This window comes from Dunckerocampus dactyliophorus, chromosome 7 (genome assembly GCF_027744805.1).
Source record: "Dunckerocampus dactyliophorus isolate RoL2022-P2 chromosome 7, RoL_Ddac_1.1, whole genome shotgun sequence".
NCBI lineage: Eukaryota > Metazoa > Chordata > Actinopteri > Syngnathiformes > Syngnathidae > Dunckerocampus > Dunckerocampus dactyliophorus.
The window spans coordinates 32725989-32798077 of NC_072825.1; the positions used below are offsets into that span (position 1 = coordinate 32725989).

The following is a 72089-nucleotide window of genomic DNA, read 5'->3' on the forward strand; positions in this document are numbered from 1 at the left end:
TTTTAACTCAATTCAAAACTAGTCCTCTAATTCCGTACCTTTCTAATTTTGAAATTAAGATATTGTGATTAATTGTATGGAAGGCTTTTATCAGATCCATGAATACAGCTGCTGCGCATCTTCTATTGTCCATAGCAGTAGTGATTTCCTCCGTGATTTCCATCAGTGCCATAGAAGTTGAGCATGACTAGAATATTCCCTCTTACACACGCTCAAGATAGTTGTCAACTTATTTTTGTAAGTCTTATACTTTAGTTGTGCTTCTTTAGTCTGTTGAATGATGAATGTCCTGGATGATGTCTTCTTCTTCTTACAGGCCTTTTTTAGTCTTTTTGTCATCCATGGCTGCTTGTTTTTCTTTTGCTTCTTGGACTTTTCTTGCCAGGGACAGTTCTTATCGAAGAGCTCCATATAAGTACCAAGGAAGCTGTCATATGCTTCATCCACATCTGTTGCACTGTAGACCCTCTCCCATCTTTGTTCTTCTAGGCCTTTCATGAAGGCACAGATGCTGTCCTCTGTACGCAGTCTTTGAAAAGTCCTTTTTGCCTCCACCTGTCTTTTCTTCTACTGTTCCTTGTAAATAGTGAAGACTGGAAGATGATCACTGATGCCACTGATGGTATTGTTATCAAAGTCATTGGTGAATATATTATGGATAAGGGGGGCACAGTGCTCTGGTATTCTACTTGGTCTAATGATTTTAGGATATAAACACAAGCTATACATTGTGTCTGTGAAGTCGTCTATTTCCTTGTACTTGTGTTGGTTGAAAAGGTCAATATTGAAGTCTCCACATATAAAAATAGTTTTTTGACATCCTGTATGTCTGTAAACGTTGTCTTAATCCAATCCTCAAACATTTCAATCTTTGACTTTGGAGTTCTATACACACAACTAATTAGCACATGTTTGCTTTTTTCTTTACAGATTTCAATTGTTATACATTCTAAAGTGTTATCAATGACATATTTTTTACCATTTTGTAGTTCAGATGTTTGTCCACGTATACAGCCACACCTCCTCCATTTGCATTGTTCCTGTTTGCACACGTCATTTCATATCCTTCCAGCTCGAAGACCATTCCTTTGTTAGCACTGATCTAAGTTTCTGAGATTGCTATTACTTTGAAAGGTTCTTTGAATTAATTCAAATATTGTTTAATATTAGTAAAGTTTGTGTACAAGCTTCTGCTGTTTATGTGGATGATGGATAACTTGTCGTCGTTGATGAAGATGTTGTTGTATTGCTGCTCCGCATAATAACAGCAGTCGCTTGTAATGTGAGAGAAAACATTTGAGTCTGGATCAATGTCTTTTTCATATCCAATTGTTTGTGATCTGTAAAGTAAAAATTGTCCAATTGTAGATCTTCTTGTAGCATATTGAAGTTGTTTTCTTCCATGTTGGGAGACCTCAGTATCTTTCTAGGTTCTTGATGTCTTTGACAACAACTCTGGCCTCTGGTCCTCCATAACTTTCCTGCAATTCTTTATTCTCCACTGTCAGACATTGCATTTCCTTCCTTAGTAACCCCATTTCATTTTGCAATGCTTTATTCTCTGCTCTCTGGCATTGAACTTCCTCTAGCAGACCTTGCATTTTTCTTTGCATGGCGGTGATAGTTTCTATCAGACCTTGAATTGCTTTTTGCGTGGAGTTGGAATTCTCCAAAAGTATTCTGTTTTTCAAAATCCATGGTTTTCGCCATGGTAGCCTCACTCTTTTCCATTAAGCTTCTTTCTTGCTTTTTTGCTTGGTGTTTAATCTTCTGTAAGGCTCAAGCTGTTGCTATATCTATATTTCCACTCAGTTGTGTCATCTGATCAAATTTGCCATCCTTGTCGGGTTTCGGCAGCGGTTGTAGTACTTGGTATGCACCTCCGGTAGTCTCAGGAATCTGTTCTAGCTCAACATCTTCCTTAAATATGACTGAATCGGGTTTCGGCGGCGGTTGTGGTACTCGGTGGGCACCTTCGGTTGTCTCAGGAATCTGTTGTATGTACTTTATTGATCCCACAGCGGGGAAATTTTCTTGTTACAGCAGCAAGCAAGCAAGACAAGTAAAGAGAACAGTAAAGTAAAGCACTACAACATGGTTCAGATGGTGCAGGTGTTGTAGAGCCTGATAGCGGTCGGTATGAAGGACCTGCGGAACCTCTCCTTCTTACACCGTGGGTGTAACAGTCGACTGCTGAAGGAGCTGCTAAGGGAACCCACAGTGTCATGTAGCGGGTGAGAGGTGTTGTCCATGATGGATGTCAGCTTAGCCAACATCCTTCTCTCCCCCACTTCCTCCACGGAGTCCAGAGGACCGTCCAGGACAGAGCTCGCTCTCCTGATCAGCCTATTGATCCTGCTCCTGTCCCTGTCCGTGCTGCCCCCTCTCCAGCAGCCCACAGCATAGAAGATGGCTGAGGCCACCACAGAGTCATAAAAGGTCCGTAAAAGAGTCCTGCACACACCAAAGGACCTCAGTCTCCTCAGCAGGTGGAGGCGACTCTGGCCCTTCTTGTAGAGGGCGTGGATGTTGACGGACCAGTCCAGCTTGTTGTTAAGGTGAACACCCAGGAATTTGTAGCTGTCTACCAACTCTATGTCCGCTCCCTGGATGTTCACCGGTGTGAAGTGAGATGTTTTCCTCTGGAAGTTAATGATCATCTCCTTTGTCTTGCTGGTGTTGAGCTGCAGCTGGTTAAGCTCACTCCAGCTGACAAAGTCCCTGATGACCGTCCTGTATTCCAGATCATTCCCCTCTGAAACACAACCAACAATGGCTGTGTCATCGGAGAACTTCTGGATGTGACACTGTGTGGAGTTGTGTGTGAAGTCCGAGGTGTAGAGGGTGAAGAGGAAAGGGGAGAGCACCGTACCCTGAGGGGCACCTGTGCTGCAGAGTACCATGTCAGACACACAGTGACGGAGCCTCACATACTGTGGTCTATTGGTGAGGAAGTCTATAACCCATGCAGTCAGGTGTTGGTCTACTCCCACACTCTCCATCTTCACTCTGAGCAGTGACGGCTGGATGGTGTTAAAGGCACTGGAGAAGTCAAAAAACATGACCCTCACAGCGCTCCCGCTGTCCTCCAGGTGTAGCAGTGATCTGTGCAGCAGGTAGATCACTGCGTCGTCCACTCTGATCCGAGGCCGGTAAGCAAACTGCAGGGGGTCCAGCTGAGTGCCCACCAGGGGTCGCAGGTGCTGCAGGATAATCCTCTCCATGGTCTTCATCAGGTGAGAAGTCAAGGCAACAGGCCTGAAGTGGTTAGGCTCCTTGGGGCGCGGTGTCTTTGGGATCGGGACCACACAGTTCTGGATCCACATCTTCCATATAAATGACTGAATCTGGAGTACTTCGACCAGAACTGCCAGAGCCACCGCTTGATGCACTTCTTCTCCCTCGAGCCTTTGACATTGTTACTGTTGCTTAGCAACGCCGTCAGTTAGCCGTTGGCTTGTGGTGTAATGCCTTCGGTGATTAATATTCGTTATAACTGCGAGTTTGTCTCACCGGTATCTCACCAGAGTCTCAGGAGTCCTCGTAAGCCAGAGAAAGCTGCGCAGGATAACTCCAGATGTTTTAAAGTCCGGCTTCGTGTTCAGCTGTCAAACCACGGCTAGCATGATAGCTTGCCTTTAACGGCTGTCGGCTGCAACTGGTTGCCTGTGTTGGTGAGTTTAGTCCACTCGCAGATCCGAATTGAGGCAGAAGTCTCAGCACTCACTTGCAAAAATGTAATCACGAGTTGTGATCACAAACTGTATTCACCAAAGTCGCAGAAAGTTTAAAACTCCGGTAATAGTGGACGGAGCTTTTCCGTGAGCGTCCTTTCCGTACAACAGGAAGTGACATTTTTCGGAATGAGACATGATTATCCCGTGTCCAAAGTCGACGCTCACCTGTCATTCCTCTGTAAAAGTGTTGTTACAGGACACAAAGAATGCAAGTGATGCATTCAAACGACAGCATTGTGGAGCTGCATTCCCCCACATCAAGTTGTGGACCATCGCACAATCCCGTTCACTTCCCCAACATCAGGGTCCTCCTTCAGTTGGCCTGTACCATCCCAGTAACATGGTGTGAATGTTAGACAAGTGCCAGTACCTTGAAGCGTCTGAACATCTACATGAGGGTCAGGATGACGCAACGCTGGCACTTCTCCACATTCATTACAAAAAGGTTATCAACCTGGAGGAAGTGGTGGACATATTTTCCAAGAAAGATGATGCTGAATTAGCGATAGGTAAGGCTGAAACACATTGTAGTGATTCATATAGTGTAGGCCTGTGGAAATAGCATCCACCACTGAAGCCATGGCATGCTCAGTTGCCCAGTAAACTGATGAACTTATCTAAATAGGGCAAGCTTGATGTTGGCATTTTGCCCTTAAGCTTGTCATTTGGAGGAAATAACATTGTTATGTCTGTCCAAAATATGCATCAGAAAACTGTTTTTTTGGGCTCCAAATGCAAAATTTTCCCTGTTCTGGGAGGGGAGACACCCTGTTTATTCGTCAATACACTTAATTTGTAAACAATACAGGTTTATTTTGCTCAATATTTTGTAGATAGGCTATTGTTCACGATAGGGGATGATGTCCCTTGCAGTCAAGGCCTCACGACGCAATGGAGAACGAAGCAGAAAACAGGAAGGAGAAGACAGCACACGATGTTGTTCATACTGTAACTCTGTGTGCATCACATGAACAAATAAGGAAGTTGGATGACTGTCATGTACATGAATACTGTTTCATCTTAAATATTGTATTTATTCTGGTGTTCCAATCCTCACACGGTGCAGCGGTGAAAACCTGTCGCTGAGGGGGGCTTAATTCGTATCTATTGTTGTACTTCAGATACTGCTTTATCGTGATTGATAAACATTATTCATTATTTTATTAAACCACAGCTGCCATCGGCGGTGCTCAAATTCAAACGGAAGAATGCCAACATCAGACTGGAATACAAAATATGTAGGATGATGACTCATCTATTTATCAGTGCTCCTGTCAAACTTTATCCAAATATGACCATGCAAAATACACTACACTAAGTCCCCAACTAACGAACACATTTGGTTCCAGACGACCGTTCTTAAGTCGAAACAAAATTAATATTACCAATAATATAGGTACTACATGTACGTGTATACATATACAGCATATGTGTATGTATGTAAATGTGACTTTGGATGCAGTAGTATTAAGAAACAAGGATAATTATTGAAAAAAACAATAATAAAAATGATACAATACATAATGATAAATGTTATTTACGTTTGAAGCGGAGTGGTCGAGCATACTTGTGTTGGAGGAGGAGATATTTAAAAAAAGGACAAATGGTCGTCGTGGTTAGACTCTTCTAAAAGAGGTAGTGTTCTGTGGGGATGTAGAATTAATCAGGCCTATTAACTCTTCATGATCTTTAATCACACGCTCTGTCCCGGTTGTATCATAAAGCTAAAACTTAGCTTTCTATTTACCGGAACCTCTCCAGCGTCTGTTGGTCCCATTAGCAGTGTCACAGTGCCTTCGACTGGTCAAGCATGTACAGTAGCAGCAGAAATTCTGTACAGATTGAGCAGCCTAAGCACTACAAGGCAAAATAAAATAAAATATAAACCCGTCGGCTTGTGTTCGTATCGGCGAGTGTTCGCTAGTCGGGTGTTCGTAAGTTGGGGACCTACTGTATTTTGACCCAAACTTACGATAAAATTCAAATCGATGGTCTATCAGATCAATTGGAAATGAATACTCTGACACTCAAAACCCGCCAGGTGTTGCATTCAATGTCCACAATAAAATACAGCATCAGACAATCGATCCGGTAACCAATCAGTAAAGAGCCAGCATCATTGATATTGACACCGATACTTTTTAATTGAATTTTTCCAAAAACTTGAGTACTTTTGTCATTTTGCCTTTTATTTATTGATCATGAGCATAATCAGAATAAAACACTTGATTTGCATCAACACACTCATTTGTCAACATTTCATCAATATGTGATACAACAATATCAACAAAATAACATAATGATTACCTTCGATTACATACAAAATCAAATCAACAGTGAAAAATAAGAACAAAAGCAAAAAATTCTATCTTGCTGTCACTCAAATCCTTCAAAGGCCTACTGACATTGCGCATGCGCTCTGTACTCCACACCCACTTCACTTCATTGAGTGAATGATGAATAGATCAAGTCACGAAAAGAAACCAATCACTACTTTCCAATCATGGAACAGGAAGTGTCTTCATCATTTTCAGCATTGAGTGATGACAGCATCCAGTCAAATAAAACACCTTTAACTACAAATGAAACCACTGCAGTTAACCGTGTCTTTCTTTTACACCTTCATAAAAACCACATGGAATTACTGAACAAAGAATATTACAACAGAGTGACTGCATGGAAGTCAGGCAAGTCAAACAGTAGACCGTCAGTGACTCTGCATGTGTCTTTTCAAATTGGACTTCAAAGAAAATGTGTCACCGCAATTTGCGCAACTGAAAGGTTTTTCTCCTGTGTGTCCTAACGTGTGATTTCACCTGTACCTTAAATGTGAAGTGTTTACCGCAGTCTGAACAACTAAAAGGTTTTTCTCCTGTGTGTCCTCACGTGTGATTGCACCTGTGCCTTAAATGTGAAGTGTTTACCACAGTCTGAGCAACTGAAAGGTTTTTCTCCTGTGTGCGTTCTCATGTGTCTTTGCATGTCACTCTTTCGTGCGAAGCCTTTACCGCAGTCTGAGCAACTGAAAGGTTTTTCTCCTGTGTGTGTTCTCATGTGTAATTGCACGCTTGTCTTTTGAGTGAAGAGTTTGCCACAGTCTGAGCAACTGAAAGGTTTTTCTCCTGTGTGTGTTCTCATGTGGACTTGCATGTCAATCTTTTGAGCGAAGCCTTTACCGCAGTGTGAGCAACTGAAAGGTTTTTCTACTTTGTGCGTTCTCATGTGTCTTTGCATGCTTGTCTTTTGAGTGAAGAGTTTACCACAGTCTGAGCAACTAAAAGGTTTTTCTCCTGTGTGTATTCGCATGTGTGATTGCATGCTCGTCTTTTGAGTGAAGCCTTTACCGCAGTCTGAGCAACTGTAAGGTTTTTCTCCTTTGTGCGTTCTCATGTGTCTTTGCATGCTTGTCTTAAATGTGAAGTATTTACCGCAGTCTGAGCAACTGAAAGGTTTTTCTCCTGTGTGTGTTCTCATGTGTTGAGCCAAATCACTCTTCCAAGAAAGTCTTTTATGACAAACTGAGCAGTTCAAACGTTTACCTGTTGTCTTTTTAGAGCTTTCAGAGTGTTTGTTGCCGGTGTCAGTCATCATATCAGCTTCACAGTCTGTATCGCTGCTCAGAGATTCTTGGTTGTAGTCGCTGTCTTCACCTTTAGGAGAGTGTGACGTTGTGTCGTCACTATCTGACAGTGGAGCTAAGAGGTTGTCTGCTTGTGATCCTCCACAGTGGTCTCCATCAGCTTCTGTTGTCATGTGTTGCAGTGAGCTGCTGCATGAAGGCTCCGCCTCGCTCATCTCCTCACTTGGACTATGATGAAGCTGTGAGAGCTCAGGTGGTTTGTCTTCATGGTCTTTAGTCACTGCAGGGACACCAGTCAGTGGCAACCTGGCGAGATCAGCCTCCTCTGGCCCTGGAAGATGCTCTCCCTCCTGAGTGATCCAGAATCCTTCCTCTTTAACATAGGAGGGCTGTGGCTCCTCCTCTTTCTCTTTCATGTGGGGGTGCTCCGGCTCAATTTCTTCCTCTTTAATAAGAGGGGGCTGTGGCTTCTCCTCCTCTTCCTCTTTAATGTGGGGGTGCTCCGGCTCCATTTCTTCCTCTTTAATAAGAGGGGGCTGTGGCTTCTCCTCTTCCTCTTTAATGTGGAGCTCCATTTCTTCCTCTTTAATAAGAGGGGGCTGTGGCTCCTCCTTCCCCCAAGTGGAGCTCCCACCCTGTGGCTGAGGGGGACGGTCTCCTTGATGACCAGTCAGCTGCTGGATGTCTGCAGGACACAAAGAGGAATTATTGTGGAAGCTGTTTGTGCACTGTAATAAAAAAGCTGCACGCACGTCGTGGGAGCGAGCACGCTCTGCTAAAATCTAAACTCTTAGACGCCCGTACTATTTTATAAGGCACTGTACTTCTTGATAATGAAGCAATACTTTTTGACGGCTTGATCACGTCTACTCTTCAGTGGTGTGGTTATGGTTCCCTAGTCTCATTTGTAAGGCGGTAATAGTGCGCCACCTGCTGACCGTAGGCTGAACAGGTGAACTGAACTTGCACATGCAGGATTATGAACCACAGTGGTAACAGTCATTTGTTATTGGTTAGAAAATACATACATACATAAATAGGGGGGCAACTATTTTACAGCGTGCCATAAATACATTGTGAATTTCTAACCTGCTCCTCTCCCTGGATTTCTGGATAAGTATGCCTGAATCAAATCCTTCAACAAAAAGTCCAAGCTTTCATATACTGTGCACTTTGGGTGTTCCACAGTTACTGATAAAGTGTCATTCCATGATCATCAAGTACTGTGCCTTTAAAAAAAGTTTAGCTTTTAGTGGAGCGTGCGCTCTCCCACGTTTCTCATGAGGCTATAACAGGGGTGCAATTCCCTTCCGAGTGGTGTCATTTTAATTTGGTTTGCTTTTTGTTCACGTGTTTTGCACTTCTCGGCCACCGTAGGTATTAGGTAAGCACCATTTCACTACACCCAACGACCAGCAGCTCAAGTGTGTGCCACAAAAGAGGCAAAACATGATGCCAACGTCCTCCAGACTGTTGTGCAGTGATGGCTGACACAATGAAATGATGCTTTGGAGAGAACAAGCGTTAGACCTGAGAATAGACCATCACTTCACAACAACATCATCTATTCCATTGGAATTTGGGCTAAATGTAGGCCAACCGACGGCCACCTGTAAGAGGGTGCAGCTTTTCTGTTCAAGCAACACCCAGTCAACCAATGAACATTGTAAGAATGTTCCTGGAACCTTCTGACCATATTCCCCAAATGTTAGTGTGGAATGTTTGCAGAACGTTCATGTGTGGACTTCTATTTATGTTATGGGAATGTTAGTTGCTCATCTTATACAAAAACATTGACAGAACCTTTCTAGAATGTTTCACCATTTTATGAGAACACTGAAAGTACATTCCCATGCTTATTTTGTTACTTCATTCAGGAAGTAATGCTAAAACTCAAGCAGATTTCAAATTGAAAGTAAACCAGCGTTTATGAAAGAGATAGTTGGGATGTTCTTGACATGAAGTTCTATGACATCCCCATCAGTGTAGTACGTAAACAATGCAGCCAATCCATTCTACAGTAAGCCACTTGTAAAGTTCAACTTTTCTCTCACCGGACCAGAGTATTTTCCCAAAGGTCTTGGGGTGAAAAATGCACGGCACGTGAGCTTACTTGAGGTTTTGCATCAGGCACCATTCTAAATTGATGATCAAGATTCCTCTGCCTTGTATTTAGTAAACATCAACTGCTTGTATTGTTTTTTGAATGTGTTCATCTCTGTACATTGTTTGTGTTCCTTACTCAATCCGTTCCATACATTAATTCCACATACAGAAATGCTGTGGGTTTTCAGCCTTGTTCTTGCGTATAAATGTTTTAATTTTCCCTCTAAGATCATATTTCTCCTCTCTGATTGAAAAATACTGTATGAGGTTTTTGGCTAACAACTTTATGCATTCTAGCGGTTTGAAAGAATACTATATCTGCTAATTTTATTATTTGCGATTTAAAAAAAAAAAGGTTTGTATGTTGTCTATACTTGGCATTATGAATGATCCTCACTAATATGTGATATTAAAAATAAAGGTATGTATGTTGTCTATTCTTGGTATCACGAATGATCCTCGCCCATCTTTTTTGCAGTACAGTGAGTGAGTGAATTGTATGTACTTTATTCATCCCACAGCGGGGAAATTTACTTGTTACAGCAGCAAGCAAGCAAGACAAGTAAAGAGAACAGTAAAGTAAAGTAAAGTAAAGCATCGTGACTACACATGGTTCAGGTGGTGCAGGTGTTGTAGAGCCTGACAGCGGTCGGTATGAAGGACCTGCGGAACCTCTCCTTCTTACACCGTGGGTGTAACAGTCTGCTGCTGAAGGAGCTGCTAAGGGAACCCACAGTGTCATGTAGCGGGTGAGTGGTGTTGTCCATGATGGATGTCAGCTTAGCCAACATCCTTCTCTCCCCCACTTCCTCCACGGAGTCCAGAGAGAAGATTGCTTTTGTAATTATTACCCCATATCTCCACACAATACATTAAATATGGTAACACTAAGGAACAGTACAGGGTGTGGAGAGATTTATGATCAAGAACGTGTATCATGACCTACGGACCGTGTTTAGCAAGGATTATGCCTTCAGTTTACCTCCGCATCGCCCGTACGACTGTGCTATCCAGCTACTTCCTGATTCACCATTGCCCAATGCTAAACTGTACAACATTTCAGGTCCTAAACAGCGGGCGTTAAAGGATTACATTTCTTCTTCCCTCGCATCAGGTCTTATTAGCCCCTCTTCCTCTCCCCTTGGGGCAGGTTTCTTTTTTGTAGGCAAGAAGGACGGCTCCCTTTGCCCTTGTATAGATTATCGTGGGCTTAACGATATAACCGTAAAGAATAGATACCCTTTGCCGCTTATGGACTCGGCCTTTTTGTCCTTACATGCTGCCACCATATTTACTAAGCTTGACCTCAGAAACGCTTACTACCTCGTACGCATTCGGGAGGGAGATGAGTGGAAGACGGCATTCAATACCCCGTTAGGTTATTACGAATACCTGGTTATGCCGTTTGGACTCACTAATGCTCCTGCCGTATTCCAGTGCCTCATCAATGATGTGCTTAGAGATATGCTTCGTCAGTTTTTTTTCGTCAACCTCGACGACACATTAATATTCTCTAATTCTGTCCAGGAACACATCAAACACGTCCGGCAAGTACTCCAAAGGCTGCTGGAGAACCGGTTATTCGTCAAATCTGAGAAGTGTGAATTCCACTCCGCCTCTGTGTCATTCCTGGGCTACATAGTGGAGAAGGACAAGCTGAGAGCCGATCCCACTAAGATTCAGGCGGTGTTCGATTGGCCTTCTCCCACATCAAGAAAAGCACTTGCAGAGGTTTCTGGGGTTTGCCAATTTCTATCGTAGATTCATCCGCGATTTCAGTACTAAGGCAGAACCTCTGACAAGGATAATATCCATAAAAGTACAATTTATTTGGTCCCCGGAGGCAGAGGGAGCGTTTGTTAAACTCAAAGAGCTATTCACTTCCTCTCCTATACTTACTCATCCTGATCCCTCTTTACAGTTTCTGGTCGAGGTGGACGCGTCGGATACAGGAGTGGGCGCCGTCCTATCCCAAAGATCCCCAGTCGACCAGAGGCTGCACCCGTGTGCGTTCTTCTCGCGTCGCCTCACACCAGCAGAGGGGAATTATGACGTGGGTAATCGTGAGCTGCTGGCCATCGTGCTCGCGTTGCGGCAGTGGAGACACTGGCTGGAGTGTGCTGCCCAGCCATTCATTGTCGTCACAGATCATAAGAACTCGTCATACATCCGTTCTGCACAACGTCTCAACTCCAGTCAAGCCCGATGGTCATTGTTTCTGACAATTTCTCCATAACCTACAGACCCGGATCCACGAGCATCAAACCCGACGCCCTGTCAAGAGTGTTCGGCCTGGCGGAGGTCAACAAGAGCACAGAGCCCATCGTACCTGGGGCCAGGGTGTTCGGGGCGCTCCAGTGGGAGGTGGAGAGAAAGGTCACGGAGGCCATTACTGCCGTGGATACACCGGAGGGGTGCCCAGAAGGTAAACTGTTTGTTCCTGATGAACTGAGACCCAAGGTTTTACAGTGGGCACACCCGGCCAAGATATCCTGCCATGCGGGAGTTCGACGCACTCAATTCCTGGTTTCTCAGAGATTTTGGTGGCCATCCATGCCAGCCAACGTTAAGGAGTCATGAAGGCCTGCTCTGTCTGCGCACGTAACAAGCCCTCTCATCGAGCACCAGCAGGACTACTTCAGCCACGACCCATACCTTCCCCACCATGGTCTCATATTGGACTGGACTTTATCACTGGATTACCCACTTCCCACGGTAATACCGTTATACTGAACTTTGTGGACAAATTCTCTAAGATGTCACATTTTGTTGCTCTGCCCAAGTTACCATCCTCCTTAGAGACAGCTCGCCTTCTGGTCAGGCACGTTTTCCGCCTGCACGGCATCCCCTCAGACGTGGTGTCTGACAGGGGTCCTCAGTTTGTGTCACATGTTTGGAGGAGTTTTTTTGCAAGGCTTTGGGGGCCAAGGTGAGCTTAACTTCCAGCTACCACCCCCAATCTAATGGCCAGACAGAGCGGGCCAACCAGGACCTTGAAGCGGCTCTACGTTGTGTGTCATCGGCACCCCTCCTCATGGTCGACGCACTTCCCCTGGATAGAATACGCCCATAACTCATGAATCTGTTCGGCCACAGGTATGTCCCCATTTAAAGTCGCCTTCGGGTATCAACCTCCGCTCTTTCCCTCCCAGGAGGCTGAAGTTGCTATCCCTGCAGTCCACCTACATCTCCGCCGGGCCCACCGCGTTTGGCGAGACACCAGGGCGGCCCTATCCCGAACTGCTGAACGCAATCAGAGGCTGTCTGATCGACACCGGAGGCCAGCACCTTCCTATCAGCCTGGACAAGAGGTGTGGCTTTCATCTCGAGACCTACCACTGGCTGGAACTTGTAGGAAGTTTGCTCCGAGGTACGTGGGTCCTTACAAAGTGGAGACAATCATTAACCCATCCTCTGTCAGACTCAAGCTGCCCTCATCACTCAAGGTCCATCCAGTTTTTCACGTGTCCCTTCTCAAGCCCGTTGACTCCAGTCCACTGTGCCCTCCAGCCGAGGCTCCTCCTCCGCCGTGCATCATTGATGGCCAGCCAGCATATACAGTGAGAGCCATTTTGGACTCGAGGAGAAGGGGTAGAGGCGTGCAGTACCTTGTTGACTGGGAGGGATATGGACCAGAGGAACGTTCTTGGGTAGCCCGCTCCTGTACCCTCGATCTGGCCCTCATCCGTGACTTCCACTCTCTCCATCCAGAAAAGCCGGGTAAGCCGTCAGGGGCCGTCTTATAAGGGGAGGGGAGGTAATGTCATGTTTTGTGGTCTGTGTTGCTGCCCTCTGCTGGTTATGTCTTGCAGCACACGCCGGAGGTCAGCAGGTGGGACTGATTGACACACCTGCAACTCATTACTGGCTGCACTCTTAAGCAGCAGCCTGGGACATTATCCTTTGCCAGATTGTTGCCAACTACTCGCCAACACCGGCCTCTCACAGCAGTTCTCTGTGCCGTAGTGTTACCTTGTTCCTAGTCTTTTTGCTAGTTCCCTGCTAGGCTTTCTCCTGCAGCGGTGAGTTTCTTTATTGTTGTGTATTTCCCCCTGCTTGGTTTTCAGCAGTGATTTTGTGTTGTACTTTGTTTTGCTAGTCTCAGCTCTCATTTTTTGCTGCTCTCTTAGTTCTCAGAACTTAGTTTTTCCCCGTGAGTGTTCTGGGAGGTAATTTTGTGTTTACTTTTTTCCTATCTTAGTTGTACTTTGTATTTTGTGTTTTGGACATTGTATTACATGGTGTGTAATAAATATTGTTTTGCTCAAAGAGAGCCATATACCTCACCATGATTGTCGAGGCTTCGGTAGCGGTCGCGGCGGGGGTCCCGGCAGGACCCAAAGATGCTAACAACCCCAAGTTTTCCGAGGGGCCGATTTTCACCCGTTTTTTCAGTGCCGGCTCTGTCAAATAAGATAATGTTGCACAGTTCGAACACACTTCAACAAAGTGCATTTTCCATCTACATTCTTACTGAAGTCTATCCTGTAGCAATGACAATACATTTTTAAGAGCGATGTGTTTTAACAATGGCGGCATGGGCTGAAAACATGACTTACTTTCAGCAGTGTACAAGATGGCTGGATGGATTAATGGTTCTCAGATCTAGATAGTTCAAAGATGAGTGCACGTTGCTTTTGTGGTTTTTTCATAATTTCTCACCAACAAATCAAAAAGCGATGCTGGGAATGTAGTGTAGCTGTTCATTGTGTAGGCATATATTAGTGCATAAGCATTTTTCAGTGTTTAAATTATTTCAATGTAAGCCTAAACATAAACACTCTGCACTCGAAAATTTAATGGAATAAATGAGATCCAGATGTAACAAAGTCTGTCTGCCACCTCCAGTTATCGCCGTGATAATAAGATGGCATGTGTGGTGCGCTGTGTGCTGCGATACTGCCCTCTCCTGTGCTCTTCGTTGCAGTACACCCTACACACCACCATGGAGAACAAATTGGCAACACCTGGAGACGATCAGCAGCAGATACTTAAGACGCAAGCGCTCCTTCACCTGCTGCCAGATCGTTGCTATTCGCTCCTCAACTCAGGCTCTCCTAGTCCAGTAGTTACCCACTGTCTGCTATCGTAGTGAACCTTTCTTGCTATTCATTGTTCCCTGCCTGGCTTACTCCAGCAGCGTAACAAACCTTTGCTATTGTTCCTGCTTGGTTTTCAGCAGTGTTTTGTGTTAGTCTTACTCTACTCTTTTGGTAGCTCTTTTTGTTCTTTGCTCCTTTTCCCGTGTATCATCCGGGTCACCTTTTGTTGTAATTATCCCTCAGTTGTACTTTTGCACCTGTGTTGTACTTTTCATCTTTTTGGTTTGGAATAAACATCTTTCCAACCACACGTCGACTACCGCATCTTGAGATCCAATTCAAGGCACTCGCCGTTCCTTAACAGTATGATATGCTGCAACTTCTGATCAATCCAGGTCAATTTCAGACTTAAAAGAATGTGCCGATTTAAGCCCCACCCATTTCGGGTTAAACCACACCCACTTCCAGTGAAAAAATGCAATTTCACGACAGGGCCGGGTGGATCGGCGTTGGTTCGTAAAGAGGAGTCCGGTAGGGTGAGATGGAACTTGTAAAATCTGTGAAAAAATTTGAGAGGATGGGTATGCGTGTGTTTGTGTATGTGTGTGTCTTCAATAAAAGCATAACACTGACCAATTTTTCAAGTATGAAAAGTCATAATATTATGGGAATAAAGTCATCATATGATGGGAATAAAGTCTTAATATGATGGGAATAAAGTCATAAGGAGGAAAATTGAGCACTGCGCAATGATACCAAGGCCGACTGGCATCACCTCCTAAATGTCCCACCTGTATTCCACCAGTGTCCAGACAGCCGTGTATTTTTTGAGAATTAAGTTGTAATTTTAAGAGAATCAAATTTTTTATCTTACACCTACAAAGTAGCTTGTGAGTTATTCATTTATTGGCTGACTTTTATTTTGAAATTGTTTGATGAACACGTGTGGCACAAAGACTGACCTTTATTTTGAAATGTCACTCCCAGGTGAAGCTATATGCGGTGCCCCAGTGAATGCGTTGCTCAAACGCGTATGTAAAAATCGCTGAGCCCGTGTGGTATGGCGAGGTGTCACTTCTTTATGAACATTGCCCACAACTGCCCAACGATGAACGACTCAGAGCATTTTGTCCTAGAGGGGACTAAGGACATTTTAGTTCCAGATGACACTGAGGACATTTTGTTCGAGAGGGGACTAAGGAAAACTAAGCATTATCATCTTTCTAATGTCAGGAACAAAAAACAAGTTGTTATGTCATTTGAACATAGATCCATCGGTAATTTAAGAGCTTCGCCAAAAGTAACTCATTTGGCCTGAGTAGTTGTTGAAAGCACTTTTTAGGTGGTTTGGTGCATATGTGGATTGACAGGCGGTCGAAGAAGGAGAGGAAGAAAGTGTGTCCGTAGGAAGCGAGAGAAGAGGAACACCAAGAGTATAGGACTGTGAGTAGGGATGTTGAATGTTGGAACTATGACAGGAAAAAGTAGAGAGTTGGTTGACATGATGGAGAGAAGGAACGTAGACATACTGTGTGTCCAGGAGACCAGGTAGAAAGGTAGCAAGGCTAGATGTTTAGGAGCAGGGTTCAAGTTGTTCTATCATGGTGTAGATAGGAAGAGAGATGGAGTATGAGTTATCTTGAAGGAGGAGTTTGTTAGAAATGTCCTGGAGGTAAAAAGAGTGTCAGATAGAGTGATGAGTCTGAAGCTAGAAATGGAAGGTGTAATGTTCAATGTTGTTAGTGGGTATGCTCCACAGGTAGGATGTGAGCTGGAGAAGAAGGAGAAATTCTGGTTGGACTTGGGTGAAGTGATGCAGAGCATAGTTGTCATTGGTGCAGACTTCAATGGATATGTTGGTGCAGGAAACAGAGGTGGTGAGGTGGCGATGGACAGGTTTGGTATCCAGGAGAGGAATGCAGAAGGACAGATGGACATTTTTCTTTCCTCTACCCACTTTGCACAATTTCTCGCGTTAGCAGGATGTGATTCACCGCAGTTTATGCATTTTGGTTGGCCTCGGCAGTCGGAAGCCACATGTCCTCCTTCACCACATTTCACACAGCACTCCGATCTCCGACAATATGTTTTGAAATGTCCAAACCTTTGACATTTGAAACACCGGATCGGATATGGAATGTATGGATCTACTTTCACTCTCAAATACCCAGCTTTGATAAATGTTGGAAGATCTGGTTTTCCAAATGTCAAGAACAGCGTGTTCGTTGGTTTCCTCACGTCGCTCTGATTAGTAGTTACGTCAGTAACATCTTCGTCAGAAAGCTCATCTAAAATTTCGTCGTTATCACAGTCCACGAGTTCAGGGCAACGGATAACTCCCTTGCAGGATTTCAGAGTTTTGTGTGCAGACACCTTTACCGGTATATTTACAATGACTTTACCCCTGATGCCGACCTGTCCACTTCCACCAGTATATCCCCAGATCTTAAGTGGGATATTGTCCTAACAGATCTGGCCAGCCCCTCAATGCCTTTGTTAATCGCGAAAGGCGACAATTTGAGTGGCTGGTTCAGATCGCTACCCTGGATGACCAGGAATCTTGGGAAAGATTTCTGGTCAATTTAGGAAAATTTCAGTGTACTTAGAATTACATCATGGTTAAGTACTGCAGAGATATAACAACTTGACATTATACAGAATTACGGGGACGAGGCGAGAGTAGGCGTTTTCAGGCACAATGGTGACTTATGAGGACACCACCTGTTTATGGGGATCTTACCCATACACCCACACACACACACACACACACACACACACGGCAAAACCCTTGGTTATGAGGACCGTGCTGGTTTAACTGGACATTACACATTAACTAGTGCTACATGGCAAACCATCACTGAGGAAGCACCACAGTGCAAGAGTTTTGAGTAGTTGGAATGTTTCGTTGTTTTTTAAGATTTTGTGTGGAAAAAGAAAAGGCTCCCACACTCACTCTTTGTAGATATTAATTTAAACATTTCAGTCAAACTGACTTTGCAAGCTTAGCTTTTGCTATAAAATGTGCAAACTTTTTAGCTACATATAAAACAAAGTGCATGATACCGAATGTCATCAAATAAAAATAAAACTATGCAACTTTTGTTGTCCAAAAAATAAAAATTCAAGTAACAGTACAACATACAGGTATGCATACAGCATCAAATGAGCAAAGACATAGTTGAGAATCTGTAAAATATTAACATTAATGTGACCAGTACAGTAACAAACAGTGTGTCTGTGGGCTATAAGACCCTCATTTCCTTTTGAACATTAGGCCCCTGTTCCTGACACAATCTCGTATATTTTCAACACTTCTGCCTCTCAAAGCAACATCCTCTGCACGTTTACACTGCTTGCACTGTCTTTGTTGCAAGGTGTCCCTTAAAAATTTACGAACTAACTTCAGTCTTGCTCCATGGTGTGAAATGCCGGTGTCATATGGATGATACACGTGTTTCATAAAAATATTTTTCAATTTGGCCAGAGTTTGTTTTCGTGTGGATGGGTCTTTCCTTCATCTGCTTAATCCACTATTTCCTATCTATCTGAGAGATCTGTATCAGGAGAAAATTCGAGCAAAACTACAACCTGTTAAATTTGTCTGGTCTCTAGGGAATCTTGTGATTTATACACATGACAACATTATGTACTAACTTACTGTATTCTGCAAATACCTGTTAATTTACCTAAGATTAAGCATCTCAGAATTAAAGAAATGAATGGATTGAGTCCTACCTTTGGAGCTGGTCACCTCACCTTGGATTGCCAACAGATTGTTTTGCCCTGGAGAACCAAGAAATTCTTTTGTGAGAACAGCTGATATAAACTCCAATTTGTGAATTATATTTTCAAACTAAGCCATACAACACAACAGGACATGGTATACGGTGCAATTTACCACTGCTATGGGGTGTTTTGCTTAGACAGCAGTGTTAAATTGGAGCGTATATCACGGTCTGGAGTGGTGTATTGCTTTTACAAAACGGTCACCAACGATGGTAATATGAACATGGAATACGCGATAATTTTCATGAAGTTTTTTAATCAAACGAAAAAACGTATTATCTAAAATAACTGTGAAAAATAGTTCGACCTCTCGTAAGTTAGCATTAGCTTGCACTGCACTTGAGTGCATTTGGTTGTTGTTATGGAAACGTAGCATCCCTGAGGTGGAGTGATATGCTTTAATAAGGCTTTCATAGTGGGTTATGGTCGATTCATTGCTGCTAACAGCCAATAAGATTGCAGGATTTCACTTTTCCGTTTTACAAAGAAAATTATACTTGTCATAGGATAAAGATATAACATCAGTTCCTGGAACCAGGTGGATGTGAAAAGCTGGTCTTTAGTTGTCGTTTGTGCCGTTTTTCAACATTGCTAGTTGACAAACTAATTAGTCTCCAGCAGTTAGGGTTAGGATTAGAGTTAAAATAACTGCCAATACCAGAAATGCACCTGTACAAAATGCTATGATAATTAATGAAGTGCTGCAAATTATAATCCGTTTTAAATAGCAAATCTATTTCCAACTAGTTCTGTCCATAAATCTGTCCATAACTTTTTGAGTTATGTTGCAAACTAACAGAAGGACAGACAAATAAACAAACAAACCCTGGCAAAAACATAACCTCCTGGTGGAGGTAATAACCCTCTGAACCTTTACTACAGCTTTTAAAAGAAAAAAAAGAAAAACCTTACCTTTGGAAGCCTTGGTCTTATCCTCGGTCGATTTCATCCTTTTTCCTATAACATAATAAAACATATTAATCAACACTAGTTATATTTGTACACCCCTAAAGTTTGATTCGCATAGTAACTAATGATTGTGTCGAGTGACCTAGGTACAACACCTCTTAAAAGGCCAACTTTTATACCAAAAGTACTTGTAATAATCAAGGAACAAAGCACAGTCTAGCATGCTCAAATACTCTGTTGCTTTTAGGAATGTAACCATATAATACACAAGTTAGAGGTACCTCATGTTAGTATACATGTGCATTTATAGGGACCAACACACACACCATTGCAATACACGTCAATAGGGATACTTGCATAACTATCGCAATGCCAAAAGCACTTATAATATAATAATGTTATAATCAGTATTATTCAGCAACATGATTTAAAAGAAGCATATAGTCCTATGGCCTTGAGAATGTTAAACAGAACAACAGGGTGATGTCTAAGGTTGTATGAAAATAAGTGTTAATGTCTTACAAGTTGAATGTCATGTTCCGATGATTGTGCAAACTGAAATGTTAAAATACCATGTTGTGATGTTAAAATAACATGTTTTGATGCTAAAATGGTAATCATTATAAGATGACTGTTGCCAATGTGAGCTCCTCCATAATCATTAAGCCACAAAGTGGAACATTAAGTCTCGATAGCCTGGTGAAAGGCCACTAGGGGTCATAGTCATTGCAGTACAATGGCAAAGCCAGGCAACCCATATAAGGACATCCTTGGGAGTTCAGTTGAGGACACCTAAGGAGTCATCTGTGGTCACCCACTGAGTTCATCTCAGGATAGGATGATGACCAATTATGGCAGTCCAGGACGGGTCAAACAAGTACACAAGTTCAAACAAGGGGATGAGTCCTGCTGAATCAGCGCGGTCGGTGAAAGTACAAACTATTCTGGGAAAGACACTCCTCTGGGAGGTCTTAAAATGAGGTAATAGACACTCCCACGAGCAGGCGGGGACTGAATACAGCATAAAAAGAGGACGAACTCAACAAGCGGGGCTGGTTCCAGGCGATCTACCAAGGGATAGCATCTTCGAAGCTCCAAGGCTCTCGACACAGCTCTGGGACTGCTGAAGGAAGATTTGACTCAACTCGTCTGCCCAGCAGAAGGAGAAGACTCCGTCTTTCCGATGAACCTGAGACACCAACTGAAGATTCTGTCTGCGGTGCTACCGAGGGAAGAGCTGAGCCTGAGTGAGCACGGAACCAGTCACAGCAGCGGTCCACAGCCTTGTCGCCCTGGGGAGCAACCTAGAGCCGTCAGGACAACCAGGGAAGGTCGAAGGCCTGATCACCCGACGCCCGACCCACATCAACTAGTCTTATCCCCAAGAAGCAAACTCATCCTCACTGGACTTTTCTAATAAAGCTTTTCACTCTTGCACTAAGAGTTGTCACCCAGTATCTTCTTTGAAGGTAAAAGAGTAAGCAGTGTGTTACAGACAGATTCCTTTGAGGATGTTCCGGTAACTTAGTAAACACAGGTCCCTCTGATCGCTGACAGATGAGTAAATAACCCCAGGTCCTTACCAAAAGCAACTATCCATTAAGAGAGGAAGCAGTCGTAAAAGCAGAGGGTCCGACGTCTCGTACGACCAACCTTAGGTTACTCTGGTCGTGTGCGACTCGGATGTAGCGGGGCCACCTCTGCACTACCGAGGCTGTTAATACCTGGGTGAGTTCCTCTCGCCCCTGACTTAGAGGTTTTTCTTCCCTCTACGGGAGAGACCATAACCCTTTGAACGGAGTAGTCAGGAAGGCAGGTGCGCCTGCTTCTTACATGAGGGAGCAAGGGTCTTGCTAGGTAACAAGGGATTAAACACGTGGCGCCCAACGTGGGGCTCAATTTGGCTGTTTAGTACAGGAGTCGAGCTTCAGAAGAACCTGAGTGGTAGACTTATAATTAGTTTTCTTCCCAAACGATTTTGAGCACCACTTACAGAAATTTCGTGTTTAGTAAGACCCTGAGAACGGTGTGAAACAGTTGATCTTTGAGGAGAAAAGTCTCCTGGAAAAGAACATTCTTACCGGTGTGGCCAAAGAGGCAACGGTAGGAGGACAAGGACTGTTTCTTGCTAAGGACTGTGATTGTCACGAAGAGGTCCAGCCACCCTTACCCGAGTATCCGTGAGGACACACAGTCAAGGGTGGAACAGAGACGGACTGAAGGAGAGAGAGAGTGCCCGAGGACCATTGCAGGAGCCGGACTGGGTGACCCATGATACTACTGGGGCCCATCCTGTTCGTGTACTGCTGGATTCGAGGACGCTTCCCTTGAGGAGGACCCTCTGGTGAAAAGGACACAGTCAAGAAGACGTTGTTGGAGAAAAGAGCAAGACAACGTAACCGAGTGAGCGCCCTAGCGGGGCTCACAAGGAGAAGGAACGGGGAGCCAAGGTGGCCGACCCCGAGTATCAAGCTGTCGCTGAACCCGGTGGCCCTCAGCTGACACGAGACCTCTGTCGACTCTGGTTGTGCACGAGCGATAGGTCCAGAAGAAAAGAGGCGCGGAGGAAAAACTCGGCGTCAAGTAACCAGTGAGCTGCAATCCCTCCTTGACTCAAACCGGAACGAGAGGCTTGGGAAAGCAGCAACTCAACCCTACAACTACAGGAGATCGCAGGCAGCGACTCCAGAAGAAGACATGGCAGAAGGGGGTGCGAAACCCAAACAAAGGGTGGAAGCACCTCTGAGGATGGATATTCCAACTCAGATCCTCCTATGGGGGAAAGGACTGGCAAACTGGGCTGAAAACGCGAGAGACGATTTCGAAGCGTTAAACCCTTCCATAGACCCTATCATGCTTCCATCTGTAATCGGAAGCCAGATCGTGGCGAATGGAAGAGCCTTTGCCCAGAGGATGAGACAGAGTCCGGAGGGAGACCAATGAGTCATGGTGGTCAGCCATCTGGACAGGATACCAAAAAACGACAAAGAAACTCAGGAATGGTTGGCCTGGTGGCAGGAGTTGGTGACGAATTGGGAAGGAGGACCCATAACCCATCTGGTAAGCACCTCTGAAGAGTATGACAGCAACGTGAAGATGGCTAAGGAAGTGAAGGTTCATCCGGACCTGATCAACCGTCAAGCCAAAGCTATCCCACAACGTAAAGAGCATCAAGAGATCCTACGGAAGCTGGGGGAGCTGATAGCCGAAAAGAGGAGAAGATGGGAGGAAACACAGACTGTTATAGAAGAGGCATTCTCCGGGCACTGGTCAGAAGACATGGACATGACAGACCCTCTCCATAACAAAATAGAGGTACAACCGACCGAAGAACCGGGCCCTTCTCTTGTACCACGACGTACACCAGCACCTGGACCAGAACCAGATGACCTCCCTATGATCATCTCGTCGAGCCCAGAAGGACCGGAAGAGGATGAGCCCTTCGACTGGCAATCCCACCCAAGGCCACGCACACCAGACATAAGGCCAGATAACCAACCACCTCAACAAGCCAGAGAAGCCAGATGAGAAGAACTTGCTAGGCCTACACCAGCAATAAGAGTGGTTGAAACATGTAGAACCCAAATGGCCGAACAAGCCAGAATATTAAAAACAGGCAGGGCTAGCACGACCACTTTCTACTGTAACAACACCTGTACAACAGGCTACAAGACCAAATCTGATAGGACCAGTGCGTGTGGATGTTCCCCAGTCAAGGAACCATGCTCCGAAAGCAAAGGACAAGACAAACAGGGACACACATGCCCGACTTAGATCCTCTACCATCAGGGGTATGGCCTCTGTTGAGATACAGGAGCAGTGCTCTGTACCAGTACGTAGGAGACCTAAGGGACCTAACAGAAGATGGCATGTTAATACTTACACATGACCGCTATAAACCCCGAAACAAGAGGTTCAAGTCTAACCTGAGAGACCTGATGGGAATCGAATACAGAGGAGAAGTAAAAGAACTACAGAAACACCTAATACAAAAGACAAGACTAAGCGTGATGGCCACCAGTGGAGGTGTAAGTCGATACTAATTCACGCGACACAACCCCATCAGAGCCTACGAAGGACGGCATGAGCGGGAAAAATATCAGAAAGAAATGGCGAAAAGGTTGGAAGAAGGGATAGGTGAAGCGGTAGACCAAGGAGCTCAAAGAGTGGTGATGTACATGGATGGACTAAGGTCACATACCCTGACATGGATGGAAGCTCGAAGAGCTGCCGAAGTGGCTGGACAAGTGTACCTTGAACGAAGCCACTTGGTGCCGGCTAAGACTGAGATCATAGTAGCATCCTCTCCCGAGCAAAATGAGGAGAAGTTCAATGTCGCTTTGGCCAGTACTACTCCCTCTAACACCCCTCAGAAGCAAGATATACAGCAATGGCAGTCAGAAACTGCTGCATCCACACCAAAGCCCCGACCAGGAAGGGCTCCAGAACGGACTCCAGTGAAGACGATGGGACGTCAGCCTGAGCCCATCACCTCCTCGTCGAAGCATACGAGAAGAAACACCGGGTTCGAGCAACGTAACCGCAGGGAGAGAACGTCAAACCCCACGAGAGGGGAGTGTGCCTGTACTGGATCAGGTTGAGATACCAGACCCTACTGAAGCAGAGCGGCCAGCAGGGCAGAACAACCTACTAGCACGGCACAACCCGGTGGGGAAAAAAGACAACCTCCCGCAGACCCAGAGGAAGGGGAGAACGATGACCAGGGTGACCACAGCCTGCGCTCTGCAGCCGAACCTCATGATACCCCGGAACAGGCACTGATGTCATGGGTCTACAAGGGACGGAAGAGCAATGTGCAGGTCATCGACATCTACAAAGCCTCGGAGAGGCTGGCCCGAGATGTTCAATGGGGCCATGTGGAGACCAGAGACGGGAGAAAAGCCTACATACCCGAGGCAGGACAAAGTCATTACGCTATACCTCCAACTTGGCAATATAAGCTGGAAGTAGAGGTGAAAAAAGAGGTCCGTATGACTTGGGATGAAATGGCCAACTTACTGATGACACCATCCTACCATACCTTGGTGGGCTACTGAGACCTGACCAAGAACTTCCGAGAGGGCTTCGTGGCTGTGATGTACGACATGATGCTAAGACGACTGAAGCAGACAGCCTATGACCAAGCCAGAAAGGATTTGGCAATCTGTGGTGAGGTTGTAGAAGACAAGCAGTGGACCAAGGCAGTCAAGCCATTGTGACCGTTCCGGTTCTACAACAACGGAGAGAAGGACCAGCCATGGGGGGTTATAAAGGTCTAAAGACCCTGAAGAATCTAATAAGATCCATGAAGCCTGGAGAAACAGTTGAAGCCTACCTCCGTGAGACCTGGAGGATAGAGATCCAGGAGAGTGATCTATCACCGGCCGGGAAAGACCGACTGGCTCGAATCCTGGAAGGGGTCATAGTGGCCCATTTCAAGAATGACTGCGGGGATTTGGGGCCCAAGTACGTGCACACCATCGAAGGGGGAGTGCATCCCCCAGTGAGGCAATACCCACTGAATCCAGGAGCAGTGGCTGAGATGGACGTGATCGTCAATGAGCTACTGAAAATGGGCATACTTCGTGAGGAACCGTACCCCCTCACCGCTTCTTCACCTTCAGAGCCCTGAACCAAAGAACAGTAGATAACCGAGCCAGCCTGATCAATCCCCAAGCATCATTGAAAACGTTACAAGTGAAGAAATACAAGTCATGTATAGACTTGCCTAATGGCTTCTTCTCACTGAGGTTAGCCAAGACTTCGCAAGGAAAGACTGCTTTCACCCATCGAGGAAAAGCATATGTGTGGCAAAGACTACCACAAGGGTACAAGAATTCACCCAACGTGTTCCAATCAGCGGTTATGCAAGTGTTGGAAGGACTACCTGTCGCAGTGTACATCGATGATGTGTTCATCGCAAGCGACACAGAAGAGGAACACCTGAACTTATTGCAAACTGTGCTTGAAAGGGTCTCGAAGGCAGGCCTCAAGCTCAACCTCAAGAAATGTCAGCTAGCCCGATTCCAAGTCGACTACCTGGGTTTCCAAGTAGCTACAGACTTGGGTCTCTCGGATGGATACAGGCAAAAGATAGAAACAGATCCTGCCTCCTACCACAGAGAACGAGCTACAAAGGATATTGGGACTTTGCAATTATGTCCGGGATCACGTCCCTCATTACCAGAAACACGCAAGACCTCTGTATGCCCGGTTTAGGAAGAACGACAACGGGCAGGAAAGCAACCGAGGATGGCCATGGTCAGCCAAAGTCCAGGAGCACCTGGAGAAGCTGAAGCAAGCCATCAAGGAAGCAGTAAGATTGGAACCAAGAAGTCTAACCACCCGCTTAGCTGCTGAAGTGTCCTGCGAAGGAGATAATGCAGTGACAATCGTCAAGAATTAAGGAGAAGGTCTAGTGACATTATGGAGCTACACCCTGTCTTCGGTGGAAAAGAAGTATCCACAAGAAGAGAAGGAGTTGGCCATACTCGCCAGATATTGGAGTGCCCTCAAAGACCTGGCCCAAGGACAAGGCATCACAGTTACAACACAGAGCAACGTGCACCAGTTCCTAAGAAAGGAGACCATTGAAAGCACTAAAGCTACCATCGTGAGATGGGGAAGGTGGGAAGACATCCTACTGGATCCGGACCTCGAGATTGGGCCAGCAACAGCCTCCAAGAAGCCTAAGGAGCCCCAGCAAGAGAAGGAACAACCGATCGAGTGGATCCTCTACACTGATGGGTCCAAGAAAGGCGATGACCGATTTGCATATTGGGGCTTCATCTTCCGACAAGATGGGGTAGAACGCGTGCGTCGACGAGGAAAGACGGTCGGCAATGCCCAAGTAGGAGAAGTCACAGCAGTTCTGGAAGGATAGCTGGAAGCCATGAACCGATATGTGACGAAAGTACAGCTGGTAAAAGACAGTTACTACTGTGCCCAAGCGCTCAAGGAAGATCTAGCCATTTGGGAAGAGAATGGCTATGAAAGACCAAAAGGAAAGCAAGTGGCTCACAGCGAGCTATGGAAGAAGATAGCCGAGCTACGTCTGAGTATGGAAATAGAAGTAGTCCATCAAAGGGCCCATACCAAGGAGGGGGCCCATTGGCAAGGGAACGTTCAGGTGGATCGTTTCGTGCAAGAAAGAAGAGTTGTAGTGGTAGGGTGTGAGAAGTGGGATGCGACGCCTAAGGGGAGTATAGTCCCACCTGAGTCCGTGGGGAGAGTGGTGCAGGCCGTACACGAAGCGCTTGGCCATGTTGGCCCACTACCTACACGGAAGGAGTTGGAGCAGCTGGAACTTTGGATCACGGATAGAGCCATACGTGCTGCCCTAAGGAACTGTGAGGCATGCGGAAGATACAATGCAGGCCGCAGAGGGCAACAAGCGGATGGCCTAACCATCAAGAGCACATTCCCATGGGGATCAGTCTGTATGGAGATTGCTGGGCCCATGGGGGTCAAGGGTATGAAAGGAGAAAAGTACCTGATTGTGCTTGTGGACACTATGTCGGGACAAGTAGGGCTAAAGGCAGTGAGATGTGCCAACGCCTACAATGTGCTACGCACCCTGGATGATGGGTGTATATGGCTCGGTATACCGAAAGAGCTGAGGACAGACAATGGGACACCGTTCAAGAATGCTTTGGTGGACAAATGGTGCCAAAAGTGGGGAGTAGAGCGAATCTACTCACCCCCTTACACTCCTCAAGCCAACGGGGTCGCCGAAAGAACTATCGGCCTGATCAAAAAACTGGTTAGGGAATAACGCCAACGGCAAAGAGTGGAGCGCCAAACCATTGGAGATTGCGGCTCAACTCAATGGGAGGTGGAGACAAGATAGACCCTCCCCCTCAGAGGAGTTGAACCAACGCCCCTTTGTGACGCCAGAAAGTGGGCGGAACCCAACAAAAAGGGAAGACCAGAAGCCCACGGGACCATTCATCGTTGGACAGCGAGTGTGGATCAAGGAAAGAGAAACACCCGGCAACACTGCAGTAAAGCAAAGTACGAGAAGACCGACATAGTGGAAGAAGTGTTAGACCGTAACACAGTACGGTTGAAGAAGAAAAGGATCCAAGGAGTGGAGCAGTTGAAGCCCATACCCAGGACTCCAGCTCATACCAAGGAATAACTAGAGGAAGAGATGGCCAGCCCACACACTGTAGAACCACCCTTTATTGAATTGGCCATCATCAGGGGACTGGTTATCACAAGGAGAACCATGAATGGCATTTGGGCCGGACGAGCGTTTACCCTGCTGGAAAACGCTAGAAGAGGATGCCTGACTGATCAGGTGGAGAAAGTGAGATGGTACAAAGCCGACTTCGACTGTGCCGTCTGCGGAACGGAGAAAGAGTTTCCAACCGTGTGGAGCGGACCAAGCTTCATGCGACCTCTCAGTCCTCCCGACCAGGACGTAGGGAGGATGAGAAACCTGGTGAGACATCACCCTGCCAAGGTGATGGACATCTATGTCTGTTCCAGCTTTAGAGGAACGCAACTCCTGAGACTGCAATTTCAGGAGCAATGGGATGTCGGGTTCCCCGGCACCGAGAAACTTGATCAATGTACGTGCACCTGGGACGGGAAGATCCTGTGGTACTGCCCGATGTGCCTCGGAGGCCTCGGGAACGGACAACTGATCGAAGCAGGGCGATCTGGAGGATGGAGAGTAACACGAGCCGTAAGCCCTTTGGCTCCAGTGATACCCTTCAGAGGCGGCTGGGAGCTTGAAACTAACATGACAGTAGAAGGCCAAGACAAAATGCGCCAGCACTGGAGAGGCTTCGGAGCCGCACTGCAAACTATGTGGCCGCTCCATGTATGGCCAGTCAGACAGCATCCAGTGGTCGAAGGATCGGAACGAGCTCCTCAAGTTATGAGAGTGTATCGACTACTCGACTGGCGCTGGGCAAATACAAGGCTCAATGGTCGGGAAGGACCTGGCCACTGGGAGCTGCCACATCTGCCGCTGAGAGAAGCAGCGCCAGTGCAGGCCAAGAGCCCGCAAGGCTGCAACCTGTTTGGATACATCACTGCTCTAGATGGATGGAAGAGACAGATGATATATCAGTAAAAGGAAACCAAATACATGATAACACCCGAGGATCCTGAAGTGGATGGGCAGTTACAGATACCAGGGTCCAGGGCTTCCTGGAGCCTGGCCCCAAGTCACAGGGAACAAATCACCGAAGTCATGGTGAGAGTGAACATGGCATTAGTGCCGTACCAAGAGCTCTACGGTGTGGGACTGGATGTGGAGGTACAACATACACCACGTCTACACCATAATGAGTCAGCGATGTACCATTCTGGCTCGGAGGAGGAGCTAGTGATAGATGAGTCAAAAGGGCTGGAAGAAGAAAACACACCTCCCGTGGAAAGCACAATCCCCAAGGAGGGGGCTGGCCCAATAGAGGAGGGGCCTTCTCAGGTTGAGGGAAAAGGCACTCAGACAGTGAGATTTGTCATCAAAAACGAAGAGATCGTTGAAGAGAAAGAAGCTGACGCTGCAGTAAAGCAGGAGTACCGCAGGGTCGCCAGAAAACAACAAAGGCCCAAGAAGCGGACAGCAGACGACGGCAGGGAGTGGTGGATGTGGTACAAACGCCCTCCCACTGGTGATCGACAATGATGCCCTTATTCATAAAAGAAGCATGGGAACGGACCAAAGGAAACCCAACCGAAAATGGACCGATAGACGTACTACCCAAGAAGGACTATGGCATTGTTGTTCAGAAGCCTCAGATTGGGCCCAACGAAGTGTTTGGCTGAGAAATGGTAACGTTAAAAAACCCAGCAAAAATAAAGAAAATCAGATCCTTCACTTTGGAAAGGAGTTTGGCCCACCAAGGAGGAAGAATGGAATGCAGGATTCATCCATGGCCTCCAGATTATGACCGCGAATATTATGACAAGGATCGTCCTGAATGGGGCCCATGGATCCTCAACACCTGCCAAATGATAATCCAAATCTTGATTTCATCTTCATGTAAATGAAGATGAAATCAAGAATTCAAAATACAAATAAATGGCTCATCGAAAATACCCAACTGAGCCTAAGAACCACCGGCAGGAAAGAAGAAATATTCTCCAAGTTACACGAAGTGGGTACTTGCCTGTACAGCCATCCGTTTGGCAGACAAGGATGGTGGAAGCAGACACTTTTCGGAGAAAATGAGGACCAACCCTTGTATGAGGAGGTTGTACAAGTCACGCCCAACAGAAGAGATCCCCAGTTAGATAAAATAACAGTAGGATACCCAAGACGATGGAAAAAGGAGGGGCCACCACTCCCTGTTAAAGAGCGGTATGTGATGTCATTGAAGTGGGTGTAGCAGGGGTTGGACTGGCTGCTAGAAGGAGAAAAAGCAGTATATTATCAGCCTCTGAAGGAGCAGAGAGTCATTGCTGCTCCAAGGCCCAAGCTGAAACGTTGCAGAAGAAGAAGGAAGAAAAGATGGGATCCGGCAGCGACCGGGACTACGTCCAACTAGCCCGATTCACCCGACATCTCCGAGCATTGCTAGACAAACCACCGCCTGAACCCGACCCTGGACATCACTCCGAATTGGGACCAATATATGAAGAACCATGCCCTGAACCCGTCTATGAGAACACCAGCAGTAACACTCCTGACCACACTTACGAGACACCTCGACCAAGACGAAGAAGACCCCCTCAATGGCTCATCATATCTGCAGCAATGTTAGTAGCCGCAGGAGTAGTGGGCATAGTGGCCGCTTTACTCTATGGAGTGAGTGGGGAGGCCACTGCCCTACAAACAGCAACGCCGCAGCCAAGAAAAGAGCAACCGGCGTTGGACCTGATCGAGGTCCGATACAGAACCACCAAAAGGTTTACCCAGAGATTCTGGGAAGTGGAAGAACACCGACTAAGCCTCACCTGGAGACCCAAGAATATGGCCTGGGATCCAGCCTCAGCGGAGGAAAGGTATGAGGCCGTCGGGAAAGTAAACAGCGAACACAATACCACAGCCCTTGTGGGAGAAACGCAAATAATAACGAACACTGACCTCACTAAACAAATCGAAGAGCTAGGGCTCAGTGGCACAGATTGGATTGTAAGTCAAGCCTGCTTGGAAAACTCAAGTGACCAAGTACAAGTAACAGTGCAACAAAGGATCCATGAGACAACCAGAAACATCTCCTGTAACTGGCTCTGGAAGGAAAGCGAAGCTCCGACCTGGCACTGCGATTACGTATGTGTACCAGTTCCGAGGAAAGCCAACCAAGGGATGTGGAAGAAGGACCTGGTGCTTGATGCTCCATACCATCCGGATGAAGAGACATGCGAGAGCCTGAGACCACAGTGGGAGCCCTGTTGGAGCTGTTTGAACTTGACGTGTGACCTGAGCACGGGGGACAACACAGCAACACCAACTCCGACAACGGAGGGGCCCAAGGTGAAGCCAAGGCCCATTGAAACCTGGTTCTGCATGGAATCCACCCCTTCTGAAGAAGCCCCAACGCCTGAGACAGCATGGATGCTTGTAAGAAACTGGGCAAGACCCAGGGCAACAACATCCCGCTTCAGGCTGAAAAAGCGTATGAGGTCCAGAAGGTACACATGGGCTCGACAAAAGCAGTAGACGTCACCAAAGTGGCTGACTGGATGCCTCAGGTGGATGGCATGCTGACTCTCCTGCAAAAGAATTTATCAAAGGACTCACAAGTGTACAAAGCACTACAGAAGATCCGACGCCAGAACCCACTGGAGATAGTCTGTATGAAAGCCAGAGCCAACCTGGATAGGTGCTGTTGGAGTTCTGGTAAGACTTGTGATATGAACTTTCTTGTGCTGACCCAAACTGCAATGAACGGTCAGACAGGAGGAGTACAGGTCGACACTTGGCTAAACAACTCACTGCCATGGGTCTGGAAGAAGAATCTACGGCATTACGTGGGTGCCTGGAGCAAACAGTTTTTCAACATGTCAGGAGTGTATGGCCCAGTGGACAGCGACTTTTTGATACAACTGTTGCCAACCCCCGATGACCTCCACGATGTGGGTAAAGATGAATTCAACCGGATTGACCAATGTGTGGTCAAGAAAGCATACCAGAGCCTGAATGGAACTGAGTGGTGGAACAACGGAGCATCACCTCGTTGCACCTTGAACGAAGTCCAAGATGGAATAATCCCCAAGTGGATCTATGATTGTGGAGACCTGTTGAAGAATGGAACTGTAAAAGGAGTTCTACAGGCATGGGAAGAAAGACACACCAGGGACGAGTCCTGAAGAAGTCAAGCTCTGGGTCTTACCCTGCCTCGCCGAGACTGACAGCTATTGGGTGAGATACCAATATGTGGCTACAGTCTACTCGAAAGAACAAACCCTCCACTGGGACCCGTGGAGACCACCGACAGGGATGCAACCAAAACCCTGGAGGATGAATTGCAACCACGACAAGACCGTCTGTAGAGTGCCATTGGCAAGAGGCAATTGTCAGACCGTGGACGCCTGGAAGAAGAGCTGTCAGGACTTCTACAATGGCTCATATGACACCTACGAGATGGGCGCTATGTGGGAGAAACACAATGGAAGGTGGAAACGTGCTATTGTACCAACTCAGTCACCATGCCTGGTCAGACTAACAGGACCAGGTATAGCACGAAGAAACGACAGATGGCTGGAAGTCCTGCCTGAAGTAGCACAAGCTATCTACTTCATGGCTAAAGGACATGTATTCCGACAGAACCTCTGTGAAGGGTAAGAGATCCAAGGCTTCGAGTGGATAGGACCCAATCGTCTGTACAACCCAGGAACCTGCTATGCACCTACAGAACACTGGCTACATTGCGGCAGTGGACCCCTGGAGCGTGAATGCAACTGGATCGAAGTCACTGGAAAAGTGTTCGCCAGGACAGCAGACACCATGGTCCAAGGAGTAATCAGACTAGCGGATGGAGTAGCCTCCACAGTGGGAGGATGGCTCGGCAGCCTAATGGCCAAACTGTGGCCATGGATGCTGATGGCAGCAGGAGTGATCTTCGCCTCCATCGCGCTACCACTTGTGATCAAGGGAGGAATCAAAGCCCTGAGGAAGAAGAGGAGCTCAGAATGGGCCACCCTTCACGCCTGCAGCCAAGACAAGACTGCGAGGCAGAAAGAAGATGTGACCTGGGACTCCGCCCTCAGCTGGAAGGCAGTGCTACCAGTAACCAATCAGCAGCTGGCAGACCAAAAGAGGAAGTTGACTCACCGGACGTCCGAGGGAGGAGCCGGGGGAGGAGTCAAGCTGCCTATAAAAGAAGGAGCTGGGAGCAGCTCCACACAGTCTGATCCTCGAGATCACTAGAGCACGTACCGGGCAAAAGAAGGTAAGCAAGCATAACCATGGACCCTGGCAACAGCAGCAGTTTAAGACACCAGAATGGGACATCGGGAACCCTGGGACGGCCTGGGGCGATTCAATATGTAAGTGAGACTGAATTTTGGATTCTTTTCTCTTGTTGGGCTTTCTACGGATGTATGGAGATTTGGGTTAGTTTCCAACCTTTAAGGGTGTTTGTAGCATTTCTACTGATAAGCAAAGTCATATTGCTTAGGCTGTTATATGGGGTGCGAAGCTTGGGACTGGGTCTCTTTGACGTGTATCTTATGAGCCGAATGCCTATTGACCCTACCACCTGGGTAGGGAAAGGGAAGATAGTGCTACTCTTGATTTGGGTTGGAATGGACATAGCATCAGCGTTCATAGTCCCATTCCTCTATGCCGCTGTAGTGTTAGAAGGCCTGTTACAGCTTCTCCTCCTAAGCCACATGATAAGCCTAGTAGCCAGCCTTAAGCTCAAAGGGAAACGGACATGGTGGATAAGGATAGGGGCACGAGTAGGGGGAGTAGTATGGGGAATAATAGCCACGCTAGTGTGGTTAGAGATAGTCAGCTGTGTTTGGTTGCCTGGTTCATGACTTATGCTGCCTCCTTCCCGGTTACGGCTCAAAGACGGGCAGGGAGCACGACCATGTCATCGCCAAGGTTGCCCACGGCGATATGGCATGTCACTTCCTCGCCTCAGCCGACACGTTAGAGGGCTCTCTAGCGTCTCTCTTTTCTTTCTTTCCTTTCCACGAGCATGCTAAGGAAGACTGTTGAAAGACTCTGTTCTACAACCTATAGAAAAATCCCTGAATGCCTGGCATGTGGAAACAAAGACATGGACTTCGCCTGGGTGAGAGATGACACCTTTTGGGGGTTCTGCTGTTTCCCATCCAAAGATGCTGCTACGAGTGGTCCATCGGCACTGACCAGACGCCATATGGGGTGTACATCAAAGATAGCTGCGAGCTACCCCTGACCGAGATGAGGTGTGTACCATTCAGCAGCATACAAGACAAGGCAGTAGAGGTCCGCCGAGTGTATGGTGGAAGATTCCAAACCATACACAATTGGAGGAACAAGAAACATCGCAGGGTTGGGCACTTCGAGGAAGTCATTCACTCCACGTGGAGATTCCCCAATGGTACCCATACCACATCAACTCACCTGAGCTGTGGGATGTGCATCGGCCTGGGGCCATGGGGCCACACCATGCCGACAAAACACTTCCTCTCCAGACCAGGCTTAAACCCACCGATCATTACGGTCATTGGAGAAGCAAGACCAGACCAGCAAGACGAGCGGTCATCCCCAGCAAAGATGCGACGCCAAACCAGAACCATCGTTTCCTCCCAAGATCTTGAGACCGGCGAGCATGAGGGCCGCAGAGGCCCTCACACTCCGGAACCAGTGGAGAAAGATGCAGCTGAGGAAGGACGGGTAGGCAACCGAGTCGCCGACCTTACAAGGAACCCGCCTTCTCCAGCCACGGAAGCGGCCGTGGATGACATCGTCCGTGCAGTCTCACCTGTCCAGACCCTGCTCAAGGCTCTTGAGAGACTGGCAGCTGACCAACAAGCAGGAGGACCGCTTCCAGTGGCAGAGGGGCACCCGGCTGAGATCATCGCTCCCAACTACCTGGCTGACCGAGCGAGCCCCGTGCATGGGCCTGCAGGGGATGAGGCCTAAACCGTCAAGCAAATGTTGGACTGTGTGTACTTGATGTTACAATACTCGGTCACAGTATAAAGTAAATCCGACATTGTTACGGGCAACGAACGGATTCACGAAGGGGGTGTCGAGTGACCTAGGTACAACACCTCTCTAAAGGCCAACTTTTATACCAAAAGTACTTGTAATAATCAAGGAACAAAGCACAGTCTAGCATGCTCAAACACTCTGTTGCTTTTAGGAATGTAACCATATAATACACGAGTTAGAGGTACCTCATGTTAGTGTACATGTGCATTTATAGGGATCAACACACACACCATTGCAATACACGGATATAGGGTTACTTGCATAACTATAGCAATGCCAAAAGCACTTATATTATAATGTTATAATCAGTATTATTCAGCAACATGATTTAAGAGAAGCATATAGTCCTATGGCCTTGAGAATGTCAAACAGAACAACAGGGTGATGTCTAAGGTTGTATGAAAACAAGTGTTAATGTCTTACAAGTTGAATGTCATGTTCCGATGATGGTGCAAACTGAAATGTTAAAATAACATGTTGTGATGTTAAAATAACATGTTTTGATGCTAAAATGGTAATCATTATAAGATGACTGTTGCCAATGTGAGCTCCTCCATAATCATTAAGCCACAAAGTGGAACATTAAGTCTCGGTAGCCTGGTGAAAGGCCACTAGGGGTCATAGTCATTGCAGTGCAATGGCAAAGCCAGGCAACCCATATAAGGACATCCTTGGGAGTTCAGTTGAGGACACCTGAGGAGTCATCTGTGGTCACCCACTGAGTTCATCTCAGGACAGGATGATGACCAAATATGGCAGTCCAGGACGGGTCAAACAAGGACACAAGTTCAACCAAGGGGATGAGTCATGCTGAATCAGCGCGGTCGGGGAAAGTACAAACTATTCTGGGAAAGACACTCCTCTGGGAGGTCTTAAAATGAGGTAATAGACACTCCCACAAGCAGGCGGGGACTGAATACAGCATAAAAAGAGGACGAACTCAACAAGCGGGGTTGGTTCCAGGCGATCTACCAAGGGATAGCATCTCCGAAGCTCCAAGGCTCTCGACACAGCTCTGGGACTGCTGAAGGAAGATTTGACTCAACTCGTCTGCCCAGCAGAAGGAGAAGACTCTGTCTTTCCGATGAACCTGAGACACCAACTGAAGATTCTGTCTGCGGCGCTACAGAGGGAAGAGCTGAGCCTGAGTGAGGACGGAACCAGTCACAGCAGTGGTCCCCAGCCTTGCCCCCTCGGGAGCAACCTGGAGCCGTCAGGACAACCAGGGAAGGTCGAAGGCCTGATCACCCGACGCCCGACCCGCATCAACTAGTCTTATCCCCAAGAAGCGAACTCATCCTCACTGGACTTTTTGTCTTCACGACTGGCTTCATTATCGGGGTAGGACTGAGGCACTGGCCTGCGGCTTGCGCTTCTTTCTATCTAGGTATATGTGAGTGGAGCTCATTGCGGCTAGTCTGACATTAAGTACAGTACATCCTTATAGTTAATCGAGTACCTGCTTCAATGACCTTGCTAACTTTCCGAATAAAGCTTTTCACTCTTGCACTAAGAGTTGTCACCCAGTATCTTCTTTGAAGGTAAAAGAGTAAGCAGTGTGTTACAGACAGATTCCTTTGAGGTTGTTCCGGTAACTTAGTAAATACAGGTCCCTCTGATTGCTGACAGATGAGTAAATAACCCCAGGTCCTTACCAAGAGCAACTATCCATTAAGAGAGGAAGCAGTCGTAAAAGCAGAGGGTCCGACGTCTTGTACGACCAACCTTAGGTTACTCTGGTCGTGCGCGACTCGGATGTAGCGGGGCCGCCTCTGCACTACCGAGGCTGTTAATACCTGGGTGAGTTCCTCTCGCCCCTGACTTAGAGGTTTTTCTTCCCTCTACAGGAGAGACCGTAACCCTTTGAACGGAGTAGTCAGGAAGGCAGGTGCACCTGCTTCTTACACGAGGGAGCAAGGGTCTTGCACCGCCTAGGTAACAAGGGATTAAACAATTGTCTTATTTTGATACAGTCTGGATCCCTATGAACAGTTACGGAAAATTTAATAAAACATTAACATATCCTGGGTACCGTAAATCACGGTGTATAAACCGCACCCGTGTATTAACCGCACCCCTATTTTCAGGCTCACGGCGGGGGAAAACATTTTTTTTACTTAATAAATGCTGGCCAACTCTTTTATGCAGTACTGTTTACAACAGGGTCAATTTTTTTTACAGTACCATCTTGCAATTTTATGTGAAATAAGTACTTCTTATATCTTTACACCTACATTTTATCTTACCCTATTCTGCAGTCTTTACTTGCGTACCTTGCTTGCTGCTGTAACAAGTGAATTTCCCCACTGTGGGATTAATAAAGTACAATTCTCTCCCATCTCAAATCAACATGCGTAAAAGGTACTAAGCAATTTCATATTTTGCAGTCTTTACTTGCGTACCTTGCTTGCTGCTGTAACAAGTGAATTTCCCCACTGTGGGATTAATAAAGTACAATCCTATCCCATCTCAAATCAACATGCGTAAAAGGTACTAAGCAATTTCAAAAAGAAGAAGAAATGAGAAATCTGCCATCCGTCAATTCATCTGCAGTGGAATTCATGTAAGAAAAAGTAAGAAATGTATGCCGTCAACTTGCCGATGATATCCGCTCTCCAAAGCCGGATGACTGACTCGTTCACACCGTGCTGCCGTCCTGCTGCCCGGTTCCCAAACTCTTCTCATACCGGCAGACGGAGAGTTTGGTCGCGTTAGCTCCGGTGCTAGCTCAGGGCCACCGATGGCAGGCTCCGGAGTCCACTCATGTGTTTGAGCGTCGGCGAGGAGCAGGCTGAGACCCGAGGTGAGCAGCAGCTGTAGTACAGCGTTAGCTCTCATTTTAGCTCCAAACGGTGGGAATGAAGCGGTCGTTTTTGGTGCAGCCGTCACAAAATAGGAAAAAAAAAAACAGACGGGCTTTGTCCTAGCAGTGCACCACTGAAGCCGGCGTTGCTTTAGCTTTAGCCTTGATTCAACTAGCTAATGTTGTTTGATTGGTGACGTGAACGATGACGCAAGCGGCGTTAGTATTGTACATAACACGGCACTGCTTCAGTGTGAATTTGAATAAACTCCAACGATGTATTGTATTTTAAACAATCTGCAATGTTTTAATGGAATCTTAGGTTAGCTTCAGTGTTCAGTGCTTCAGTTAGAGGTTCACTGTGTGAAAATACACAGCAGTCAGTAAGGAATTGCTCTTTCAGTAACTGTACAGCAGAGAGTGCGAAAGTCAAAGCAACTGTCTGACCCACAGACGGCGCTTCTAAAATCTGCTTCTGGTTCATTTCTGTCTGGTCGCAGGCATCGTTTATAAACCGCACCCCCATTTTTGGCGTCTTACCGGTGGAAAAAAAGCGCGGTTTATACACCGTGATTTACGGTATGTTAAAGTCCCTTCTTCATACAGGCCCCATGATACACTTAACCTGCAGTATCAGGGCTATTTCCAACCATTTCTACAAAATTCATGGAAATCTGTCCATAACTTTTTGAGTTATGTTGCTAACTAACAGAAGGACAGACAAATAAACAAAAAAAACCCTGGCAAAAACATAACCTCCTAGTGGAGGTAATAACCCTCTGAACCTTTACTACAGCTTTTAAAGGGGGAAAAAAAGACAAACCTGACCTTTGGAATCCTTGGTCTTATCCTCGGTCGATTTCATCCTTTTTCTTTTTCCTATAAAATAATAAAACATAATCCACACTAGTTACATGTGTATCCTTTTGAAGTCTGATTCACAAAGTAGTAACTAATGATTGTCTTATTTTGATACAGTCTGGATCCCTATGAAGAGTTACGGTAAATTTAAAAATGAACATATCCTGAGTATGTTAAAGTCCCTTCTTCATACAGGCCCCATGATACACTTAATCAAAGTAGTCGAAAAGCAAAACCCCTTTTGGCACATTGTTTGGTCTATTTACTTTTTTTTTTTTTTTTTCACCTGTCCTGTCCAGCCTTTAAAGCAGATAGAATTGTAGATCTGATTTACTGCAGATTTTACTGCAGATTTACTCTGCCAGGGAGAAGTGTGATATACACTTCCCCTGTCATACAAAATTTATTCGACCTTGATGCTTGTTATAAAGCACATTTGGAGCGACCGGACCGGAGCAGGAGGGGACAGAGAAGAAGAGGGGGGGGGGGACAAAAACAAAAAAAGAGAGACAAGAGACAAGGACAACAGCAGCAACAACAACAATAGTGACAGAACAACAGAAACATACAGAACGACATCAGCAAATAAATGTCTGTGACAACTATCAAGACGAACAGGGACATAAGGACAAAACAATATCAACAACCACAATGACGCAGCTGTCAATGACAATCACACATAATAGCAGTCATGAAATGATGAACTATGATAGTGATCACAATGACAACACTGAATTGAAACAGTCACACATAATAGCAGTCATGAAATGATGAACTATGATAATGATCACAATGACAATACCGCATTGAAACAGTCACACATATTTGTGGTAATGAAATGATTATCCATGATAGTGAACAGAATGAAAAGTACTGTATGCACATCATTGTAAAAAAAAAATAACCTATATATATATATATATGTATATGTATATATATATGTATATATATATATATATATATATATATACATATATATATATATGTATATATATATATATATATATATATATAGTCATACTGCTGATATCACCGTCGCTGTAATAAAACCAACAACATAACAACACCCTGGTTAACTCAGTGAGTAATGTGGGGAAGTACGTATATACTGTGAGTGTGCATATGTACAGGTATCTCTGTATGTGAGGAAGACTTCATATATATGTAAAGGTGCAGAAATGTGTGGGCGTGTAATTGTCACTGAGAAAGGAAAGGAAAGGAAAGGGGCCGCCTCCACCTCCCAGAGAGCCCCGCCCCAAATAGCTAGGCCGGGCCCCGGCCGCCAGAAGGTCACCAGGCCCATAGGGGCAGGCAGCACAAAGATCAGCGCCCCAAGAGCCAGCCCAGAGGGCCCCCCCCCCCCCGGAAGACCAGCAAGGGGCCGAAGAGAGGTAATCCCAGCCAAGGACAGGGCGCCAGCGGGCCGGCGGACTGCCAACCCCTGAGACCAGCGAGAGATCACACCCCACAAAGGCAGACGGGTACCGGGGGCCACAAACCGGCAGGCCCAGAGACGCCTCCACAACCGGAAAGAAGCCCGCCCGCGCCGGAAGCGCCAATTCCCGCCCACCGCCCCCCCACACCCCCAGGGAGCTGAGGCCCGGCCCGCCTCAGGCCAACCCCCGCCCGACCCCCGACACAGGGCCGCCCCCCCAAGGGATGCAGGAGGCACACCCTCCACCCACCCGGTGGAGGCACGGGCAGCAGAGATGTATCACCCAGCACCCGACCCCACGGAGCAAACCCCTGTATGCCCCCCCCCCCAAAATAAATAACTAAAATAAATAAATAAATAAATAAAAGTGCACACACGCACGCACATACATACAGTACACACTCCTACGCACATACACACCCCTACGCCCCTGCGCGCACGCTCATACACACACCTACTTACTCAAGCGCGCGCGCGCACACACACACACACACACTAAATTTACGGTAAATTTAAAAATGAACATATCCTGAGTATGTTAAAGTCCCTTCTTCATACAGGCCCCATGATACACTTAATCAAAGTAGTCAAAAAACAAAACCCCTTTTGGCACATTGTTTGGTCTATTTACAGTGGCATTTTTTTTTTTTTTTTTTTACTTTATCTCATCCCATACCTTTGTGGTACCATTAACGCAACAAGAGGAAACTACAGCATGTTGATTTTCATCATTTAGTATTTTTCTATATGGTCTTCCCAGCACAATTCATCATTAATGCATACTAGACTATATTTAGTACATACCCCTTGGTCCAAGGGCATGACCTGACCCATTGTCATCTCCACCACTGTCGTTGACTCCACCGTCATGATGGCAGTCTTCATCTCCACCACCCTTATGTCCACTGTCCTTGTCATGTCCACCGCCGCCATCATTTCCATCATCGTCTCCATCACTTTCATCATCCAGCTCACCCTCACCTACATGCTTGTGAAGATGTGTAGACCTGAGATATTCAGGATTCTTTGCACCACACATGCGTGCAAACGTCCTGATGCAGTCCTGTCCTCTAAAGTAACTAGTGGAGGGGCATCGTGGCCGTCCAAACAGGAAGGGATTGTCCTTGTGCACATTACATGTGTCTCTTTTGTCTGCAATAAGTTCTGCTGCTTTGAGGACCTCAGGACTCAATAAAACAGCAACCTTTCGCCCTCTTTTGCCTATAATTTCTACCCTGCTGTAGTGCTTGGCTAGCTTTTGCTCAACATGTGAGAGGAGAGCAGCTATGTCCTCATGGAGCTCCGTCTGATCTCTTCTTTCAAAAGACTCGAGTGTCATCTTTGAGACTTCTCCTGCGCGACGTCTGTTGAAGATAATTATTTGAGCAAGAGTCACTCTAGCAAGCTCTGCGTAAGTCTGTGGAGACTCCTGCTCTTTCAGGCTTTCAACAGCCTCAGCTGATTTCTTCTCCAGGTACTGGTGCAAAAGCTGAACATCTTCTGTGAATGGGAAGGTAGATGGTTTATGAAACTTTGATTTGGTCAAAGTAGCAAGCGCCGAGGGGGAAACAAGGCCTGTCCATTCTTTTGTGCAGAGATGTATGAATCGCTCTGCTGCTTTGATCATCTGTTCATCCTCTGCTGCAATGGCCCTACAGAGAATAATGTCACCGATCTTCTTGAGCGAGTGTCCCAATTTCAGTGCAAGACTTGGTGTGCGATAACAGGTCTTCTCTTCATCATAACCAGCAACTGTTCTTACAGCTTCAATGACTTTATAGAAGTTTTTTGGTTTTGTAGCATCTTCAAAGCTAAAAATAGAGTTTGTTTTTCTCAAGGTCAACAACAGTCTGCCCATTTCTCGAGCCTTTTGTCTCATATACTCAAATTTTGTTGGATCAGTTCCATGCTTGTTGTAGAGAAACTGACTCAGTTGTAGTATGAGGAAATCATTTCGAACGACAGATGCTACCTCATCTTGCCTCATATTTTTAAGAACCTTCCATACTCCAGGGGAAATTGCTTGGGCACATGTTGACTCTGCAATATCAGCTCGATCCAAGCATGTTGCTTTAGCAGTGGCTTCAGATTCTGAGACTGTTTTAAAAGGGCACCTCCGTGAATGGCGCCACAGCTCTTTACGGATAAACATGCCTCTACAATATGCACAGTGCACAAAAGTTTTGGTGTTTACAGAGTCTTTTGATTGTTTTGATCTTCTTTTTACTTTCAGGAAGCCCTCATTATTTGTGGGAACTTCTTGATTATGTTCATAATTGCCTTTGTTCCGCAGCTTTTCAAGTAACTTTTTTCTCTCTTTGGAGTTGTTTGGGTGCAAAAATGCTTCAGCAATATCGGGTTCGTCTTTTTCGTGCTGTTTAAGGTGACGAGCAATTTTTGATTGAGGTGTCTTACAAACGTAACAGTAATTTTTTTTTGTGCAAGAAGACCCTTTAGGAGCCTGTGAATCTGTTGAAGTTGTTGTAAGGCTCTGGGTATTGCTTGTGGTTGGATCATCATCAGAAGATTCACTATCAGGGACAATGTCTTCTTCAATGCCAAATTCAGTAGAGGTTGTGGCATCTCTGTCCTCCTCCCTCATGCGGTCTATGGGCTGTGGCACTCTCTTCCTAATTTGCTTAGAAGAAACCAAGTTAGCTGCTCGAGCCGTACGATGGAGTGGGCTTGGATGAGTTTTACAGACAGACAGATCATCACTATCTGTTGTTGATGCAGGTACACCAGTGCTGGTACATGAGAGATCTTTAGGATCGGATGCATCACTACTGACTGACGGGCTAGGCACATAGTCTTCATCTGATCTGCAGCCATCACTACTATTTATAGAGTCATGGTCATCAGGTTCAACATCCTGAACAGACAAAAACAAAACAAAACAAAACAAAACAAAACAAAAGAAGATGAGAAAAAAAAAATAAAAATATTGCTGTGTAAGTCACAATCCGACACTCAAATGTTCACTTCAAATGGAAGAGAAGGAAATGTACATACCAGTGATGAATTCCTCTTGAGAAAGCAGGATTTGTGCCATGATTTTGAGCACACTAAAAGCACATTGAAATGAAAAATGAACAAGTAATGGTGATACTGACGTGTTCAACATAATATAACTTTGCACTGAAGAGAACGATGTGACATAGATACTAACATTGACATGTCAAACCAATCCATTTTAGACTGGACAAGGGTCTTCCACTGCACTTGTCACAATTGTCCAAAGAGTTGACAACCGAGCAGGTAACTTTATGGAGACACTGAGGAGACAAAAAAATGTATGTAAAAAAAACAAATTATGAAAATTGAATTATTCATTATACAGACACTGCCAAATACTGCATTGGAAAGGGTACAAAAACACAACATAACCATCTAAAGGAGGAAAACAATAAAGTGGCCACTGTGGTAGTACAATCCCTGTGACTTTAAATTTGTACAATAGCCAAGGATTATAATTGTTAAAAAACATAAAATTAACAATAATAATATTAATAAAAAGGGGATACTGGTTGTAGGCCTGTCGTGATAAGCAACAAAACAATTAATTGCACGGCGAGGGAAAGGCTTCTTGAGACGTCATCTGTACTTCTGTGAAGAAGGTGTCGGACGTTTCGCTCCTCATCTGAAGAGCTTCGTCGGCGAACTAACAAGTGCTGCTGGCCAAAGAAAACAGATGGTTTGAAAGAGGAGTAAAGGAAGCTATTTTTGTCAAACAACAGAACCCATCATTAAATCGGAATGGTGTTTTGAGTTTTAATTTGGACCCTGTGTTCAGCAGGTTACTGAGACCAAAACCCACAGCTCTTAGTCATGCAAATGAGGTGTAGCCAGTGCCGAGCCAGAACAATAGATGCTAACGAGCCAGTGTCAGAGTCGTTCATACCCAACTACAGGGAGCTACACTTCCCTTTGTTCGAAGGTGCTAATGAAAGAAAAGGATTATACCACAACTCCTGTAAGGAACCAATAGGAGGAGGGCATTGGCACACCAATTCCGCCCACTCTTGCTGTATTTAAGGCCTAGGCTACCAGCACTTGTTAGTTCGCTGACGAAGCTTAGTAAGTTTGAGTAAGTAAGTTTGTCATGCACAATGAGTTTTCATTGACCAAAACACTGGATTAGCAATTAGCAAACAAAAGATATTCATTAACTAGTGGGGAGTAACATTAACGCTACATTTACCTATCATTTTTGACAGTGAAAGCTTTTGCTAATGTCTTTAAAAAGATCGACAAAAGCCGCTACGTCGTTGGATCATAGCTTTGGAACTCATCTGACTTTGGATACATCTCCCCCATAACCTTTGCTGCATCCGTCTCGACTGACTCCTCTCGGTTCCTTTGCGTATTGGGAGTGAACCCTCTAGTCCAGTGGTTCTTAACCTGGGTTGGCTCAAACCCTAGGGGTTCAGTGAGTCAGTCCCAGGGGTTCAGCGGAGCCTCCACCACAGAGGTTAAGACACACAGGACCCATCGTGTCAATTTGTGATGACACGCCGCCGCTTAGCCATCACAGGCTGCAGATAATCACGTAACATTACTTGCCTTGGCCAATCAGTGCTGCGAAAAATTGTGCACGCTCATGGTGCGTTCCATTTGTACTTGGAAGTCAGAATTTCCGAGTTCCTAGCGGAAACGCCCGACTGAAACGCCCCCCGAAGTCGGAATGTTCAATTTGGAAGTCAGAGCATCCACACCACCTCTGAGTTAACAATCAATGATGGCTGCCTTGTGTGTAAACGTTATATAATCAATAAATAATTTATAAAAAATATTGCTATAGTGTAACGTTTTTCTGACTTGGCAACTGGAACGCTTTTAACTCAGAGATCACGTCACTCTCACTCCGACTTTCCAGTTCCGAGTACAAATGAAAAGCACCATCAAGTAGTCAGCGTGTAACTGATGTGGTAGTACGTCGTGTGATTTCCTTCTTAATATTTTAATCCATACTAACTATGTGGAGCGAAAAAAATAAAGTGGTTGTACGAATATGTACAGCATGGATTCAAGATTCAAGAGTTTTATTGTCATATGCGTAGTCACACAGGCAGTTATACTATGCAATGAAATTTTTATTCTGTTCATTCTCCCAAGAAAAGAAAGAAAAGAAAAAGAACATAAGAAACATAAATACCAATAAATTAAGCAACAACAACAGAAGAGACATTAATACAAATAAATAATACAAATAAATAAATAAATAAAGGTGCTATGAGTGTGTGTGTTGCGTGCGGTGTGTGTGAGTGCTTCATTGAGAAGCCTGATGGCCTGTGGGTAAAAGCTGTTTGCCAGCCTTGTGGTCCTGGGCTTCAAACTCCTGTAGCGTCTGCCTGACGGTAGGAGTGTGAATAATGAGTGTTGTGGATGTGTGCTGTCCTTGATGAGGTTGTGTGTTCTTCGTAGGACTCTAGTTTTATAAATGTCTTGCAGTGAGGGGAGGGCTGCCCCAACAATGTTCTGTGAGGTCTTGATCACGCGCTGGAGTGCCTTCCTATCACGTGTTGTACAGTTACCGTACCAAACAGTGATGGAGGCGGTAAGGACACTTTCCATAGTGCATCTGTAGAAGCAACAAAGGATTTTGGTGGACATGCCAAATTTCCTCAGTCTTCTCAGGAAGTACAGTCTCCTTTGGGACTTCTTCAGAATTTGTTGGGTGTTGTGAGACCAGGTGAGGTCCTCGCTGATGTGTGTGCCAAGGAACTTGAAGGTTTTCACCCTCTCCATCTCAGTCTAATCAATAAACAGGGGTCTATGTGGCTCCTTTTCCCTTGTTCTTGGGTCAATGATCATCTCTTTAGTCTTATCTGTATTGAGAAGGAGATTGTTATCATGACACCAAGCTATGAGGTCCGCCACCTCTCTTCTGTATGATGTTTCAACACCACCAGTGATCAGGCCGATGACTGTAGTGTCATCCGCAAATGTAATGATGCTGGTATTGTTCTGGGAGGCCACGCAATCATAGGTGAAGAGCGTGTAGAGGAGCGGACTCAGCACACACCCCTGTGGGGTCCCAGTGCTCACAATTCTTGAGCTGGATGTGCGATTGTGGACTCTGACTGACTGGGGCCTGCCTGTTATAAAGTTAAACACCCAGTTACAGAGGGGGGGGTGACAGGCCAAGTGTGAGGAGCTTATTTGTGAGTTTGTGGGGGCTGACTGTATTAAAAGCAGAGCTACAGTCTATAAATAGCATTCTGACATATGTGTCCTGGCCTTGTAGGTGAGAGAGGGCTGTGTGGATGGCAGTGTTGACTGCATCATCCGTGGACCGGTTCTGGCGATATGCAAACTGTAGAGGGTCCACAGTGGCCGGGATGCTCTTTTTGATGTGGGTCATGACTATTCTTTCAAAGCACTTCATAACAATAGGAGTGAGTGCTATAGGGCGATAGTCATTTAAGCAGGTCACGTTGCTCTTCTTGGGTATGGGCACTAAGATGGTGGACTTAAAGCAGGTCGGTACAGATGCTTGTGCAAGCGACAGGTTAAATATGTCGGCAAGCACATCAGCTAGCTCTGATGAGCAAACCCGAAGTGCACGTCCTGAGATGTTGTCTGGCCCTGCTGCTTTTCATGGGTTTGTTTTGTTCAGAACCCTGCGCACATCAGCTGATGTCACCATGAGAGGTGAGTCCTGTGTGCTCCCCAAGTCCAGCCACCCTCTCTGCTCATCAGGAGTTTGGGTGTCAAAGCGGGCATAGAACTCGTTCAGCTCATCTAGAAGTGTGGTTTGGCTGGACGTGGCTACGCTACTCCGCTGTCGATAGTCTGTGATGTGCTGGAGCCCTGCCCACATGCGCCGAGGGTCTGAGGTGGAATAGTAGCCCTCCAGCTTCTGTCTGTACTGCCTTTTGGCCTCTCCGTATGTATCACGGACCGTGATGGGAGTCAGCGTCCTGTCTCTGTCATTTTGTGCACCAGTAAAACAAACACCTATGTCTTGGATTTGAAAAAAAAGTATATTTTATTTTTCACTAAAGAAGGGTTCGGTGAATGGGCATATGAAATTGGTGGGGTTCGGTACCTCCAACAAGGTTAAGAACACTGCTCTAGGCCACCTGGCGCTGTTACGCTATGGCACTAAGTAGAGGTCCGTACTACGTGAGGAGGAGAGGGAGAGCTGAAGGACATGTAGGAACGCTTTGGATTTGCAGCAATTGACCGCGGCGAGCCACAGAACATAAATTATGTAATAATGTAATGACAAAATGTGTTTAAAAGCAATTTAATGCTGTGCTAAACACAGCAACACAACAAACACGCTCCTTCACCTCCAACCCGTTGCTGCTTTCCCAGATGGGGAAAAAACATCTACCAAAAAGGCAGAGGGGCTGTCAACCTCTTCCCAACACTATAAACTACGCGTTTATGAAGCAAATGAAATATAAAAGAGACAATGACAAATGGTGCGCACTCACAGTGTAACTATTTCGCTACATCAGTGGTTCCCAACCTTTTGTGACCCACGGACCGGCTTATGTTCCCACAAATCTCCCGCAGACCGGGGGTTGAGGGGAGGGGCGGAATTCGTACATTAGACTAGGTCCCCAACTTATGAACACTCGCCGATACGAACACAAGCTGACTGGTTTATATTTTATTTTTCCTTGTAGTGCTTAGCAATCACTATATATACTGCTGCTGTACATGCTTGACCAGTAGAGCGCACTGTGACACTGCTAATGGGACCAAGAGGCAGCCTTAGAGCTAATGAGACTAACAGACGCTAGGCAGAGAAAGCTTCCGGTAAAGCTAGGAAAGCTAAGTTTCAGCTGGATGATACAACCCGGACAGAGCGTGTGATAAAAGTTTATGAAGATTTAATAGCCCTGCTTAATTATACACCACCCACAGAACGCTACCTCTTTTAGAAGAGTCTAACCACGACGACCATTTGTCCTTTTTTTCCCCCCCAATATCTCCTCCTCCTCCTCCTCCACCACCACCAAAGACGTGTCCTCGACCACACCTCTTTAAAGGTAAATAACATTTATCATTACGTATTATTATATCATTTTTATTGTTTTTTTCATTAATTATCCTCGTTTAATGTTACTACTACATCCAAACTCATATTTACATACATACAGTATGCATATACTGTATATGTATACACGTACATGTACTACCTATATTATTGGTAATATTAATTTTGATTCGACTTAACGATTCGACTTAAGAACGGTCGTCTGGAACCAATTGTGTTCATTAGTTGGGGACTTATTTTATATACTGTATATGTATACACGTACATGTACTACCTATATTATTGGTAATATTAATTTTGATTCGACTTAACGATTCAACTTAAGAACGGTCGTCTGGAACCAATTGTGTTCATTAGTTGGGGACTTAGTTTATAGCAATCTAATTGATCTTATTTATTATGTACAGTATTGTGTAAAACTAAGACATGAATAACATCAAATTAAGAGCACAACATGAATGGTGACCCACCATCCACCAGTTCAAGTTCCAGCCAAGTGTTTCCAGAGAGATGATTACATGGCTGTTTGACGTGGATGCTAACAGGCAGTGTGCTAGCATGAATTAACTTGAGACAAATGTGCACATTAGCACTCAATAAGTCATCAAACTTACCTTTATGCATTCCCACATAGTATCAGCATTTCAAACCAAATATGAGGTGAAAGAAAAATGGTACAAATACAGTAGTAGTCGTCGTCTATCTGTACGGCATGAGATAAAGTTAGCACACCCACAATGGACATGCGTCAAGTGAGACAGAACAGTAACAGAGAGAATCTGGCCACTTTTCAAAATAAAACATAAAAAAAAGAAATAATGGCGGCCCGGTTCCAAATGACCCACAGCCCGGGGATTGGGGACCACTGCGCTACATCACCAAAACGCAGCCCTTAAACATAGATGAAAAGCTGCATTTCGACAAATGTTACACACACTTGAGGGGAGGTACGAATTGACAGGGAAAACATGCATGTTTGCAGAGACTTTATACTTGATTTATTGTTTCAGATGTGTTCAGTTTTTATTAAAGTGCATTTTTTGTAAACAGAATATTTGTTTTTGGTTGTTTTGATTATATATTTTGGATAATTTTTGACAATGTATTTTTTCATGATACAATTCTTACTTAAATATCTTTATAACGAATTAAGGGGGCCGCACGGTGGTCTAGTGGTTAGCACGTTGTCCAACACAGTAACAGCCTGGAGATCGGGAAGACCTGGGTTCGATTCTCCCTTCTCCGGGTACTTCGGCTTCCTCCCACATTCCAAAAACATACAGGTGAGGTTAATTGGCGACTCTAAATTGCCCATAGGTATGAATGGTTGTTTGTCTATATGTGCCCTGCGATTGGCTGCCGACCAGTCCAGTGTGTACCCGCCTGTCGCCCGAAGTCAGCTGGGATAGGCTCCAGCATTCCCCCGCGACCCTAAATAGGAAGAAGCGGTATAGAAAATAGATACAAGGGTGCACTTCCATTATTACACCATTATTATTATTATATTAGTTGAAAAATGGTATCAAAGCTGCAATAATATTGCTTATCGCAATAAATTCCATCCATCTTCTACCGCTAATCCGAGATCGGGCCACGGGGGCAACAGCCTAAGCAGGGAGGCCCAGATTTTCCTCTCCCCGGCCACTTCATCCAGCTCCTCCCGGCGGATCCCGAGGCGTTCGAGGGCAGTTGACATTTGACAGTTGGCAAATATTGACATCACAAGAATACAGGCAACTTACATCATCATCCTCTAGTGTACCAGGAGTTGCTGTGACTTCAGTCGTGGGCCGACTTGTGCTACCAACGAGTTCCTGTAATAAGAGTTGAAAAAAAGGCACAAATCTCAGAAAATTCAAAACTGAAATGATTATGGCAGAAATGTCATTGAATAGTCAGCAAAGAAAGCAGAAAGCAGGAGTCATGATTCTGTAATATAACTCTGAAAACTTGCCTTTTGCTCCTGTGCTGAGGTGGACAACTTCTTCTCTGACTGTGTTGTATGTGGTTCTTTACAGTGTGCCTGCAAATGAAGAGAGGAAATGCAAGTCATTTTCAAATGTCTATGAATGTCCGTTCAACACGTATGAAGGTTTGTGAACGTGGCGCCTGTGGTTTGCTCATATATAGGAACTGTGTGGCAACAAAAGAGGAGCAACATTACAACTCGGTGTCTGCAGTTTCTTGTAAGGAAAGGAGCTAGGGTGTTAACTGTGACAAACTTGCCCACGCCTTTTCAAACACCAATAACATCTCCATGACCACTCAAAACGTGGAACGTTGACAGTATTACATGATGCAAACACTGATAAGAAAATATAAGAACCTGAACTCACCTTTGACCGCCATGGCCAAGGGGAATCACCATAGTTATAGCTTATTTCTTCACCTGGAAATATTTCTTTCAAAGCAAACAGGCACAAGTGTGGCCTTCCTTTTACCAATATTTTTTTCATTTTGCAGTTTGGATTGATGTGATCATCATTTACTAGTCGCCCAAGCGTTCCATCTTCTTTCAAAGCATCTATGCTGTGGGACAAATAGACGAGACAAAACTTTAAATTTTACATGAGGATTCAATTATTCAAAATGTCATAAGGGATAAAACCTCAGCGTACTCCAACCTTAGTTTCATGTAAAACATTAACAGCATTTTGTTTTGTTAGAAAGCTATGCTCTAGTCATTTAGCCTACCACACTATCGACAATTTTGAGAGCGATGGGAGATGACTGAATAAGTTGCACATCCATTCTGTTATGTCCAAGTACAGTTGTACTCATAAGTTCACATACCCTGGCAGAGTTTGACATTGGTCGTTTTTCAGAGCATATGAATGATAAGAGAAACTGCATGGAGACAAGCCTTCAAACATCTGGAACAAAGTAATTAGAAGGAGTGGTGGACTGTAACTAAGTCAAAAGTACAAGTACAAAGTACAAATTTTAGGTACTTTTACTTTTCATAAGTACATTTTAAGATGAGTACTTTTACTTCACTACTTTTCAAAGCAGGTATCAGTACATGCAGGTATTCTACTCTACTACATTTTAGGACTGCTGTAAAAGTAAACATATTTGTTAAACGTGTACTTTTGTAATGAGAGAGGATTCATGTTTAGATGTGATTTAGGTTTATGTATCTTGGTTTAGACCTCACTTTGTCCGGGTTTAAACATGGTTTTAGCCCTGAAGTGGCCCAGATTTAGTACAGTTGGACATGTAGTGGTCAACAAGCAGCAAACTTACCAATAGTGCTGCCCGTTCAACTTGAAATCAAACAAATAGTTGTTGTTTTTGTCATCGTGGCCTTTACTCAGAGACAAAACTCCACGGTACTCCACCACAAAACTTTTTGGTTCAATGTACTCCTGTGTAAACACACCTCTCCCTGAAGAGAAGAATGAAAACATGAACCTAAACTCAACTATTAAGAAGCAAACACTATTTATGTAACAATAAAAAGAACAAGAACAACATATAAACATATTTAAAATACGTAAGTGCTCAGGGTTGTGCTGCAGCTGTCTAGACAGCGCTGTCAGTAGAGCACGTCTCTACTGCAGGTAGTACACATAGATGAGCATAATTACTCATTTCAAATATATATGCAGTCATGCTCAAAATGATTCATACCCTTGCTAATTCTTGTGATTTTTATCATTTAATGATGAAATGAATGCATTATTTCAAGTTTGCGTGTCAGTGTATGTGAACAACAATTGAAAGAATGACAACAGTACAAAATTCAAGAAAATCTTTATTTCATGGGTATTTTATTGATGGATTGCCAAAAAATGCTATGTTCAAAATGATTCATGCCCCTGGCAATATTTCAAATGTGGTAATGTTTCTCCAGTAGGTGGTGTCACAATGGAACAAAAAACACCTTAATATTGTTGACCAAATGTTAAACACTGATCTAAAAACTAAATAAGACTTATTTCCAGAAGAGTATCAGTAGGGGAAAAGTGTTCAGGTTTGTGGTCATCATGGTCAAGAAGAAGGAGCTCAGCAAGGACCTCCATCAGGGTCTTGCATGTCCCCACAGTGAAGGAAAGGCTTACAAGGCCATTTCCAAGCAGTATGATGCCCCTGTGGCAAGCGGTCAGAGCATCATCAACAAGCACAAGAGGTTCAACACTGCTAATAACCTCAGTGGACGTGGCAGGAAGCGTAAAGTGTCACCAGAACAGTGTTGCCAGAACATCTGCTGAGAGGTCAACAAGAATCCACAGACTTCAACCAAGGCCCGAATTAAAACACTAGACCAGGGAGGGACAAGGTGTCACAGTCCACCATTAAGCAAGTTCTGCACCGAGGAGGTGCAGGGGAAGAAACATCTGGACGCTGGCCTGGCCTGTTCTAGACGTCATCTGAAGCAAGATCCCAGCTTTTGGTCAACTATTGTGTGGTCTGATGAGATAAAGTTGGAGTTATTTGGCCATTCCACCAAGTATTACAGCAAATACCCTAACCAAAAACAGTGGATGAACTGTGATGTAAGGGCTAAGCTACGTGCTTGTTCGACTGCATTTGTCATGGGCACCGCTGATGACTACAAAAAGGCCAGATATGACCTGAGGAGCGCCATACGAGAGGCCAAAAGACAGTACAGACAGAAGCTGGAGGGCTACTATTCCACCTCAGACCCTCGGCGCATGTGGGCGGGGCTCCAGCACATCACAGACTATCGACAGCGGAGTAGCGTAGCCACATCCAGCCAAACCACACTTCCAGATGAGCTGAATGAGTTCTATGCCCGCTTTGACACCCAAACTCCTGATGAGCAGAGAGGGTGGCTGGACTTGGGGAGCACACAGGACTCACCTCTCATGGTGACATCAGCTGATGTGCGCAGGGTTCTGAACAAAACAAACCCATGAAAAGCAGCAGGGCCAGACAACATCTCAGGACGTGCACTTCGGGTTTGCTCATCAGAGCTAGCTGATGTGCTTGCCGACATATTTAACCTGTCGCTTGCACAAGCATCTGTACCGACCTGCTTTAAGTCCACCACCATAGTGCCCGTACCCAAGAAGAGCAACGTGACCTGCTTGAATGACTATCGCCCTATAGCACTCACTCCTATTGTTATGAAGTGCTTTGAAAGAATAGTCATGACCCACATCAAAAAGAGCATCCCAGCGGCAACTGTGGACCCTCTACAGTTTGCATATCGCCAGATGTGGATGGCAGTGTTGACTGCATCATCCACGGATGATGCAGTCAACACTGCCATCCACACAGCCCTTTCTCACCTACTGGGCTCTAGACACATATGTCAGAATGCTATTTATAGACTATAGCTCTGCTTTTAATACAGTCAGCCCCCACAAACTCACAAATAAGCTCCTCACACTTGGCCTGTCTCCCTCCCTCTGTAACTGGGTGTTTAACTTTCTCACAGGCAGACCACAGTCAGTCAGAGTCCACAATCGCACATCCAGCTCAAGAATTGTGAGCACTGGGACCCCACAGGGGTGTGTGCTGAGTCCACTCCTCTACACGCTCTTCACCTACGATTGCGTGGCCTCCCAGAACAACACCAGCATCATTAAATTTGCGGATGACACTACAGTCATCGGAGTGATCACTGGTGGTGTTGAAACATCATACAGAAGAGAGGTGGCGGACCTCATAGCTTGGTGTCGTGCTAACAATCTCCTTCTCAATACAGATAAGACGAAAGAGATGATCATCGACCCAAGAACAAAGGAAAAGGAGCCGCATAGACCCCTGTTTATTGATGAGACTGAGGTGGAGAGGGTGAAAACCTTCAAGTTCCTTGGCACACACATCAGCGAGGACCTCACCTGGTCTCACAACACCCAACAAATTATGAAGAAGTTCCAAAGGAGACTGTACTTCCTGAGAAGACTGAGGAAATTTGGCATGTCCACCACAATCCTGAGTTGCTTCTACAGATGCACTATCGAAAGTGTCCTTACCGCCTCCATCACGGTTTGGTACGGTAACTGTACAACACGTGATAGGAAGGCACTCCAGCGGGTGATCAAGACCTCACAGAACATTGTTGGGGCAGCCCTCCCCTCACTGCAAGACATTTATAAAACTAGAGTCCTACGCAGAACACACAACCTCATCAAGGACAGCACACATCCACAACACTCATTATTCACACTCCTACCGTCAGGCAGACGCTACAGGAGTTTGAAGTCCAGGACCACAAGGTTGGCAAACAGCTTTTACCCACAGGCCATCAGGCTTCTCAACGAAGCACTCACACACGCCACACGCAACACAAGCACACACTCATAGCACTTTATTTATTTATTTATTTGTATTATTTATTTGTATTAATGTGTCTTCTGTTTTTGTTGCTTAATTTATTGGTATTTATGTTTCTTATGTTCTTATTTCTTGTGTTTTCTTTCTTTTCTTGGGAGAATGAACAGAATAAGATTTTCATTGCATAGTATAACTGCTGTTTTACCATGCACATGACAATAAAACGCTCTTGAATGTTGATATGGATGCTCAATATGCCTGGAGGAAGAAAGGAGAAGCCTACAGGCCAAAGAACACTGTGCCCACTGTCAAGTATGGAGGTGGAAACATAATGCTCTGGGGATGTTTTTCCTCCAGCATCACAGAGAATCTCGTCAAGGTCCAAGGAATCATGAAAAAAGGAGGAATACATCAGGATCTTTGACGACAATGTGAAGCAATGTGCTGAGAAACTCCAGCTTGGCCACAACTGGATGTACCAGCAAGACATTGACCCTAAACACACCGCCAAGGTAGTGAAGAAATGGTTCAAGGACAATGATGTCAACGTCCCAAGTCAAAGTCCTGACATAATCCCATCAAAAACTTGTGGCATCACTTGAAGACCAGAGTGATGGCTCGGAAACTGACCAACCTGACCCAGCTTGAGGCTTTTGCCAAGGAAGAATGGGCCAACATCCCACAGGAGACATGCAGGAAGCTTGTGGACACATACAAGAATCGTCTCGAAGCAGTAATAAAAAAACAAAGGCTATGCTATTGACTATTGAAGGAAGACAATGGACAAAGGTATGAATCATTTTGAACATGGCATTTTTTGGAAATCCATCAATAATATACCCCGAAAATGAAGATTTATTTGAATTTTGTATCATTTTCATTATTTAAATTGTTATTCACCTATAACTGATTCACAAACTTGAAACATTGCATAAATTTCATCACTAAATGAAATAATCACAAAAATTAGCAAGGGTATGGATCATTTTGATTAATTAGTTTAACTAGAGGTACTGTAATGAGACTATGATGAACACCTACCTTTAAATGTGTTGATAAATGTTCCCTCTAGGAAGGGTTTGTCTCTTCCTTGTAGGACATGATCCACAGCATCCTGCTCAGGACTCTTTCTCCTCCTCCTCGTCCTTCTTTCTGTCATTTTTGCTTTAATAATGTTAAAACAACAACACACATTTCAGTCAGGGTGTTTAAAATGTCACATGTCTGTCCTCTGGACAACTATTACCAAACCTACAGTATATATCAAGGCAAATCATGTTACTCTGCCTTTACACTTCAATACATTCATTACACATCAAGTCATTTCCCCCAGGGGATTATTAAAGTATTTCTGATTCTGGTTTAACATGTTCATAAGAATGAAATGATAATTGATGTTAGAAACTAATAACCTGTAAAAACCTTGAAAATATCCACAATCAGTAAAAAGTTTGAACACACTTTCCCATTCAATGAATAGGGTATCTATGTCCAAACATTATCTGGTCGTGTCCATATGACTAAAACTCTGAGTGTTACGACAGTTAAGATTAGAGACTCACAGTATGGGAAAACATTACTTTACATTGTCATACAGTTCTAAAACAATTTAGCAGAAATGTTAACAGCATGTCTCTTAACTCTCCTGATGACACCGTCAGTAACAAACAGACTATTTTAGTTTAAAAATAGATCGTTTTAGGTAGCGTGGGCACGTTCTGGGCATCGGTGCTAGTTGGAGGAGCACGCACGGTACCTCGCGTTGGTGTCGGACCTTGCTTAGTTTTACAGACCAACAACATTAAAATCCCCCAAATACATTTCGCTGTACCTAAATATTGTGCATTATCACTTACCTGCACATGAACTTAGGTGCCTCTGTGCTATTTCCTCACAATGGCTTCCACACTGTTAGAGGGACTTCCAGCTCAGCCAATCACCGGTCAGAACCCGACGCTGACTGACGTCCAGCTCAGCCAATCGCCGATCAGAACCCGAAGCTGACGCTGACTGACGTCCAGCTCAGCCCATCAGTGACCGTGGGTGGTTAGCCAATGAGTGGAGCTCATTTGGTATGTGAACGGCGGGAAAACCACTGATCAGTATAATATATCTGGATAGCTCATTGGCTATGACTTGTGAAGCCACACGGCCGCCATATTGCTACTCCCCAGAAACACTTCTCGGACAATGACTTATGTGAGAACTTGTGAGTTGTTAAGTGTGTTGTTAGTTTGTTAGCCACTCACACTAAATGCAAGGTTAGTCTTCAGACTAACCTTGCACAACATGTGTGCTTGAGCTTAGTCATAAGGACTGGGTATGCAAATTTTTTAAATTCCCCTTTTTTTCTCTATCCCACTGTATGTATGCACAGCCTTTCTTTCCTTTTTTTTCTTCTTTCTTTTTTCCTCTCCCCTTCCTCCCGCTGCCTCACGCTTTCCCCCTTTCTCCCCTTATTCCCTTCTCATAATCTCACATATCCTCTTGTCTGCGAGCTGTCTTCCCCATCAGCATCTCCTCACAGTGACATCATACACCCTCAAAGTCCAAACCCAACCAAATTCAAACAATTCACACAAATACACACACATGCACGCACTTTCTTACACATGCACATCATATTCTACTACGGATATGGATATCACAACCACTCACAAGCAAGCTCATCTCACATCTGCATGAAGCCACATCACATCCTCACTTTGGTTAGTTTAGTTCATTCAGGATTACTATGTTACACTTTGCCGATGTCCAAATTAAGCATACATTTAAATGTACTGTATATATTCCCATGATTTTTACTTCCAGGTACACATACTTCACATTTGATCTTGTTCACACACACATCACCCAAAGCTAGTCTAGGATGAACTCACTACAGTTTGTCACTTGGAATGTCAGGGGAGTTGGGTCGATAGAAAAAAGACAAACATTTTTTAATCATTTGAAGAACACCCAAGCAGACATTGTCTTATTACAAGGTGTGCAGTGATGTCATCACTGCACACCAAGACGTCACCAAGCCCAAGAGCAAGTTGCTGTGTAACTCTAGAAGACCCTATTGTACTCCTCTCTCTAATATCATGAATCATCTGAAGGTGTTTAAATATGATGCCGTTCTCAATGAATGTGCTATTGTTAGCCGCTAACGTTAGCCCGCTAGCAGGTCTATGTAGTACAGGGGTGTCCAAACTTGTTCCAGCGAGGGCCACATAGTGAAAGTGAAAGGATGTTTAGTAAACAACAGGTGTAGACATGCGAGGAAGCTACAGTACAGTAGCTCAACAAACACCTGCATTTCACCTTTGGAACATACCTGGAATGGAGGAGACATGCTACTAAAATCACCTTTTTTACACAATAACACCACTTTATTCTTGGAACATGAACACTTTTGTTCTTCACTCCATTATGACTTTATTTCTTCATATGTTGACTTTATTCCTGTAGGATTACAGCACTTTTTACATTTCTAGCGTTTTTTACATTTTCCAACTATTTCATTTAGGCTTTCCTCTTGTAAATGTTTTTCTTGTAATTATTACTTTATTCACTCACATAATATTTATCTTTTAAACAATGGATTTTTTCTTTATTTCAATGTTGTTACTAAATTTCCTCATTTTACAAGTTTATTCTTATAAAATTGCAACTTTTTTCTCATTTTTTCTCTTAACATTTTGACTTTACTTAATTTACTTTAATTTAACTTAAATTTCTGCTGTTGATTTTTAAATAGATTTTCCAAACAGTTCAACTTTCTTCTTGTATATTTCTTCTCTTAACATTTGGACTTTATTCCCATGTTGTACATACACAAAAACGACAACTTTCATTGTTCATTGTTTTTGACAATACAACTTTTTTCTTGAATATTTCAACTTCCTGCTACTAAAATGACATTTTTCCTCCTACTATGACTTTATTCTTGTGAAATGATGGCTTTTTTTTCCTTGCTGGATTACAACTCTTCTCTTCATATTTGGACTTTTGATTGATCCCATTTTTGCTGCTGTTGTTTTTTATGAAGTTTCCTTGTTAAATGACATTTTTAGACTGTGGTGCGGGCTGATAAAATCACAGCCGCGGGCCGCACTTTGGACACCCCCGGTCTACATCACAACTGCAGTTCAGAATACATTATCAGGCACCAAAAAGAGAGAAAATGAGTGGATCTTTCAGGAAGTAGAAGTATTGTTAAGGGTGGGAAAGATGCTCGTGGTCATTGATAACAACTGCTTTCTTCATATAACGTGTAGGACTTTTCCAACAGAAATCAAAAAGTATACGCTGAATATTTTCAGTGGTTTTACAGTCAAGATGCAAGGAGAGAGCTGCATCAGTGAGCCGTGATATTCCTTCAGCTTTGGTAACAAGAACGCTACCTTTTAGGGACGGGGCCCTCCGGAAGCACTGATTTCATTTGCTATTGTTTTTTCAATCATTGGGTCAAAATTCAAAGTGCATGTCAAGTTTGGATTTTCAGAGATGAAGAGACTAAGTAGACCTAGACTTCTTCCTTGACAGGAATGTTGCTTATGGAATTTACAGGACTGGTTTGAACAGCTGCTAGCTCACATCACAGACCCGAGGCCTAGGAGAAGTCATTGATTACGTGGAGAGCAACAGGAAGAGGGGCAGCATTTTTTAGAAAAAGAGCCAGTCGGCTAATACTGACCTCTACCGGCTATGGAAATCCCCTGCGCAGCACTGTTAGTCACATAGTTTGTTTGGAGTAGAGATCAGAAAAAGATGGGGCACCCCTGACGGATGCCTCGTTTCAAGTTCAATCTGGGAGTGGTGCCGTTTTTCATTTTGATGGAGCTATCAGCGTTGGCATATAGAGTCTGAAGAGATGCACGGAAAAGCCCCCAAAGCCTCGTTTCTCTCTCGTTTATGTTGTTATATACTTAATAATAATAATAATATAACATGTTTATGTTGTTATATAGTTAATAATAATAATAACATGTTTATGTTGTTATATAGTTAATAATAATAATAATAATATAACATGTTTATGTTGTTATTTTGTGAATAATAATAATATAGCATGTTGATGTTGTTATATAGTTAATAATAATAATAATAATAATAATAATAATAATAATAATAATAATAATAATAATAATAATAACATGTTTATGTTGTTATATAGTTAATAATAATAATAATAATAATAACATGTTTATGTTGTTATATAGTGAATAATAATAATATAGCATGTTTATGTTGTTATATAGTTAATAATAATAATAATAACATGTTTATGTTGTTATATAGTTAAAAATAACAATAATATAACATGTTTATGTTGTTATATAGTTAATAATAATAATATAGCATGTTTATGTTGTTATATAGTTAATAATAATAATAATAATAATATAACATGTTTATGTTGTTATATAGTTAATAATAATAATAATATAACATGTTTATGTTGTTATATAGTTAATAATAATAATATAGCATGTTTATGTTGTTATATAGTTAATAATAATAATATAACATGTTTATGTTGTTATATAGTTAAGAATAATAATATAGCATGTTTATGTTGTTATATAGTTCATAATAATAATATAACATGTTTATGTTGTTATATAGTTCATAATAATAATAATATAACATGTTTATGTTGTTATATAGTTAATAATAATAATAATAATATAGCATGTTTATGTTGTTATATAGTTAATAATAATAATAATAATATAGCATGTTTATGTTGTTATATAGTTCATAATAATAATATAACATGTTTATGTTGTTATATCGTTAATAATAATAATATAGCATGTTTATGTTGTTATATAGTTAATAACAATAATATAACATGTTTATGTTGTTATATAGTTAATAATAATAATAATATAGCATGTTTATGTTGTTATATAGTTAATAATAATATAACATGTTTATGTTGTTATATAGTTCATAATAATAATAATAATAATAATAACATGTTTATGTTGTTATATAGTTAATATTAATAATAATATAACATGTTTATGTTGTTATATAGTTCATAATAATAATAATATAACATGTTTATGTTGTTATATAGTTAGTAATAATAATAATAATAAAAATAACATGTTTATGTTGTTATATAGTTAATAATAATAATATAGCATGTTTATGTTGTTATATAGTTAATAATAATAATAATAATATAGCATGTTTATGTTGTTATATAGTTAATAATAATAATATAACATGTTTATGTTGTTATATAGTTAATAATAATAATAATAATATAACATGTTTATGTTGTTATATAGTTGATAATAATAATAATAATATAGCATGTTTATGTTGTTATATAGTTAATAATAATAATATAACATGTTTATGTTTTTATATAGTTAATAATAACAATAATATAACATGTTTATGTTGTTATATAGTTAATAATAATAATAATATAACATGTTTATGTTGTTATATAGTTAATAATAATAATATAACATGTTTATGTTGTTATATAGTTAATAATAATAATCATAATATAACATGTTTATGGTGTTATATAGTTAATAATAATAATAATATAACATGTTTATGTTGTTATATAGTTAATAATAATAATAATATAGCATGTTTATGTTGTTATATAGTTAATAATAATAATAATAATACAACATGTTTATGTTGTTATATAGTTAATAATAATAATAATAATAATAATAATAATAACATGTTTATGTTGTTATATACTTAATAATAAAAATAATATAACATGTTTATGTTGTTATATAGTTAATAATATAGCATGTTTATGTTGTTATATAGTTAATAATAATAATAATATAACATGTTTATGTTGTGATATAGTGTTTAATCCCTAGTTACCTAGGCGGTGCAAGACCCTTGCTCCCTCCTGTAAGAAGCAGACGCACCTGCCTACCTGACTACTCCGTTCAAAGGGTTACGGTTTCTCCCGTAGAGGGAAAAGAAACCTCTAAGTCAGGGGCGAGAGGAACTCACCCAGGTATTAACAGCCTCGGTAGTGCAGAGGCGGCCCCGCTGCATCCGAGCCGCGCAAATCCAGAGTAACTCTAGGTTGGTCGTACAAGACGTCGGACCCTCTGCTTTTACGACTGCTTCCTCTCTTAATGGATAGTTGCTTTTGGTAAGGACCTGGGGTTATTTACTCATCTATCAGCAATCAGAGGGACCTGTCTTTACTGAGTTTACCGGAACAACCTCAAAGGAATCTGTCTGTAACACACTGCTTACTCTTTTACCTTCAAAGACGATACTGGGTGACAACTCTTAGTGAAAGAGTGAAAAGCTTTATTAGGAACGTTAGCAAGGACATTGAAGCAGGTACTCTATTAACTATAAGGATATACTGTACACAATGTCAGACTAGCCGCAATGAGCTCCACTCACATGTACCTAGATAGAAAGAAGCGCAAGGCCGCAGGCCAGTGCCTCAGTCCTACCCCAATGATGAAGCCAGTAGTGAAGACAAAAAGTCCAGTGAGGATGAGTTCGCTTCTTGGGGATAAGTCAAGTTGATGCAGGTCGGGCGTCGGGTGATCAGGCCTTCGACCTTCCCTTGTTGTCCTGACGGCTCTAGGTTGCTCCCGAGAGCGGCAAGGCTGGGGACCGCTGCGGTGACTGGCTCCGTGCTCACTCAGGCTCAGCTCTTCTCTCGGTAGCGCCGCAGACAGAATCTTCAGTTGGTGTCTCAGGTTCATCTGAAAGACGGAGTCTTCTCCTTCTGCTGGGCAGATGAGTTGAGTCCAATCTTCCTTCAGCAGTCCCAGAGCTGTGTTGCGAGCCTTGGAGCTTCGGAGATGCGATCCATGAGAAGATCGCCTGGAGCCAGCCTCGATTGTAGAGCGCGTCCTCTTTTTATGCTGTCTTCAGTCAGCCTGCTCATGGGAGTGTCCATTACCTCATTCTGAGACCTCCCAGAGGAGTGTCTTTCCCAGAATAGCTTGTACTTTCCCCGACCGCACTGATTCAGCATGACTCATCTCCTTGGTTGAACTTGTGTCCTCGTTTGACCCGTCCTGGACTGCCATATTTGGTCATCATCCTGTCCTGAGATGAACTTAGTGGGTGACCGCAGATGACTCCTTAGGTGTCCTCAGCTGAACTCCTAAGGATGTCCTTATATGGGTTGCCTGGCTTCGCCATTGTACTGCAATGACTATGACCCCTAGTGGCCTTTCACCAGACTACCGAAACTTAATGTTCTACTTTGTGGTTTAATGATTATGGAGGAGCTCACATTGGCGTCAGTTATCTTATAATCATTAACATTTTAGTATCAAAACATGTTATTTTAACATCACAACATGTTATTTTAACATTCAGTTTAGCACCAACATCAGAACATGGCATTCAACTTGTAAAACATTAACACTTGTTTTCATACAACCTCAGACATCAACCTGTTGTTTCTGTTTGACATTCTCAAGGCCATAGGACTATATGCTTCTATTAAATCATGTTACTGAATAATACTGATTATAACATTATAATATAAATGCTTTAAGCATTGCGATAGTTATGCAAGTATCCCTATTGACGTGTATTGCAATGGTGTGTGTGTTTGTCCCTATAAATGCACATGTATTCTAACATGAGGTACCAACTAACTTGTGTATTATATGGTTACATTCCTAAAAGCGACAGAGTGTTTGAGCATGCTAGACTGTGCTTTGTTCCTTGATTATTACAAGTACTTTTGGTATAAAAGTTGGCCTTTTAGGAGGTGTTGTACCTAGGTCACTCGACACCCCCTTCGTGAATCCGTTCGTTGCCCGTAACAATGTCGGATTTACTCTATACTGTGACCGAGTATTGTAACATCAAGTCCACACAGACCAGTCCAACATTTGTTTGACAGTTTAGGCCTTGTCCCCTGCAGGCCCATCAGGCCTCACGGGGCTTGCAAGGTCACCCATGTAGTTGGGAGCGACGATCTCAGCCGGGTGCCCCTCTGCCACTGGAAGCGGTCCTCCTGCCTGTTGGTCAGCAGCCAGTCTCTCCAGAGCCTCGAGCAGGGTCTGGACAGTCGAGACTGCACGGACGATGTCTTCCACGGCAGCTTCCGTGGCTGGAGAAGGCGGGTTCCATGTAAGGTCAGCGACTCGGTTGCCCACCCGTCCTTCCTCAGCTGCATCTTCCTCCACTGGTTCCGGAGTGTGAGGGCCTCTGCGGCCCTCTTGCTCGCCGGTCTCAAGCTCTTGGGAGGAGACGATGGCTCCGGTTTGGCGTTGCATCTTTGCTGGGGATGACCGCTCGTCTTGCTGGTCTGGTCTTGCTTCTACAATGACAGTAACGATTGGAGGGTATAAGCCTGGTCGGGAGAGGAGGTGCTTTGTTGGCATGGTGTGGCCCCATGGCCCCAGGCCGATGCACATCCCACAACTCAGGTGAGTTGATGTGGTATGGGTGCCATTTGGGAATCTCCACGTGGAGTGGATGACCTCCTCGAAGTGGCCAACCCTGCGATGTTTCTTGTTCCTCCAACTGTGTATGGTTTGGAGTCTTCCCCCATACACTCGGCGGACCTCTACTGCCTTGGCTTGTACGATGCTGAATGGCACACACCTCATCTCGGTCTAGGGTAGCTCGCAGCGATCCTTGATGTACACCCCATACGGTGTCTGGTCAGTGGCGATGGACCACTCGTAGCAGCATCTTTGGTATGGGAAACAGCAGAACCCCCAGAAGGTGTCATCTCTCACCCAGGCGAAGTCCATGTCTTTGTTTCCACATGCCAGGCATTCAGGGATTGTCTATAGGTTGTAGAACAGAGTCTTTCAACAGTCTTTCTTAGCATGCTCGTGGAAAGGAAAGAAAGAAAAGAGAGACGCTAGAGAGCCCTCTAACGTGTCGGCTGAGGCGAGGAAGTGACATGCCATATCGCCGCGGGCAACCTTGGCGATGACATGGTCGTGCTCCCTGCCCGTCTTTGAGCCGTAACCGGGAAGGAGGCAGCATAAGTCATGAACCAGGCAACTAAACACAGCTGACTATATCTAGCCACACTAGTGTGGCTATTATTCCCCATACTATTCCCCATCCTACTAGAGCCCCTATCTTTATCCACCATGCCCGTTTCCCTCCGAGCTTAAGGCTGGCAACTAGGCTCACCATGTGGCTTAGGAGGAGAAGCAGTAACAGGCCTTCTAATACTACAGTGGCATAGAGAAATGGGATTACGAACGCTGATGCGATGTCCATCCCAACCCAAATCAAGAGTAGCTATCTTCCCTTTCCCTACCCAGGTGGTAGGGTCAATAGGCATTCGGCTCATAAGGTACACTACAAAGAGACCCAGTCCCAAGCTTCGCACCCCATATAACAGCCTAAGCTTATCAGTAGAAATGCTACAACCACCCGTAAAGGTTGGAAACTAACCCATATCCCCGTATCTCCGTAGAAAGCCCAACAAGAGAGAAGAACCCAAAATTCAGTCTCACTTACATATTGAATCGCCCCAGGCCGTCCCAAGGTTCCCGATGTCCCATTCTGGGGTTTTAAGCTGCTGCTGTTGCCAGGGTCCATGGTTATGCTTGCTTACCTTCTCTTGCCCGGTACGTGCTCTAGTGATCTCGAGGATCAGACTGTGTGGAGCTGCTCTCAGCTCCTTCTTTTATAGCCAGCTTGGCTCCTCCCCCGGCTCCTCCCTCGGACGTCCGGTGAGTCAACTTCCTCTTTTGGTCTGCCAGCTGCTGATTGGTCACTGGTAGCGCCTGATTGGTTACTGGTAGCACCGCCTTCCAGCTGAGGGCGGAGTCCCAGGTCACATCTTCTTTCTGCCTCGCAGTCTTGTCTTGGCTGCAGGCGTGAAGGGTGGCCCATTCCGAGCTCCTCTTCTTCCTCAGGGCTTTGATTCCTCCCTTGATTACAAGTGGTAGTGCGATGGAGGCGAAGATCACTCCTGCTGCCATCAGCATCCATGGCCACAGTTTGGACATCAGGCTGCCAAGCCATCCTCCCACTGTGGAGGCTACTCCATCCGCTAGTCCAATCACTCCTTGGACCACAGTGTCTGCTGTCCTGGCGAACACTTTTCCAGTGACTTCAATCCAGTTGCACTCATGCTTCAGGGGTCCACTCCCACAGTGTAGCCAGTGTTCTGTAGGTGCATAGCAGGTTCCTGGGTTATACAGACGATTGGGTCCTATCCATTCGAAGCCTTGGATCTCTTGCCCTTTACAGAGGTTCTGTCGGAATGCATGTCCTTCAGCCATGAAATAGGTAGCTTGTGCCACTTCAGGCAGGACCTCCAGCCATCTGTTCTGTCTTCGTGCTATACCTGGTCCTGTTAGTCTGACCATGCATGGTGACTGAGCTGGTACGATAGCACGTTTCCATCTTCCATTGTGTTTCTCCCACGTAGCTCCAAGCTCGTAGGTGTTATATGAGCCATTGTAGAAGTCCTGACAGCGCTTCTTCCAGGCGTCGACTGTCTGACAATTTCCTCTTGCCAGTGTCACTCTACAGATGGTCTTGTCGTGGCTGCAATTCATCCTCCAGGGCCTTGGTTGCATCCCTGTCGGTGGTCTCCACGGGTCCCAATAGAGGGTTCGTTCTTTCGAGTAGACTGTAGCCATATATTGGTATCTCACCCAATAGCTGTCAGTCTCGGCGAGGCAGGGTAAGACCCAGAGCTTGACCTCTTCAGGACTCAGACCCCACCAAGTGTGGGTTTCGTCCCTGGTGTGTCTTTCTTCCCATGCCTGTAGAACTCCTTTCATAGTTCCATTCTTCAACAGTTCTCCACAATCATAGATCCACTTTGGGATTATTGCCTCTTGGACTTCGTTCAAGGTGCAACGAGGTGATGCTCCGTTGTTCCACCACTCGGTTCCATTCAGACTCTGGTATGCTTTCTTGACCACACATTGATCGATCCGGTGGAAGTCGTCTTTCCCCACACCGTGTAGGTCATCGGGGGTTGGCAACAGTTGCACCAGAAAGTCGCTGTCGACTGGGCCATATACTCCTGACATGTTGAAAAACTGCTTGCTCCAGGCACCCACATAATGCCGTAGATTCTTCTTCCAGACCCATGGCAGGGAGTTGTTTAGCCAAATGTCGACCTGTACTCCTCCTGTCTGACCTATCATTGCAGTTCGGGTCAGCACAAGAAAGTTCTTAGCACAAGTCTTACCGAAACTCCAATAGCACCTATCCAGGTTGGCTATGGCTTTCATACAGGCTATCTCCAGTGGATTCTGGCGTCGTATATCTTCTGTAGTGCTTTGTACACTTGTGAATCCTTTGACAAGTTCTTTTGCAGGAGAGTCAGCATGCCATCCACCTGGGGCATCCAGTCAGCCACTTTGGTGACATCGACTGCTTTTGTCGAGCCCATGGTGGTTCCGATAGGTGAGTTCACTTCTGTTGGGTACTGGCGCCTGGGGATGTTGAAGCGTATAGGGAATGGCTTGATGTACCTTCTTGCCCTCATACGCTTTTTCAGCCTGAAACGAGACGTTGTAGCCCTGGGTCTTGTCCAGTTCTTTACAAGCATCCATGCTGATTCCGGCGTTGGGGCTTCTTCAGAAGGGGTCGGTTCAATGCAGTACCCGGATTCAGTGGGCCTTGGCCTCACATTGGGCCCCTCTGTTGTTGGAATTGGTGTTGCTGTGTTTTCCCCCATGCTCAGGTCACACGTCAGGTTCAAACAGCTCCAGCAGGGCTCCCACTGCGGTCTCAGGCTCTCGCATGTTTCTTCATCAGGATGGTATGGAGCATCAAGCACCATGTCCTTCTTCCACATCCCTTGGTTGGCTTGCCTCGGAACTGGTACACATACGTAGTTGCAGTGCCAGGTCGGAGCTTCACTTTCCTTCCAGAGCCAGTTACAGGAGATGTTCCTGGTTGTCTCTTGGAGCCATTGTTGCACTGTTACTTGTACTTGGTCATTTGTTTCCAAGCAAGCTTGACTTACAGTCCAATCTGTGCCACTGAGCCGTAGCTCTTCGAGTTGTTCAGTGAGGTCAGTGTTCGTTATTATTTGAGTCTCTCCCACCAGGGCTGTGGTATTGTGGTTGCTGTTGACTTTCCCGACAGCCTCGTACCTTTCTTCCGCTGTGCCCCAATCCCAGGCCCTGTTCTTGGGTCTCCAGGTGAGGCGGAGTTGGTGCTCTTCTACATCCCAGCATCTTTGGGCGAACCTTTTGGTGGTTCTGAATCGGACCTTGATCAGGTCCAACGCCGGCTGCTCTTTTCCTGGCTGCGGCGTTACTGTTTGTAAGGCAGTGGCCTCCCCACTCACTCCGTAGAGTAAAGCGGCCACTATGCCCAATATCCCTGCAGCTACTATCATTGCTGCAGATAAGATGAGCCATTGAGGGGGTCTTCTTCTTCTTCTTGGTCGAGGCGTCTCATAAGTGTGGTCAGGAGTGCTGCTGCGGGTGTTCTCATAGACGGGTTCAGGGCCTGGTTCTTCATATAGTGGTCCCAATTCGTAGTGATGCCCAGGGTCGGGTTCAGGTGGTGGGTTGTCTAGCAGCGCTCGGAGATGTCGGCTAGTTGGACGTAGTCCCGGTCACTGCCGGATCCCATCTTTTCTTCCTTCTTCTCTTCCGACGTTTCAGCTTGGGCCTTGGAACAGCAATGACTCTCTGCTCCTTCAGGGGCTGATAATAAACTGCTTTCTCTCCTTCTAGGAGCCAGTCCAACCCCCGCCACACCCACTTCCATGACGTCACATACCACTCTTTAACGGGGAGTGGTGGCCCCTCCTTCTTCCATCGTCCTCTGTTACTTTATCTAGTTGATGATTTCTTCTGTTTGGCGTGACTTGTACAACCTCCTCATACAAGGGTTGGTCTTCATTTTCTCCGAAAAGGGTCTGCCTCCACCATCCTTGTCTGCCGAATGGATGGCTGTAAAGACAAGAGCCAACCTTGTGTAGCTTGGAGATTATTTCTACTTTTCTGCTGGTGGTTCTTAGGCTCAGCTGAGTGTTTTCAATGAGCCATTTATTGGTATTTCGAATTCTTGCTTTCAACTTCAGGTACATGACCTTGCTAGTCGTCCAGAGTAGCATTCCGGCCAACTGAAGGTCTATGTATTCCTCCTGAAGCGGGTCTGCGTAGTTGGGTCCCCATCTTATTTTGAGTGGCTTCCCGCTGATTGTCATCTGGCAGGTGTTGAGGATCCATGGGGCCCACTCAGGACGATTCTCATCATAATCTTTGCGGTCATAATCCGGAGGCCATGGATGAAGTCTATACTCCATCCTTCCTCCTCGGTATGCCAAACTTTTTCCCAAAGTGAAGGATCTGATTTTCTTTATTTTCGCTGGATCTTCTAAGTTACCATTTCTCAGCCAAACACTACGTTGGGCCCAATAATTATCTGAGGCTCTTGAACAACAATTAAGGCCATAGTCCTTCTTAGGTAGTACGTCTATCGGTCCGCTTTCGGTTGGGTTTCCTTTGGTCCGTTCCCATGCTTCTTTTATGAATATGGGCATCATTGTCGATCACCAGTGGGAGACCGTTTGTACCACATCCACCATTTCCTGTCGTCTTCTGATGTCCGCTTTTTGGGCTTTTGTTGTTTCCTGGCAACTCTGCGGTACTCTTGCTTTACTGCAGCGTCAGCTTCTTCCTCTTCAACGATCTCTTCTTCTTTGACGACAAATCTCACTGTCTGAGTGCCTTTTCCCTCAACCTGAGAAGGTCCCTCCTCTTTTGGGCCGGCCCCCTCCAGGGGGATTGTGCTTTCCACAGGAGGTGTGTTTTCTTCTTCCAGCCCTCTTGACTCATCTATTACTAGCTCCTCCTCCGAGCCAGAATGGTTCATCGCTGACTCGGCACGGGTTAGACTTGGTTTGGGTTGTACCGCCACGTCCAGTCCCACACCGTAGAGCCCTTGGTATGGCACTAATGCCATGTTCACTCTCACCGTGACTTCAGTGATTTGTTCCCTGTGACTTGGAGCTGTTGTGGAATAATAAGAGGCACAACACAACTTGTATGCAGTTGAGGGAAAAGGGACACCCCGTTTATTCCGTTCACCCTTAAATAGACCCAGTGAACAATAACAATGACGTGGATTACCAAACCTCATCCTTCCTTGGCCCTGTTGGCAGGACATTTTGAAATCACATAACATCTGGAACATATCTTGTATAACTTCGGTCACGATGACCTCCCCCTCAGTCACGTAGGCCTGAGTTCAACTGTCTTTCACAGAACAAAAGGTACTCTGGAGTTCACAGGACAAGAATCATTTTACAATATATTCCCCCCTTTTGGGGGTCCCAAACCCCCAAAACAAATAATAATGTCTCTTAGACCCGTCATTTCACCGTCTTCATTTTCCGAAAGAAGTTCAAAGATTAAGTTCGTGGGGATTTTGATACATGCTTGTCCTGAAGAATGGGCACGGGGAAGTGGGGAACGTGTTATGGGCAGTGATTCGATGTGTGGCAAGGTCGGGAGAAATGTTTCTGCTCATATCATCACCGCCCAGAGGATTATTGTGCCTCTGTAAGAATGGTGTAGGCCATCTTCAGTCCCTTCTTCGATCATCCGCCGATGATCAGCACGATGTCATCTGGAGGGACCCTTTGTGATGAGGGGCTTCTTTCGCCGAAACGAGGTGGTGACTTGGCACGTCACATGTTGGAGGAGGGCGCTCATCTCACCCCTTCCTCATAGCCTGCCTCCTGGATGGATGTCCTCCCGCACGATCTGGCTCCCTCGATTACAGCCCTCAGGAATGACTCGTCTCGGCTGGCCAAATAAGCTCCTCACACTTGGCCTGTCTCCCTCCCTCTGTAACTGGGTGTTTAACTTTCTCACAGGCAGGCCCCAGTCAGTCAGAGTCCACAATCACACATCCAGCTCAAGAATTGTGAGCACTGGGACCCCACAGGGGTGTGTGCTGAGTCCACTCCTCTACACACTCTTCACCTACGATTGCGTGGCCTCCCAGAACAACACCAGCATCATTAAATTTGCGGATGACACTACAGTCATCGGACTGATCACTGGTGGTGTTGAAACATCATACAGAAGAGAGGTGGCGGACCTCATAGCTTGGTGTCGTGATAATAATCTCCTTCTCAATACAGATAAGACTAAAGAGATGATCATCGACCCAAGAACAAGGGAAAAGGAGCCGCATAGACCCCTGTTTATTGATGAGACTGAGGTGGAGAGGGTGAAAACCTTCAAGTTCCTTGGCACACACATCAGCGAGGACCTCACCTGGTCTCACAACACCCAACAAATTATGAAGAAGTCCCAAAGGAGACTGTACTTCCTGAGAAGACTGAGGAAATTTGGCATGTCCACCACAATCCTGAGTTGCTTCTACAGATGCACTATGGAAAGTGTCCTTACCGCCTCCATCACTGTTTGGTACGGTAACTGTACAACATGTGATAGGAAGGCACTCCAGCGGGTGATCAAGACCTCACAGAACATTGTTGGGGCAGCCCTCCCCTCACTGCAAGACATTTATAAAACTAGAGTCCTACGCAGAACACACAACCTCATCAAGGACAGCACACATCCAGAACACTCATTATTCACACTCCTACCGTCAGGCAGACGCTACAGGAGTTTGAAGTCCAGGACCACAAGGCTGGCAAACAGCTTTTACCCACAGGCCATCGGGCTCCTCAACGAAGCACTCGCACACGCCGCACGCAGCACACGCACACACTCATAGCACTTTATTTATTCATTTATTTGTATTATTTATTTGTATTAATGTCTCTTCTGTTGTTGTTGCTTAATTTATTGGTATTTATGTTGATGTGTTTATGTTTCTTATGTTCTTATTCATTTTCTTGTGTTTTCTTTCTTGGGAGAATGAACAGAATAAGAATTTCATTGCATAGTAGAACTGCTGTTTTACTGTGCACATGACAATAAAACTCTCTTGAATCTCTTGAATTCCTCCCCCTAAAGTGGATGCAAATACTGTACTTACTGTATGTTGGCTAACAGAAAGACACACATATACTGTTTACATATGACCAATATTATATTTATTATCATTATGTATATATTGGCACTTAATACACCCGGAGAGATTGGTTAGAGGTTGTTATTATTGTTATTCATTGTCTAGTTGTCCAGATATGATGTTTTGTATGAGTTCTATTTATTATTTTCATTGTGTCCTTTTTAATCACAGTTAATTAGTACATACAGTATGTGTACTATTCATTTTGACCTCTCTTTTACTTCTTTCTTCATTTTTTCTTTTTATTCCAGTTAGAACATGGCGGTCAAGGGTTGGTAATGACAAAATATGCAAGCTACCCGTGCATTCTGGATGAAATCCTACAGAAGTACTGATATGATGCTACTTCAGTTACACATTTGTCGAATACATCACTAGCAGCAATTTTAAAGGTTCTTTCAGTTAAATATGCGTATGTGCCTGATAGGACAGGACGCTCCATTTGTTGTATAATGTATAATCATGCCATTTTCTCAGCAGGGGTCGTAAACACAATACGCTTTTTTAAAATGTATTTAATTTCCAAACACATCGCCGGTATACTGTAAGCATTCAAATACGAAAGCAGAGACATTATTTGATTTTAAAAAACCAAACCAACAAACATGCCCTGACTTGTCTCCAAGACATGGGGGGGCCTCAGGAGGCAGGCTATGCTTCCTCAATCTCCACCCCCTTTCCACAGATACCCGAAAAACCATCCGCTGTACCCACTACATTCTACTGTCATCTGGAACTTGATTGAGAGAAGGAGACTCTTTTTCCCCCAAGCCCTATTTAATTCAACATGGCACAGCAGAGGTCTTCAGGTAATATTCACCCTTTACTGATTACCACAAATCCATCATCGATCATTGGAGAACATTCCTATCATAAGAAAGTCCGATGTAAAACACTAATATTTGTTTTTAAAGAGTGATCATTAGATATAGAATATCATGTGTAGATATATATGTACTGTATGATATAGATTTCCTTTTCATCTCTGACATTATCTTAAAATATGCTTGATACTACTGTGTTGCCGGGCAAATTCGTAAGACTACTGGTAAACAACAGATGCATTACCCATAGCAAAACATACTTTCTCCTCAATACAGTTCATCTTGTTGTTTTTTATTTCTAATCTCATTATTTTCTTTTTTATCATACAGGAATCATCAAGGATCCACACAATAAGACGGCTGAATGCACCAACCTCGACAATGTCCCTACAACTTGGGGTTATGCCCACAATGAATCGACCTATGTGCCCGTTTATCGGCACGACGACGTAACCCCGTCTGAAGACGTTGGAAGGGCGACAAGATTCACTGCAAACATCATCACCCTCTTCCAAACCTTGCTGAACAAATGTTTGAATCAGGTGGAATGAGAAATAGCACGATCTGAATGCAACGGCTGCATCATAGAACATCCAAGCCAGTTGCAGCATTCATGTCTAAATGAACGAGGAAGAGTCATTTACATCAACC

The 72089-nt window shown here is 44.7% G+C and overlaps 1 protein-coding gene across 4 annotated transcripts; it reads right to left on the reverse strand.

The window, feature by feature from the left end:
• Positions 1-5857: 5857 nt before the first annotated feature.
• Positions 5858-55556, reverse strand: LOC129185220 (uncharacterized). 4 transcript variants are annotated; one of them, XM_054782011.1, is made up of 13 exons: positions 55491-55556; positions 54676-54798; positions 50632-50773; positions 49722-49914; positions 49340-49408; positions 49128-49199; positions 42541-42646; positions 42384-42436; positions 40176-42243; positions 37904-37954; positions 19164-19208; positions 18222-18248; positions 5858-8002 (listed from the first exon to the last, which is right to left on the reverse strand). In XM_054782011.1, the coding sequence occupies exons 2-13, from the start codon at positions 54791-54793 to the stop codon at positions 6594-6596; spliced, it is 4353 nt and encodes a 1450-aa protein (XP_054637986.1). In that variant the 5' UTR covers positions 54794-54798; positions 55491-55556; the 3' UTR covers positions 5858-6593. The 4 variants fall into 4 exon arrangements, with proteins under 4 accessions (XP_054637986.1, XP_054637985.1, XP_054637987.1 ...); XM_054782010.1 differs by having other exon boundaries at positions 18201-18248; XM_054782012.1 differs by lacking the exon at positions 37904-37954 and having other exon boundaries at positions 18201-18248.
• Between the last annotated feature and the right edge of the window lie 16533 nt (positions 55557-72089).

What these genes read in the sequence shown, in the direction of transcription:
- LOC129185220 (XM_054782010.1), bottom strand. Translation starts at nt 54,793, where the DNA reads ATGACAGAAAGAAGGACGAGGAGGAGGAGAAAGAGTCCTGAGCAGGAT. An exon ending in ATTTATCAACACATTTAAAG is followed by an intron (nt 50,774 to 54,675) that starts GTAGGTGTTCAT and finishes TCTTCTCTTCAG; the next exon opens with GGAGAGGTGTGTTTACACAG. An exon ending in TGAGGTGACCAGCTCCAAAG is followed by an intron (nt 8,003 to 18,200) that starts GTAGGACTCAAT and finishes TGTGTCCTGCAG; the next exon opens with ACATCCAGCAGCTGACTGGT.